The following is a 67,500-nucleotide window of genomic DNA, read 5'->3' as shown; positions in this document are numbered from 1 at the left end:
AAAGCTTACGTAGGATCTTATATACGTGCTCTCGTGGGGTTCCTTTGAAGAACTTCGGAGAGTGCGCTGTACTCAATTCAACTTAACAGAAGAAAGATGTAGAAGAAAAAGCATTTTAATTGTTCTAGAAAGAAAATAACAACCAAAAGAAGTGAGTCGCTATATCCATAGATGAAGGTTACAGTGGCGACCACACATGCACACACTGACGCAAGCCAACACGCACACGCGCACGCACGCACACACACTCACACACACACACATACAAACACAAACACACACAAACACACACACTGACGTACGTCAACACGAACACACACACACACACACACACTGACGCAAGCCCAAACACACACAGCTAATTTTAGCGATCCGAGTTCGAGTCCCGCACAGAAATGAAAATATCAGCATCACTGCACTACAAGCCGGCACTCCAACTCTGATGGCTATGTATAAGCTCTGAGCTCTCATCCAGGATGGTAACAGCTGTTGATCACGAGTCCAACACGTGATCCAACACCGTGGTGAATCACACACACACACACACACACACACACACACACACATGTATGCATACAAAATGCACATAGATGTAAGTTCATGTTCACAGTAAGGAAGGAAATTACTAAAGTGTGATGAGGAGAGGGTTTCTTCAAAGGAGAACGGAGAGAAGGAGAGAGAGAGGGGGGGAAGAGAGAGACTCTCTCTCTCTCTCTCTCTCTCTCTCTCTCTCTCTCTCTCTCTCTCTCTCTCTCTCTCTCTCTCTCTCTCTCTCTCTCTCTAAAAGAGAACAGAGAGAAAGAAAGACATGGAAAGACAGACAGAGAAGGAGAGAGAGAGAGAGAGAGAGAGAGAGAGAGAGAGAGAGAGAGAGAGAGAGAGAGAGAGAGAGAGAGAGAGAGAGAGACCATATTAATGGAATTCGTCGTTCACTTCACCTGAGTTGTCAATTAACTCCATGTGATTTCATTTGATGTAAAATTCTGTGGTTTTGGTGCGTGCCAATGATGATTTTAGTCAGACAATTCAGTTCTTTTTTTCCAATAGTGGTTGCTTATTCATTTAATTATTTATCTATTTATTCATTTGCATGGTTATTTGTTTGTTTATTTATCGATTCATTTATTTATTTATTCCTTTATATGTTCATTTACTCATTTATCTATCTATTTATTTGTTTGTTTGTTTGCTCGTTTGTTTGTAAAGCATTAGCCTCACCTAAATCTGTTTTATTCGTTTTCTTTTTCTCAGCTAAACGTACTGTCCGACATATGCAAGGATTATGTGAACGTTAGTGGACTAAAAGTACTTTAAGAAACTCCAACTAATTTCCTAAAAATATGTCAGTGAAACCTATAACAACTATCAAAGAACAGAGAAATTTAAAAGTCAAACATTGTTCATCAACTAACCAAAGAAGATTTGTAAGAAATATTCTTGTGTTCCATCTTTATTTTGGCTAAATTTAGACGGCTTTATTAAGCTGAGAGACACCTCCACTTCTTTAAGTATTGAGATGAAGAGGCTAAATTAGTTTATCGTAACATCAATTAGCAGTGAGTTTCCTGATCGAGTTAATTGCACTGGTTTCAGATTTCATCCACAGCCATAACCGTCCCAAAACCCCTAACATCCCCTCCGCACCTTACAAACAGCCTCACAAAGGCTGCTTCGTCCCCCAGGGGACAGGACGGCGATCCTGCAGTGAATCCTCATGAATGAATTCCTAGTGTACGAGTACTATTGCTGAGAACATTATCCTGTAATAGGATCCTTTACAGGAAACAAACATAGAAACAAACCTGAGGCATTTTGTACCCTCGCGTAACTGAAAGATCAGCCTCATTAAGAGGTAATTGTCTGAATGATCAGAACGAGCATATTAGCCCAAAGATCAGCCGGGGATCCACTCATTCCGATGTTTCCACCAGAATGATCAACACATCAACCGCCTGGTAGTGACTTGGAGCCTTATACAGCCACAACCACCGAGTGTCTACTTCAACTTCCTACCATGCCTGCCACAAGATGAAAAATGAGCAGCCAAAGTGTTTCCGGTGCTGGGCCATCGGTCATATCTCACAGAATTGCTCCGCGGCCGAACGGTGTACATGGAGTTGGAGCCTCATAACTCCCGCACTTGCTAGCAACCAGGGCATTAGCACGCACGCAGTGGCACCTCCGACACAGGCTGGAGGCGCAGATTTCCCAACGAGAGGGGTGGTACAAAAAGGTGACAGCATATGAACCTCTAGTCCTCCCCCGCTCCACTCCCAGAAAGACAGAAAAGCTGGTCTTCAGGCTGCGTCATGAGGACCATTGCTTCCGGCAACTTAATCCCCAGAGCACCATGGAGGACCGCCGGTGCAACCACTGCCGTGCAGAAAATGCCGACCTCCTCCACTACCTGAGCGATTGCCTCGCCACCTCTTTCCTCAGACGGGGACCACCGGCTCCCCCTGAAAGTCTTGTGAGCCGCCTCTGCCGCCTCCAAAGCCCCTATGAGCTCCGTCAGCTACTAGAGCGTCCGCCGTCGCTCTAACAGCTGCAACCTCTCTTTTCTACTGCCTCCTATCCCCCTCTGACTAGCTACACTATCCCACTTCCTCTTCACAAGGTGTGTCTTACATAAACACCACCGCACGGGCTCAAAGCCCGTGAGAGTGATACTTCACTCCCAAATTAAAAAAAAAAAAAAAAACATGCCCCCCACCACCACCAGCTGCTGCTGCCTCTGACTCACCCTCGACACAACCCCAGCCTACCCCACCAGACACTTCGTGGTGGCAATGGCCCCCCGATGTCACCATACAGGGGGTCAACACCTGGCATGTTTGTGCGAAGCGTCAGAAAGCTACCAACTCAACGGTTGACGTACGGCTCAATCTGCGCCGCCACCACCCCCTCCGACTGCCGGTACCCCCTACCCTGCCCCTGATGCCACCTCGGATTCCACGCAAGTACCTGCGCTTCGCAAAGCAGTGGCAGCCCTAACGAATCGAGTCGTGGCAATGGCCGCGCATTTCGATGCAATTGAATCGCGCCTGGATAGTTTGTTTTAAAAGCGGGCAACGTGCGAGGTGACACTGAATTAGTTAGTTGAATCGCAACAGGTCGTTATCAACACCATTATCACTATCACGGAGAAGAGATTTCACTGGCGCCCGTCTCGACAATCTGATTGCAACCCCACACAGAGAGTCTTGCTCACTTTGCATAACACCCAGTGACGCCCCCACCAATTTGGCCACTCCTTGGATTTTTTTCCCAAGAACTTGGGATTTTTGACATCATCTTGGAATTTTGGATATAAATTGTAAAAATTTAACAAATCTTTGATTTTTCGCCAAGATTTGTTCATTTTTTACAATTCATATCCGAGATTCCAAGATGATGGCAAAAAATCCCAAGATCTTGGGGAAAAAAACCCAAGGAGTTGCCACACTGGCCCCCACCACCACCGTCCACTGCTGGCCGTTGTTCATGCCTCCACAGCCGCCTGCACTACCACTCCTTCATCACTTGGTCAATGGTGCCGTAGAAATAAAGTTCATTAATCAGATGAAGACTAACGTTATCTCGTGGAATACCTGTGGTATCACAAACTGGGCCAAACTTAATGCGCTTAAAGGGTACGTGCACTGGGCTACGGTGGGGGAAAAAGAATGTTAGCGGGTAGGTCGTCATTTATTAGTTGGTCGGAATTATGATTTTACATGCGAAATTTGTACCGCGTGGGTAATCACACGTGGTGCGTGATTACATAATTGCACTGGATTAGGTTAGGTCGGGTCAAGCAGGGTCGCACTGTCATAGGCAGGTGTATGTGGCTGGCGCGTCAGGTCTAGCCGCGTGGGCGAGACGTGTGTTCCACGCCACGTGTTTTGTACAGCACTGTCACCACCCAGACATCATCTTCATCCAGGAAACATTTGTTGGCTTCGCTTCATCAAGCAGGGAGGCACCCTTGCTTAGCGGCTACGTGTCGTATGTACATCGGATTCGAAACGGATTTGTTACGTATGTCCTCACCACCGTTTTCTCCAAAAATATGTGAACAACAACACGACCTATCAGTTTCTAGAGGCAGTAGTTGGCTCCGGTACGATAAGGTTATGCAATGTGTACGTTGCGGCCAGTGGTTTGACCCTAGCTAGGCCTACACTTCCCCCTGGAAGATCTCACAGGCAACATAAAGTGAGACGGAGGTCGACTTCTGGAATATATCCAACGCAACAGACCAACTCGCTGGCGCCACGCATGCTCGGGGTGGTGCCTAGAATCACGTCCTCACGTATGGACTCATGGACTCCCAAGTCCGGTGTTTTCGGTTCCGACACTGTTTTCAGACGACGAAGCACTTAGCATTTAATATACCCTCCCTACCACACCATCCCCAGTACACACCCTTACACGCATCGTGCTCCCACCGAAGTACCGTCGCACATATATCACATATATGACTAACCTCCTTGCAACGTTTAAACACCATTGTCCTATGCCGTTACATTACTCGTTCACGCTACACATGATTAATATACCCAATACGCCAAAAAGCCACATATCGCGCGTCGTCCGAATACGCGGAGAGGAAAGAGATGGAGAATGGCCTTGCCTTTCAGAGAAGAACAAGTCCTGAAACTACACCAGTACCAATTATCAAGAGATGACTGTGTTGCTCTGCAGCGTTGTGTCCAAATAGATCCCTGGAACAGACTAACGGACAACATTAACCACTAAACCTGTATCGGGCCTTCTTTGAATGTAATTGAAGTGTGACCAATTAATTAGTAATCAAATTTACGTATAATCGTGTATGTATGGAAACAGATTTGTTATTGTCTCTGGGGAACGGAGCCTGTTTTTAGATATCCGGTATATCCTGCGTAGCCTACCTATCAAAGTATGCCTATGTCGTATATATGTATGTAGGTTGCATGGCCTACATCCTGTACACCAACAAGTGGCAACACAAATATTGCGACAACTGGCCACAGCCTGCGAGAATTCACAGATGGTACACTTCCTGTGGATTCCATCCCATGTTAGACCCCTGGCCAACGACACCACTGATCGGCTAGCGAGGACTGCCTCTGTAGTATAGATCTACCAACTGCTGATACTAATACTCCTGCCATTCTGAACGCATGGACACTTAATTGGTTTGCCATCAACCTGCCAATTGTGAGTCCGGAGTAACAATGACTTTCATAATATTCACTTTGGCTAATCTACTAAATTATTTATCACTATTACATTTCCAAAGAGGTTATATTTCAGGGCTGGAGGGAAAGAGGAAGGAGTGCATCAACCTGCCAAGAACTGGTACGAGGTAGCAATGACGCGTTAAGATAGGGTTACACTAGTCAACGGGAAGCTTAAAGTCCATTTCTTTTTTTATTCGTTCATCCTATTTCAAGTGGTTACACGTAAGCTGAGCCTTACCGAGTGAAGAAATCCCCACCAATCAGGTAAAAGGAGCTACAGCAAGCCCCACCCACTATCCAAAATGAGGAACTCTCATTGGCAGAGCCAAGGCCTATGCCACTTTCTCAAATATCTTATCCCTAATAACTTGGAACGACTCGAGATCTCCCTAAAGATGGATGTTTGACGATCTTTGCATCTCTTATACACACACATAGATTATCGAGCATTAGGCAGAAGACATTTGTCATCCATAGAAAATGATAATTGAAGCGCTGACTCTACCCCTCCTGTGGTCGTATCTTCTCCACTGGAGCAAAGATAACCTCAGTATTCCACTCCAATCACAGTGAAAAGTGTAGATAGCAAGCACATGGTGAGAAGATTTTTCACTCGTTAAAAAATACATACAACAGTACTCAAACGACTATTTGATTATTACTGCAACAATATACATTCCATAAAATTTCTTTTCATTTTCAAGATAAAATTGTAATATTAGAAAGTTCGTCTCTTATTACTGAATAAGTTGTATATATATACATATATATATATATATATATATATATATATATACATATATATATATATATATATATATATATATCGTAAATATGATTATTATTAACATTCTGCAGTTTCTCTTCCTCAGATCTCTTCCAAGGTATGGACTACAATGGTATTGCGTTGGGCGTCCCTGGACTTAAATTCCAACCCAAACCCTCCAGAATTGGACAAAATCCATCCCTAGGCTCGGAATCCAATCCATCCGTTGACTAGTCTAACCGTAGCTTTAATCTTTGCCAAGACAAATGCCAAGATAAATGCCCGCAAAACCCTGACCGGATCTTGATCAAAATACGTGATTCCGACTTCTTCCTCCCTTTTTTTTTTTTTTTTTTACAGTTTCAGATTAGCCTGAATATATAGAGCGGCTGGAGAACCTGCAAGATAAGGTTTCGAAACGTAGTGAATAATGCGAATTTTTTTAATAGGGGAAGAATAAGTCAAAGAGAGAGGTAGTTGTTTTGTTACAAGGTAGGTAGTCGGGGCTGTATGCGTTGGGTATTATATGCATATGAAGATGGAAGACGAAACACATGTATATACAAGATGGTATCCTTTAATGCCACATACGTGAGATTATTATTCACGTATATCCCTAACTTTTTTCATAAATAATTAATTCACCTCATCGACAATCAATTCTTTATGTTTTTTAATGTTTGCTTGTCGGTGATAATTTGGAAATAATCCTTTTGAAACACCCTAACTTTGGCGGGTGTTAAACTGTATAATTCATTCTGTCAATTATAGTTCGGAAGTGTAAATAGCAGTCCGTTTTGTATTAGTTTTGGCTCTCATTACGTATATTAACGAGGACTATCTGTAGTATAGGTCCACCAGCTCCCAAGACGACGACTTACTACTACTACTACTACTACTACTACTACAAGCGGATAGTATGATAAGCTGCCTGATTCCCGACCAGTATCGATGCTGAGAAGGCTCCAAGTGTATCCATCCAACACTACGTTAATTTTCTTCCTCTTCCTTATACGTACAGATGCAGTGGACTTTGGGCGAGACGGATTAATGTTATGAGTCACCTCAAACCCTGCAAGCATACAGTGTGACATTTCGTAAAACTGAAGACGTGCCTAGGATGCCTCATCGACGATTAGTTTTTGATGTTTTTAGATGTTTGCCTGGAAGTGATCTTTTTGTGACACCCGCACTTTGGCGGGTGTTAAACTGTAGTATGATTAATTCTGTCTGGCTGTGGTTCGAGTGTTCTGTATGTCACTACGGGTACGGACAGTTGCTCACTGGATAGTTGCTCACCGGATAGTTGCTCACCGGATAATTGCTCACCGGACAATCGCTCACCGGAGAAGTGACAAATAGGACACTTGCTCACCAAAGATTTTTTTTTTTACTTTTCTTGAACTTGATAACAAACAATATACAGGATTTTTTTTTTAGTTATATTTAGGTTTATTACAGCAATAATACCCAAACAATATCCAAACTTTCATATTTTAGTTTGCTGTAATAAACCTAAATATAACTAAAAAATCCTGTATATTGTTTGTTATCAAGTTCAAGAAAAGTAAAAAAAAAATCTTTGGTGAGCAAGTGTCCTATTTGTCACTTCTCCGGTGAGCAATTATCCGGTGAGCAACTATCCGGTGAGCAACTATCCGGTGAGCAACTGTCCTACACCCATGTCACTAGTGTGGTTAAGTTAAACATCGTTTGCTAAAATATCACGGAGTTTATTTCGGTCTACGCAGGTGGAACTTGTATGTACAAAATAAGGGCATAATAAGGTAAGAGAAACACGTAGAATGAGGAGTTTGCATGTGAAAGGGGATGACGTTATACTAAATGCATGAATGCTATAGAATATAGGCATGACAAAAGCGCTGTTCAGTGCGTATGGTCTAACGACGCACGTAGAGCGGTTACGTTATGTAATGACAACGTAGACTACTTACATAAAACATACTATCTATTGAAATTAAGTACTACATATATATTGAGATTAAGTACTACATATATATTGAGATTAAGTACTACATAGATAATAAAGGAGTATTACATATACAATGAAGGAGTATTACATATACAATAAGGAGAAAAATGACATACTATATAAAATATAAGTAAAAAGAAGAATTACTACACTAGGATTGACGCTCCTTGAGCGTTATAAATTTATTAGAATAATACACGAGGTAAATAAAAACACAGATATCTGCTAAGATATTGTCACAAAAATGTGAGAAATTCTCAGAAGAGGCACTTTGCTTATCACCACACCTTGATTTCGAGGGCAAAGTTCTAATTATGTTCCTGGTATTCCGATAAAAAAAAAAGTGTTGGTGTCCTGTCTAAATAGCTTGTTACTCTGTTTCCCCCCAAAAAGAAATGATATAATGAGCAACGGCATTAAACAAGAACAATACTGAAAAAGAACAAATGACATGCCAGGGGTGAAGAAGGTTTTTGTACCTACGCAGTGCAACACTCAACTTTACGAACGATAACGTTTTCGCAACACCGTGTTGGCACTCGGGGTTCGAAATTTCTGAGCGACTTTGACTTCGGTATTGTTTGATAAAATTCAACAAGCATATTTTCAAATTATCTCAATTAATAGTAACAAAGTAAGTATTACGCGTGAATTATTCTTATTAATTACATTCCAATTATATCCATAAGTGACAATTACAAAAAAAATATATATTTTTCGGTTCCTTATCTTTTATTATATTCTATTAGATGCTCATATTCAAACATTTAAGTCATCTCCAGGGACATGGAAAATATCCTTTAATTGTAGTGTAAATTCTCTAATTGTGAAATTCACACAGTAACTACGTTAACCCAATTGTTTCAGCTGAGTCACTATTAGCTCCAGCTGTCCGTTCGGAAGTAGGTAGAGGCACAGCCGCATAACGTTTAGAGCTGTGCATTGGCTTAGTGACAGGAAAGAAAAGGTAAGATCTAGAAAGTTAAATAAAATTCATTGATTGGTTGAAGTTGCATGAGTGCATAAAAACTTTAAATGAACAGTAGATAAAGAAACTGAAAAAAATATTGCTGAAAAGAGACAGGCCTATAAGAAATATAAGTGCTCGGGTGCATCTAATGACTATGAAAATTATGTATCAATCCAGAGATTTAAAAAAGACAATAAAGAAAAGAAAACGACAATACGAAATGAACATCGCTGATAAATCCAAAGAGAATCCCAAAGAATTCTATAGTTACATTAGAGATAAAAAGGTTGTTAGGAATCATGACATTGGTCCACTATTATCTGATGACGGTCAACTTGAATATTCAAATGAAGGAATGTCAATGTGTAATATCTTAAACAATTATTTTAGCTCGGTATTCGTAAACGAAACACCTCAAAGTGAATTCCAAACTGAAAACTGTGAAAAGTCGGGTAAACTTACTCACTACGGTAAATATAACAAAAGAAAAAATTAAAAGGTGTATAGACAAACTCAAAGTTAATAAAACACCAGTGCCTGACGGTTGGCATCCAAGAATCTTAAAGGAAATGAAAAATGAGATTGTTGTTCCATTAGAAATTATTTTCAAGAAATCCATCATATCCGGAGATGTCCTAAGAGAATGGAAGCTAGCTAACGTTACTCCCATATTCTAAAAAGGTGACAAAAAGAAACCAAATAACTACAGGCCTATAAGTTTGACTTCAATCGTAGGAAAAATTATGGAAACTATCATCAGAGATGCTATCGAACATCATTTAGAAAGTAACCGTTTGATAAATGATAGCCAGCATGGTTTCAGACGGAAACGATCTTGCGTGACTAACTTACTCGAATTCTACAACACAGTTATCTCGAATTATGACAAAAGAAACAACATAGATTTAATATATCTAGACTTTGCAAAAGCTTTTGATACCGTCCCACACGAAAGACTACTTACTAAATTAGCTTTGCATGGAATAAGTGGTAGCCTATTAGGTTGGACTAGTAATTGGTTGAATGGTCGAAAACAGAGAGTTGTTTTAAATGGAAAAACTTCTGGCTGGAAAAGTGTTGCAAGTGGAGTTCCTCAGGGTTGCGTTCTTGGGCCACTTCTATTCATAGTATATATAAATGATATAGACCATGGACTAAAATCTACTGTTTCCAAATTTGCTGATGATACAAAACTGTGCGGAGTGGCAAATGATCACTCAAACCAATTAGATATTCAAGTAGATTTAGATCAATTACAGCAATGGTCTGAAAAGTGGCTAATGAAATTTAACACAAGTAAATGCAAGGTAATGCACATAGGTAAAAATAACAGTCAGTACGATTACAAGTTATTTGGTAATTCATTAACAAAAGTGGATAGTGAAAAAGATCTTGGCGTAATTATCAGCAACGACCTCAAATCATCCAAGCAGTGTATTTCAGCCTTTGAGAAAGCAAATAAGATACTGGGACTGATTGCGCGATCTTTTGATTTCAAAAGTCCATCACTCATTAACAAGCTATATAAATCGTTAGTTTGTCCACATTTGGAATATGCTGTTTCTATATGGTCACCGAATCTCATTAAAGACATTGACAGACTGGAAAAAGTACAACGGTGAGCCACAAAACTGATTCCAAATATCAAAAATAAATCATATGAAAAACGACTAAAACACATGAATCTGTTTTCCCTAAAAAAGCGTAGACTCAGAGGTGACTTGATACAGGTCTTTAAGATTTTAAAGGAAATTGACAACATCAAAAGTGACAAAATTTTCACATTGAATGAGAATCAGACAAGAAACAATGGTCTCAAACTATCCGGAAATAGATTCAATTTGGAAGTAGGTAGAAACAACTTTGCCAACCGTGTAGTAAATGAATGGAATAAACTTCCTGTACAGGTAGTGCAATGTAGTTCAGTTCGAAGCTTTAAGAATCAGTTAGATAAATACCTAAGTAAGATGCTGTAATGATTATAATTTATGTTATATTATTTGTTTTTGTTTTGTTATAATTTGTCTGTCTGATTTTCATTTATTATTAGTTATATGTCAATTTATTATTATTTACTATTTACCTGTTTGTTTATTATTTAACTATACCTATGCATTTATTTATGTATTTTATTTGTTATCTACATTATTATAGTTTTTATTTATTGTTTTATTATTATGATTTTTTTTTGCATCCGACCTAGATATGGATCAAAAGGTCTCCTGTCGGCATGCTCCGCCTTTGTAAATCCTTTGTAAATCCTTTGATTAACAAGCGAGAAGGGTTGTCAAATTCTTTCCACAGCAACCTTAGCTTAAAATTAAGGTAACTTTCACGATTAACGGACCCAATAGTTGTAAAGAATAAAAGATTTAGGTCAAATATTTAATATTCTAAGAGTAGGACATAGAGGCTATAGAAAATGTACAGAGGAGAGCCACCAAATTAGTTCCAACACTGAAGAATCTAAGTTATGAAGAGTGCCTCAGGAAATTGAAGATACCCACACTGGCTTACAGACGGGCGAGGGGAGACATGTTGGAAACGTTCAAACTCCTGTCCGGCGGGTACGATACGGAAGTATGTCAAGGACTGTTCATGTTAAGAGATAGCGATAGAACAAGAGGTCACTCCAAGAGGATTTATAAGAAAAGAACGAGACTGGAAAAAAGAAAGAATTCATTTTGTAATAGAGTGATTAACAATTGGAACAGGCTGCCACAATTTGTTGTTGACTCACAGTCTATTTGGAAATTTGAAAACCATATAGATAAAGCATGGAGGGATCAAGATTTATTTTATAATTATAGAGCTAAAATAGATTATAGTAAAATTATTTATAATATAGCCACCACCACCACCAGTGTAATCACAAATTTAGTTAATCATTCCGAGCTGGATGTACAGGCTTAACAGCCTCTTCCAGAACATCAACTGTATAACTGTATAAGTTTCCTGTATTGTTGAATGTGAAACCCAATCAGAACTCTATTAGCAAGTTTAGCAGATTAGAGGCAACATTGGTCAATCTTTAAGTACAGTTGTTTTAAATACATAGCACTTAATAGTTAATAGGTTCCTTAGTCAGAATCAAATTGTATGGTATTTGTCGAAACAGTTTGAAGATACACTTGTCATCCTTCATTTCCTAGGGGTTTAGATAGGTTAGGTTGGGATAGGATAGGTATTGACAAGAATTATGTATGTCGATGGCTTTTCTTATATCCAGTGTTTTATTATATATATAATAAAAAAAAAATCATATTGGGCTTAATGCAGGAATATTTCTATTGAGATTGTCAATGATCAATGAAATATTTGAATTGAGGTTGTCAATGATAAATGTATGCTTTTCAAATTCTTAATAATAATGAAATTTAACAGTGAGAAATTACTTTTTAATTACATGTTTTGTAAGCCTGTTCTTAATATTATAATATACCAAAAGGAACTATCTCCCATTGACCACTTGGTCTTGGGTACAGTAACAAACCTACATAGGCATCATCATCATGATGCACAAGTGGGTACACGAAGCCGGTGTCGAGTCTTGATTATATATATATATATATATATATATATATATATATATATATATATATATATATATAGTAGTTATATACAAGTTACCCCCAGATTCTGTGAACTGGTTTGATCACATTTTCTGTTTATTATTACTCAGAGTAAAAGAGAACAAGTAATACAGCAGTGACTTTATATTTTATAATGCGAGTAGTGTGGTGCATTGTTCATATGAGAGCCGATGCTGCGCACAAGAATTTGACTCATACTGAAGTGGTTAAAGGGGATGGCCCAATCAAGTCATACACCCACTCTTAATTTACCCATTCCAAACCCATCCCACACCCATTTTTTCTCCCATTTATTTTAGCTTTTTATGAAGTTATCCTTGTCCCCAGCCCGCTGCCCAGCTCGGAAACAATGTAGCAAGACACAGCACCTCCACAGCAGGGCCTGACAATATTATCATACCTAACCTAAAACATAAATATTTCACATTTTATTGTAGAGAATAATCCCTGGTCTAAAGCATTGTTAATACTAATATATGTTGGATGTCAATGGTGATTCAGTCTGAGTTAACCTGTCCTAGTGTCAAGGCTGTTTATGATATAGAAAAAGAATGTATGTACCATTATAATTTTAAATGCATTTGACACTATGAATTTAGTTTCTATAGCATTTGCATACATGACATTGTTTTTGATAGGCTCCGAAGGAGAAGTCTTCATAGAACCCCCTGTACCATGTTACTGGAATGGTACCTCTTGATTTTGGACTTGACCACCTTCAGTATTTTAATTATTTCTTTAGTTCTCTGGCCTGTCTTCTTCAACCCAGTGATTTGGGCAATTATATATTTAGTTAATTCCTTTGTAGGGGCCAAGGTAAAGATACAGACCCAAGGGTAGTGGTTCCCAACCAGTGTGCCACGGCACCCAAGGGTGCCGTGAGATCAACAGCGGGTGCCGCCAAAATTCAGGGCAAAAATAATTTTCATATTACCGACTCTCTTTGTGATCCATTTTTTGTTCATTAAAGCAGCATCAGTGTAAAGATGAGTATTTTCATATTGTCCAGGGACAAAATTTTGTTACACTGATGTTGAATCATCAAAATACTGACAAACTAGAATTTAGACTTTCTAATGAGGGTGTCGGGGACTTCTGAAAGGCTTGGCAAGGGTGCCTCAAGCCGGAAAAGGTTGGGAACTACTGCCCTAGGGAAATGAAGACAATGGTTGTTAAAAAAAAGCAAGGTTCAGAAGAGAGGGGTTACCTGTACATGCTCTTCCCATGGCAGCGTGGGAGCAACGGGTTGGGTTCTCCCTCACGTTCCACCCTGTTGGCCCAACGTGACAGCAGGGGATTGCCAGATATATTCTATCTACATTATTTCACCCCAGAAAATGCTTTCCTATTTTCATCATAAATATGCAGCTACAAAGGGTAGGCTCTGCATATTTTTGACAAGTATTGTATGTATATATATATATATATATTGTGTTTGTGTGTGTATGTATGTATGTATATACATACATGTGTATATATTTACTGATAAGATTGACCATGGGTTGAAGTTTTTCCTGTAGCCTCTTTGAGGTATATTGTCTGCTAGTTTTCTGAATGGTCCTTATTTCTTCCACTGCTCTTGTTTTTCTGCCTGGCTAGGAACCAGTTTGTTGCCCTTTGTGTTCCCACTGTCTTGCTTATATTCTTTACTCTGTATGGAGACCACACCTTACCTTACATGACCAAGATGCCATGTCTTTTACGTCTGCAACCATGGAACTCCACCTTTTCTGATCTTGAGCCAATCTCATCAGGTGTTGACCTTTCATTCCCTCTCCAATGCCCTGCAGTAAGTTACCCATATATGTCTATCACTGTCCCTGAAATAATTTCTAGTAGGCTGACTTTTCCCAGTTCTCCTACTTGGAATATATGCCCTAGGAAAGAAAGTTGTCTACTTCTGATGGTTCCTATCAATGATCTTTTTGTCCAAACTCTTCTAAGGCTTCTTCATTTGTTACCTCTTCAGTCTATGATATCCTCATCATTCTTCAAAGACACCAAATCTCCATTGCCTCAAATTTCATTTTCATTTCAGCATTCATTGTCCATAATTCACTCTTTTAAAAATCTTGATCTCGGGTTCCAATAAATATTTACACTTGTTAGAAGATTTTTTTTCTTTCTTTCTTTCTTTCTTTCTAAATGCTGTTTTTGCTATACCTACTCATGTTCTAATTTCCTTTTCTGATCCTCCATCCTACATACTTGAAATATCAAACTTGCTTAAGCTTTTTCCCATCTCTATGAATTATTTCCCTGTCCTTCCTTGCTACCATTACCTCGGTCTTATGTTTATCTTTAGCCCTATTCTGTCACATGCCTCATGAAGCTTTTTTTTACCAATGTTTGTAGTCTTCCATTTGATTCAGCCATCAATACCATATCATAGGCATACCTTAAGTTGTACATTCCTCCCCATATCTTTATTGCATCTAATTCTTTAATTTCTTCTATTACACATTGCATATACAAGTGAATAAGTCTAGTGAGAGCACACAGCCCTGTAACATACTGTGATGTCACTTGTGCTTAGGTGCCGAAGGAGTGAAGGAAACTCGGGTGAGCTTCGTTGGTTTTATTCTGGTTGGGTCGACGCGGGCAGGGCTCATGGCCCTGCCCTAAACCACACGGTGACCGCGAGCTCGGGTCGGACTCTGTTGGGTACAAGTACAAGAGAGGGACTGGGCCGCGACCTGACCCCGGCAACCCTTAAGTACTCTCCTTGAGTACCGAAAAGTAGCCTACCTCTGGCTGGAACAGGGTTGCCGGGCGTAGGCCTGAACTGTGTTACTATGAGGATACAAATACATACAATATAGGAGAACTAAAGACTTATTCTACACACACTTAATATGAGGCCGAAGGCCAACTATTTCTACACCGTCTATCACTTCACGGTTGCTCCCACTGCTGGGGTTGCGATGCCATAAGCCGACATAGCATATGTGGGGGCTTGTTCGCCACATTTACCCCCCTTCCCCTGCGAAGCGTGGAATCGTGATGTCCAAGCAGGGAGGCGGGGCGTGGGTGACGTCAAAGGAGGGAGGAAGCTGTGGAGGCGGCGACGACTGCGGCAGCGGGAGCATAGGCCGTCTGCGATGTCAGTGGAAGTGCGGACTTCCGAAAGGGGCGCAGACGGCGGCGACGACGACGTCAGCAGTGGCTGCGGCGGCGACGGCGGTGTGGTATCCATAGGAAGCTGTGGAGCGGCGCCAGCAGCGGCGGCGACTGCGACAGCACGAGAATAGGCCGTCTGCGATGTCAGTGGAAGTGCTGACTTCCGAAAGGGGCGCAGACGGTGGCGGCGGCGGCGTCACCGATGGCTGCGGCGGCGGCGGCGGCGGAGTGGTATCCATCGTGGAGCCGGCCGAGGGTGAAGTCAAAGGGTGGTGCGCGTGTGACGTCGGCGGCGGCGACGGCGGGAGAATAGGCCGTGAGCGACGTCAGTGAGAGCGAAAACTCCCTCCAGAGGGCGCAGACGGCGGCGGTTGTGACGTCGGGAGAGGAGGCGGCCGTGTGACGTCGAGCGAAGAAGCGCAGAGTTGCTCGTGGGCGGCGGCGACGGCGGGCGGTTGTGACGTCGAGCGAGGAGGCGGCCGTGTGACGTCGCGCGAAGAAGCGGACGTGACGTCTGCGGCGGCGGGCGGTTGTGACGTCGACCTGGGAGGCAGTCGTGACGTCGAGCGAAGAGGGCTGTTGGGACGTCAGGCGAAGGGATGGTCGTACCGTCGAGCGAGGAGGCGCTTGTGAGCTGCGAAGGCTGTGGTGGGGTTGACGAGCGTCCATGTAGTCACACAAGTTGTCGATGAACCAGATCAGAAGGGGGGCTGGGTGTACTCGTGTCCAAACTCCGGTGGTCACCAATGTAACATACTGTGATGTCACTTGTGCTTAGGTGCCGAAGGAGTGAAGGAAACTCGGGTGAGCTTCGTTGGTTTTATTCTGGTTGGGTCGACGCGGGCAGGGCTCATGGCCCTGCCCTAAACCACAAGGTGACCGCGAGCTCGGGTCGGACTCTGTTGGGTACAAGTACAAGAGAGGGACTGGGCCGCGACCTGACCCCGGCAACCCTTAAGTACTCTCCTTGAGTACCGAAAAGTAGCCTACCTCTGGCTGGAACAGGGTTGCCGGGCGTAGGCCTGAACTGTGTTACTATGAGGATACAAATACATACAATATAGGAGAACTAAAGACTTATTCTACACACACTTAATATGAGGCCGAAGGCCAACTATTTCTACACCGTCTATCACTTCACGGTTGCTCCCACTGCTGGGGTTGCGATGCCATAAGCCGACATAGCATATGTGGGGGCTTGTTCGCCACAGCCCTACCTCACCCATCTTTTAATGTCAACTAGTTTTGAACTTTCACTTTCTATTCTTATATCTGTTCTTTGGCCCCGATATAAGTTTCTAATTACACACAGGTCTTTACCATCAATTCTCTTTTCTTTTAACATGGAGATTTAGGTCTTTATGTTTCAGTATCAAATGTTTTTTCAAACTCGATAAAGCTGATGTGTATTTTTTTTTTTTCTATAGCCCTCTCTAGTATATATGCAAATGTAAAAATTGCCTTTCTTATTCCTTTTCCTTTTTTTTTAACAATATTGTTCCTCCACATTGTCTGTAGTTTTCCTCCAAGTCTTATGAATATTATTCTTAGTATTATTTTACCAATATGATTCATGATGCTAATTGTTCTGTGCTTTGAACAATGTTATGACAACTTTCTTTGGAGTAACTGTGATGGTTGTTCTCTTCATTCAATGAGGTAGTCCAGTGTCATTAATCTTGCTTGCTAGTCGGGTGCTCTTTTCAATTGTGGGTTCCACCATCTTGATAACAATTCCATCTGCCCCTTCTTCCTTCTTTCCTATTTTTTTTTTACTGCCGATCTTGTTTCTTCTTATAATATCAATGGACCAGTCATTTCCATGTTTAGGTTTGGGTGTTTCCTCTATTGTCATCAAATAACTTCTCAATGTATTTTTCCTATTCAAAATATTGTTAATTTCTATCAAAATGTTCCCATGTTTATCTTGAGTCACCATTCCTCATGATGGGCTTCTTTTTTTCCTATAACCCCTCTTACTTTTTTGGTACAAAATCCTCTTTGAGGGGCACTGTCCTAGCCTTCTGATAGGGGGGGAGTTTGTGACATGAACCATATCATCATATGCGAGTTAATTTTTTCTAGACTTTCTATTTCTTGGCATGTCTTCCTAATCCATTCTCTCCTTGCTTTACATTTCCTCTTTATTTCAGTCTAAAAATTTTTTTTTTCCACTTTCTCCTTTCATCCATAAGATTTAGGATCTCACTTGTCATCCATTTTTGCTTTCTGTGACCAGTTTCTTTTTGTGATAAGTATTTTGTTTCATTGAGTGATTCTCCCCCCCCCCCCTCATATTTACTTTCACCATAGCTACAACTGGTACACGGTCACATCCTATGCCACAATCAGCTCCTGGGTACATTTTAGCATTTATTACCATACATATACCAAGGCTTTCCCCCTTACAAGGGAGGTAGCCAAAAAGAAGATTTATTACCACATTTCTAAAATGCCGGTTTTTGGTGTTCTAGTCAATTTGGTTCTTGTGATCCATTCCAGGGCTTCTCATGTCCAGAGTTATTGTGGATATTATCTGAACCAAATGTTCTTTATTACTTGGTTATTAATTCTACACCAGACCATAATTTTTTCTCCCCTGTCATTTATATTTCCAAGACCATAATTTCTGGTTGTTATTCAGCCTCCTTGATCTCCAACCTTTGCATTAAGTCTCCTATTATGATATTAAGTTCATAGGCTTTACAATGAATTTATATCATCTGATTTTTCATCATGAGTGGTTGCTGGTGCATAAACTTGGATAAGGTTGATATTTATGGAGTTCCCTGCTATTTTGACAAGAATTAATCTATCACAGACAGGCCAAACTCCCATGACTCCTTTGGTATTTTCTTTGGTCATCATAATCCTCACTCCTCTCTCATGAGATACTCCACCTGAGTAAAAGAACTCTACATCATCATCATCTGAAAACTTTTCTGCCCCAGTCCAACGAACTTACGATACATCCATTATTGCAATTCCCACCCTTAATATTTCTCTCGTTAGATTATCATAACTTCCTGGCTTCAAATAAAGTGTTAATATTTCAGGTACCTATTTTCAGTTCCTTTGGTTTTCTTTTGGTACCTAACTGCACGGACACTGTATAACAGTCAAATGTCATCTGATGCACATAACTTGGTTGACTGGGCAAGGTAGCACCTGCTTTAGTAGTGCTCCCACTCTACCATTGGTTTTATTTTCTCTTCTGGTTTTCATGCTTATTCTTGGGTTTTATGTAATAGGGTTCCCATCTCCTTTCCACAGTTTGGAGACCACACCAATGATGTGTAATCTAGTCGTGGAAGGATAATTTTTCTTTCTCCTCCTCCTCCTCCTCCTTTGGGGCAATGATAGTTCAAAGAGCTTATGACATCTTGCTCTTTGGTAATATGCAGATCTAATCTTGTGAGAATGTAATCTCCTCTTACCCAAGTCACTTCATTCACCTGCTGGGTCATTATGTTTTCTATTGCTACTTAATCCCTTCCATACAATGACATCAATGTCGGTGTCATGACGTACAAGTGAGTATACGAGGATACTGGCATCTGCATCTTGATTTTGTAGTTGTAGTTTTTGTAGTTGTATCTGAATGACCCCCATATTCTGTGAACAGGCTTGATCGTGTTTTCTGTGGTTATTAACATTTAGAATGAAAGAAAATGAGTAATACATCTGTAACTTCATATTTTATAATGCATGTATAGTGATGCATCATCGTTTATCAGACAGCTAATGTTGAATGTGAAAATTCAACTCGTTGAGGGTTGACTTTTGAGATACATTGTATTTTAGTTTTTTTTTTTTCTCAAGTAGTCAGAATTATCATGTCATCTCATGTCACATTGTCATCCTTTTTTTTGTCTTTTTTTTTTCTCTCTCTCTCTTCAGTACGAGTCAAATTCTCATGTGCAACATCAGCTACCATATGAATGACGCGTCACACTACTCCCATTATAAAATATAAAGTCACTACTATATTACTCATTCTCTTTTACTCTGAGAAATAATAATCACAGAAAAAATGATCAAACCTACCTTATCAACCATTCCATTTCCTATATATTCCACTCCCCTCCACCCTCCCTCTTATCTTCACACCTCCTAGATAACAAGTAATCACCTGCATCCTGTCCACTGCCCTGGGTCGGAAGCAGTGTCGCAAGACACAGCACATCCACAGCAAGGCCGCTTCATAAATTCAACTACCCCCCCTCTCCGTCCCTCCATGCAGAAAAGGAAAAGACTGTTATATCAGTAGAAGTCACTTGTTGGTTATGTTGAGGAGGTCTAATGGAGTGATTGCTGGAGTATATGTTTGGTCAGAATTGTTCTTGTATTTTGTGTCCTGTTTGTTCTGCTGTTTATGTTTTAAGTCAGAATAGGTGGTTGCGTTTGTATCACCTGCCAGTACGTGGTTTGTGAGAGAGTTTATAGGAGTTGAAGGTTGTAGCCCCAGGAAGTTGATATAGTTGATAGAATATATTTGTGATGTTAAAGTTGTGTTCTTTAACTTTTTTCTTTGTTATATATTTGGGTTCTCTTCTGTTAGTGTTCAGTTTCTTTCGTTCAAAGGTTATTGTGTATTGATGTTACAAGTTCAGCATTATTTTGTATTGTCTTCATTAACATTTGTATTCAATGAATGTGGATTGTGGTGTTTGATTTCTGCATTAGTGGTATGTTTATATAATCTTTATGTACTCACCCTAGCAACCCCCACCACACCTCTCCACCACCCCATCCCAAACACATCAAAACTCTTCCTCTCTTATGTTCCATACCTCTGCATCACACAGCTCTGTCGGCACAATCACCCCTTCATATAATCTCCTCCCAACATCCATTCCCAAGTGGCTATTTATCTGTACACTTTTCAATCCCCCAAGGCATTTACTTGCTTCTCTCAATCTACATTCTACCTCCACTCCTCCCTTTTCTGCCACATTCACCCCCAAATATCTAAAGCTATCTACTTCCTCTAGCCTCTCCTTTAATACCATCTTCCCCTACATCTCATCACCTTACTTTTACCCACATTTATCATCAAATTCCTTCTTTCACACACCTTCCCAAACTCCATCAAGTTCCTTAATCCCTCCTCTGGTCCTGCTATGAGCACAGTGTCATCAGCAAACAACAACTGGCTTATCTCCCACTTTTCTCCACCCTCTTTAATCATCTCTATTCCCTGGCCCACCACCCCCGCATTTACCTCTCACACCACCCCATCCATGTATAAATTGAACAGCCATGGCAACATGACACACACCCCCCATCCATGTATAAATTGAACAGCCATGGCAACATGACACACCCCTAGCAAAGTTCCACCTTTAACTCAAACCACTCACCCTCTCCATTTCCAATTCCAAAACAGGCTCCACTACTCTCACAAAAACTCAGCCACTCTCAACAGCCCTCCCCACATATCTGCAATATCTCCCATAACATCCCCCTGTCCACCCAATCACAAGCCCTTTCTAAATCCATCAAGGCCCAAAAAACACCCATATCCCTTCCCAAACCCCCTCCCCCAAACACGCATCCACCCCACCACAAAAATCTGATCCCCACAACCTCCTACCTGGCCCAAACCCACACTGCTCCTCACCAACTACTCCCTCTTCTCCTCTCCTAATCCTCTCAATCAAAACCCTCCCATAAGCCCTCCCAACCATGCTCAACAAATTGATCCCTCTGAAACTACTACACTCACACCCATCCCCGCTTCCCTTGCAAAGTAGAACCATACAGGCAGTCCTCCAGCGCTCCACCCTCCCCAAGACAAACATTAAACAACCTCACCAGCCAGTCCACCATCACTGCACCTTCCCCCCCCAGACAATCCACATGACACCCATCCAACCCAGGTGCCCCACCCTCTCTCATCATTTTGATAACTGCTTTCACCTCATCCCTTCATATTTCTCCTCCATTTTCCTCATTCATCACTGTCACCTTCCTAACACTTCCCACTGGAATCACCTTTCCCCCCACCATTCTTCCTCACACCCAGGAACTCCCCAAAACACAGTGCCCATCCTCCCCCACCCCCACCCCTTCCATCATCATCCCTCCATCTGCACCTTTCACCCCCCCCTTCCCCACCTGACTTGCCTCCCCCTCCTCTCCCAACCTCCCACCAAAACATCTTTTTACCATCTTCAAATTTCCCCATCACACTCCTATCCCACTTCACATCTGCAGTGTTTATAGGTGTATTGAGATAAGTTTACTACAATGCTCTCCCTCATCTCTCTCTCCCTCCCCTCTCATTTTTTTCTCATCTCGCCTCCTCTCTTCCCCTCCCCCTCTCCCTTTCTCCCCATCCTCTCTCCCCTTCCCTTTCTTCCCCTCTTCACCATTTCTCACCCCTTTCCTGTCTCCTCTTTCCCTTCTCTCTCCACTTTCCCTTCTCTCTTCCCTCTCCCACTCTTTCTCCCATCTCCACCTGTCTCCCATCTCCACCTGTCTCCCCCCTCTCCTTCTCTCTTTCTCTCTCTCTCTCTTTTTCTTCTTCTTCTTCTCCCTTCCTCCCTCAATCATCTTGTTTGGACCAATAAGTCTCATGCCCGTTTTTCACCATAATCTAGAGTGATCTTCCAATTATCAGTCCATTTTTTAATGAGAAATGGTGGCATCAGGATGGAATTTAAATAGTACAATGATATTAAAAGGGTATTTAATGAATTACACTTGATGTATTTTAATGCACAAATGTTAGCTTTTTTCTCTATTGTTTGATTGAGCCTTCATTGTCACTCATAGATATATTTGACGAATGAACAATGCATTATTATAATAATTGTTGCTTCTAGTTTCACTTGCTAGAAACCTGTAGCTCCATGTTAGCTGACAGTGATCCTTGGGCCCTTAATTAAACCTGTGGGTAGAAGCTTTGGTCTTTTCTTCTTCTTCTTCTTCTCCTCCATTAGCAATGGACAGTTTCTACTATGTCACAAACTTAAAACAGTAGGATGGGGAGTGTAGTTAGAAGTTGTCAGGTTTCTGTATGTGAAAAGGTGGAATAGATAGTTTAAGTTGATAGAGATCCATGCCTGGTCAAGAGACTTAATATGAGCCCTGAAGGACCACACGCCAGACAGAGGTGAAGGGTTGATGGATTATGAGGATAGGCCACAGTCCTGTCGTCCATCTTGCAGGATTACTATAAGCACGTACCTGTCATTGGTCCCTACAATTAACAATGAGTAGTGTAATGTAATATAAAGAAAACAAAATACTTTATTAATATGTCACGGAAATTGTCAAGGTATTAGCCTTTATGAGCACCATGGTCTCGAAGATATTATCCAGGTATTTCTCTCCTGTAGATGAATAATTTGGCTCATGAAAAGAAAAGAGCCTTTCTACAGGTGTTGATGAAGGTATTGTGGTGTTAAATTTAATGAACATAGCTCGAATGAGAGGATGGTTGTGCAGACTTTTCAGGTTAGTATCTGGGTCTTGGAGGTAGGTGAGAACCATCATTTCTTGGGTTTCTGATGTGGAGTTCCCTGAAGGAGTCTTGTCAAAAGAGAAGTAATCATCGTGGGCACAGGAGGGAGGCGAGGCATTTTCGTCCACATTCATTTTGAAACCTCTGGCAGTTCGCATGAAGGTTTCTTGAACAGCATATGTAGTGTCTTGTACATCCCAACTTTCCTTCATTCTTATCCATCTTAATTTAAAATATGGATGAGTAACTGTTGCCAGAACAGCTTCGTTGATATGGGGATCAAGGTTTAGATATTTGCCAAATCTGTTTTTAAAACCAAGTATTACAGCAGAAAGTAAAGGAGTACAGTAATTAAAAGTCATTGCTTGAGTCTGTTCAAGTTGTCTCTCTGCGGTAAGTAAAGTTGGAATCAATTCTCCATAGTAACTACCTTTACTTCCCTGGAGATGGTCAATTGCTTTGGCAATTGGGGCCAAGGTTGTTTTGAATTCTTCCAAGTATTCAAATTCATGACTTAAGAAGACTGGTAGCTGTAGAGACGTCATCAAGCTTGAGTTTGAGTTTGTGTTTAAGAAGTGTTGAAATGCTATTAAATAAAGAATTCCAATGTTTTGGAGATGGACTGCTTAAACTGCAACCAATTATTTGTTGAATCAAATCGGCAGACTTTTTATGACTAGTTCTGTTCCACAAAGCTGAACATTTTTCCATCACCACATGAGTTAGAGCTGCAAATTTTTCATTCTTCAGGGCATCCTTTGCATCTATTGATGCTACCAAGCTCAGTAGGTTAGAGGCACAACTGACATGGTTAGGAAGAATCAGATGGTAGTTAGACTGTGTGTTTTCTTCAAAAAGCTCACACTTTTCAAATGCAGGAGCAAAAATTAAGTCCTCATCCACTCCCAGAGTGCCTGTAGATGTACTGTTGAAATAAACTTTATTCTCTTCTAAGTTGCCAGGATTCAATTTAACTCCAAACTCTCTAAGTGTTTTTGCAAAATTGCTGTAGTTGTCAGATACTGTTGATACTACTTTTGCATCAGGAATTTCAAATTCACTGTTGATCTCTTCAAATCTCTCGGCAACCTCCCCGTAAGTGTGGGACCCCCTAACTCTGCAGCAGCCCAGTGCAGCTCCATGTCTCTCTAGGGTAACACCATCAATCTGTTGATAAATGCAACATGTAAGAACCAAAGGTACTTTTCCCCCACATTAACTAAACCCATACTGTATTTATAAAATAAGCATAACAGCAACCAAAATTTAAATGTGACTTGTCCAAGAGAAGATTTATTAAGTTAAGTAGAGCTACATGGTAAGACTTGTTAAAATTTTTGCTGTTTATCTATTTATTTACTCGTTTTCCATTTTCCAACTCTGACCAACTCGTAGCATATGACAAGGAGTTCATTACTTAGTTATGTCTCATTTCTTTCCACAATTTATACATACATAGATATAACCAGGGCTCTTTCCCATTATAAGGGAGGTAGCCAAAGTCAAGAAGCATAATTCCACTCCCACCCATTTCATCCCAACCCACTCCACTCCCATTCACCACCCCTCCTTCCCTCCCTCTTTTCTTGGCTCCTCCTGGATGACGGGTCATCCCTGCATCTTGTCCATTACCCTGGGTCAGAAGCAATGTAGCAAGACACAGCAAAGCTGCTTCACTTGATTGGTTACCCCTCTTCTCCAGCCCCTCATGCAGAAAAAGAGAAGACAGGGGGAATCCCTACAGGCTGTCTCAAAATAATTTATAGCACTGGAAAATACAAAATTTAACTTAAGTTTTTTGCTAAACAACTTACCCAGTGAGCTGCAATACTAAGAAAACCGTGATGGCTGGTAGACCATATGTCAATCGATGAGCAAATATATTGTTGTTGCTGAATTCTTGCCTTTATTTTTTCTTTCTGATCCAATTCTAACTCTTTGATGTAATGTACAAGTTCATGTTGAGACATCACATCAATGTCAGAGTTGAGAGCTGTTAATGGAATTAAGATTTACTCAGCAATACTAAGAAAATATGAACTAAGGCTTACTATCCAGAATAGTAATATGACAAAGATAAAGGAATCCAAACAAATATTGTTCAAAATCTAATTAATACTGGAGTATTGACTACATAACAAAGTCAATACTTCATCTTTTACCCATTGGTTCATTTTGGTTCCTTTTGTTATGATTACCTCTCACCTTCCCATAGATCTCTGGGAAGAAACTAAGGATTGTTGTCTGTGTTGTATTAGCATGGAACTTTGTGTTACGGCAAAAAGTAGGAGGGGAATAGTCACTAGCTGTCAGATCTCCATATGTGAAAAAGTTGAAAAATATAGTTTGAAGTTGATAAAGATCTTGGGCCTAGTCCAGAGATTGAGTGTCAGGGACTTTACCTCCAAACTGGAGGTGAGGAGACTTTTAGGAGGACATTTTAAAAATGGGCAGCAGGGTGACTATTGTCTCCACTGACAATCAACCACCACAAGCAAGTATCAATTGTCCCTCCAGATTTGGTGAAACTATTGAAATCAGATCTATTGTACTAACAATTATGGCAAGTACAGGCTACTCCCAGCAAGGAAAAAAATATATAGTAGACAAATTAAATGTGTGTGTGTGTATACAGTATATATATATATAATTTTTTTCTCTCTCTCTCTCTCTCTCTCTCTATTCTTTTCTTTTCTTTTCTTTTCTTACTCTCTTACAGGTGCCTTTGACTATAGTGGACATAGAAATCTTTGGCTTGTCACCAGTCCCATTGTGATCCGTGACAAAGAAAACAAATGATTTTTTATACAAATCACCAGCCCATAAGTAAATTTTGTCAGTTTGTGATCCAGTTGTTTAAGATAGCTATATTGCCAAAACTATTTGATTACTTTCTCAGTGACTGTTTTCCAAAGAAAACTACACCAGTGTACTCACTCTTAACAAGATTCTTGAATGCAGGGTCCTCCACAAGAGATACAGGATGAATTCCTTGAACAATGAAAGTCATTAGAGCCGAGTTTACTTCCTCTTGTGAAACTTTGTAATGGTAGTGTTTAGTAACACTATCTGATGCCATGGATCTTTGTTGTGAAGATGAAGATAGTAAATTCCCCGTATTTGGCTTCCATTTCATGTCTGTGAGCATGTTAGTCACGCAATGAAGAATTTCATCTCTTAAAGAAGAATGTACTTTCTGGAAAGAAGGAAATTATGTAGTTTCACCAACAATTTTACAATGGTGCCCCACATAGTCCAATAACACTAAGTAACACAATCTTTGTCTTTGACAAGCAAATATTATTTTCCAACTCTTTTTATTGGAAAACAATAGAAAATGTCCATTATTCTTGTCAAACTGCTTTTGTAGCTTTGAGGTCTCTATATATCTCTCTCGCTCTCTCTCTCCAAAATAGCTAATGTCACCATTTTCACAATTTGTTGGACAGAAAATTAAAAACATAAATTCAAATGCCGCATAAATTTGTTTTAAAACTTCTGAAATTAATTTTTATTAGAAATGAATATATTTTCTGGGTTTGCATGAATACAACAAATCTGTACAAGCCCCCAAGTATGTAGTCTCCCATCATGTTTTAAATGAAAGATCGCTGATATCTCTGTTCAAAGTTCATAATATCTTGGTGGAGACACTCCCCTTATTCTTCAGAATATGCTCTCATATTCTCCTTGAAGTTGTCAAGGTGAACATCAAGGACAGTGGTTCTTAATATTTTCCAATGCCCTTAATACCCCTTAATATTTCAGAAAAATTCCTCGTACCCCCATCTACAGTAATACAGATACAATGCAAACATATGAAAAGGATTAGTGATACAAACCTTGCTTTGCTTTCTCATTGTAAATATACAGTACCGTCGCACTGGCTATCATGTCTCGCACCCCCAGGTTTAAGGTTTCGTACCCCTTGGGGGTACAGGTACCCCCGGTTAAGAACCCTTGATCTAGGATATGAACCTACAAGGAATTCTGCAGCCCATCTTACCATAGCTTTTCACTAAAGCTTCAACCAGTTCCATATAGTTATCAGCCTTGTTGCCAAGAAAGCCCTGTAGGCTACTACAGCAGTGAAACACTCCCAAGCTTTTTCTCCTTTTCTACGAGCTTCGTTAGAAATTCTGAGCACTCCATAATTTTCCTTACTTGTGGTCCACTGAAGATACCAGCTTTCACCTTAGTTTCTGAAAGCTTATGAAAGAAGTCTTAAAGATGTTTGAAGGCAGATAAGTCCTTGTCAAGAACTGTAACAAACTCTTTCACGAGACCCAGTTTGATGCATAGTAGAGGAAACAAAACCTTTTGAGGACTCGCCAATGGCTCATGTTTGATATTATGTGCTCCCGCTGTAGTGTCAGTCCTTGGAGGCGAGTGCTTTCTCTGGTAATGTGCTGCTCTGTCTCTAGTGTCCCAGAGGCAAAGAAAACCAGGATTCTTGGTTAAACTGTCTTGTGGTCCTATCAAGAAAGCCACCATCTGGAAGTCTCCAATAACTCTCCAGCCATACTTGTTGTAGTTCAAAGTTTCCAGTAGAAGCTTTACACTGCTGTAGTACTCTTTAAGATGCACAGAATGAGCAAGAGGCAGAATGACAGCTATGAGGCTTTTGTAGGAGCTGACAAGTTTCCACCTGCTCTGCAAGCAGTTCCAATAGCATCAAACAAGCCTGATAATCACTGCAAGAGCATAGCCTGTCCTAATAGTAACCCATACTATTATGAAATAAGACAATGTAAATTCAGTGTTCTGACTACAAAAGCAATTTTTTTTAATAACTGGAATGTAATCTCACACTCTGTTCAAATTGTTTGCACAGTCTCCCATACCCAGGTCTTAACAATAGAATGTATGCAAATACTGTAACAACATTGGACACCACAAATATAGAACTGCTGCCAAGAAAATGTAAATCTACATACATATACCAAGGCTTTTTCCCCCTTCCAAGGGAGGTAGCCAAAAAGGGAAAGGCATAAAAACACTCCCACCCATTTCATCCCTAAATACACTCCACACCCCTCCCACCCTTCCTCTCATCTGAGCACCTCCTGGATGACGGGTCATCCCTGCACCCTGCCCACCGCCCTGGGTCAGAAGCAGTGTCGCAAGACACAGTACATCCACAGCGAGGCCGCTTCATTTAATCGGCGACCCCCCCTCTCCGTCCCCCTTTGCATATAAGGCGAGGACGGGGAGAAATCCCTTCGGGCTGCGTCAAAATTTACTCACACATACTACCCCACCCCCCACTTCCCCGCCCATTCCTCCTCACGCAGTCACAACATCATCCATATACAACCATTCTCCACTCACCTCTGTCTTCCGTCCTCTCCCTTCCTTCCTCAACAGACATTCCCCTCTTCCCCAAAGCCCCCTTCACCCCATCCATCCACCTCATCCTAGGACGTCCCCTCATGTTCACTCCCTCCACATCTGCCTTCCATACCTCTTTTACTAGTCTTTCTTCACTCATTCTTTCCATGTGTCCAAACCATCCTAATGTAAATCTACCACACAAAATAGTGCATATCAACAAGACTGATAAGACTGAGTTGGAGGAGTCAAAGTATACACTCGTTGAACACCCGTTCATCACCCTCCCAACTTATCATCTCATGGAGGAAGGGTCTTCCGTCCTCTACCATACCACTGGTTCAAGGCACAGCACTGACACTGTGCTTCCACAGCAGTCTCAACACCTGGTTTCTCACCAGATGTGTGTTATATTTATCATGCAAGATCATGTATGGTGTATGGACTGCATAAGATTTATAGACTTGATATTACAGTAGCTAGGGACTTGTAGCACCCCCACAGACCAGTCATGAATATTATTGGGCATTGATCTCCATACAAAGAAAAATGCGTCTCTATTATTGAGATCTCCCAGCACAACTACGTATGTATTCCTTCCAAGACACTCTAAGTGCTCATTTAGATCAAACCAAAAAGCCTCCCTTTCCTCATCACTTTTCTCATTACCAGGACCAACTGCATTCACAAAGACCTACATCTCCCATCCCAGTTTCATCTTTGCCCATTTTAACTTCTGAGACACTGCTGTCCATTTCATCATATGATGGTGGGAGAAAAGAAGTAAGCATGTGAAGATTGGTTACAGAGTAGAACTAGGGCAGCATACAAGAGGTAGAGAAGAGAGTAGAAGGATAATACAAGGTGAAGGAAGCAAAGAGGAGAGCAGATGTGAGGTGGCATAGGTGTTTGACAGGGAATTTTGAAATAAAATAAGCAAATGTTTTGGAAGGAAATGGAAAGAGTGATAGGGGGTCATTAGTGAGTCAGGTTGAGAGGAAAAGGTAAAAGGTGCAGATGGACAGAGTGGACAAAAGTGAAGGCAGTCAGGGGAAGATGGGTATAGTATTTTAGGGATATGTTGAATGTAGTGGAGGAGGGAGGTTTTGATTGTGGCAGCGAGAGATGCAAGAAAAATGACTAACAGGAGAGAAGAAAAGGTCTATAGGAAAAGGAGAGGTACAAATAGAAACTAGTAGAATATCTGAGTTAGTTGTCATGTGAAGTGTCTAAGTAAAGAGTAGTAATAGTGGGATGTTAGCTTTTTAAGGTGTGCCTAAAGGGAAGGAAGCATACTATTGAACTAAGGGAATGCACGTATAGTTCTTCCATACAAATGAAAAGAGGACAGCAATTAATATAGTAGTTTTAGAGGGGTAAGTCTGTTAAATGTAGTTGGTAAGGCATATGGAAGGTTGCTAGTTGAGATGATTTGGAGGGGAACAGCAACACCTGTAATGGTAGCTACAGATTTGAACAAGGCATCTGATAAAGTTCCCAGACATGTGCTGTCAAAAAAGGTCATTGAGACATATCCACAACAGTGACAGGAAATGGTTCACTAACTTCTTGTGGGTAGACAATGCATAGTACATACATATACCAAAGGCTTTTTCCCCCTTACAAGGGAAGTAGCCCAAAAGAAAAAGGCATAAAAACCATTCCCACCCATTGCATCCCTAAATACACTTCACTCCCCTCCACCCTCCCTCTTATCTTGGCACCTCCTGGATGACGGGTCATCCCTGTATCTTGTCCACTGCCCTGGGTCAGAGGCAGTGTCGCACAGCACATCCACAGCAAGGCCACTTCATTAATTCGGCGACCCCCTCTCTCCGTCCCCTCATGCAGAAAAGGAGAAGACGGGGGGGGAAATCCCTTCGGGCTGCATCAAATTTTTCTCACACACTACCTCACCCCCCATCCCCCCACCCATTCCACCTCATGCATCACAACATCATCCATATACAACCATTCTCCCTTCACCCCTGTCTTCTGTCCTCTCCCTTCCTTCCTCAACAGACATTCCTCTCTTCCTCAAAGCCCCTTTCACCCCATCCATCCATCTCATCCTAGGTCGCTCGCTCATGTTCACTCCCTCCACATCTGCCTTCCGTACCTCTTTTACTAGTCTTTCTTCACTCATTCTTTCCATGTGTCCAAACCATCCCAATACTCTTTCATCCAGTAGTGGGATTCAGCCGGTTCTTACCTATTCGCTAGAACCGGCTCACGCAAATTTGTCAGTTCGGCGAACCGGCTAACTGGCGAACCGACTAGTTGCTCAGCTGGTCAGTGGTCTTCTGCATCTCATCCGATAAGTACCGGGACGGTATGTTTCGTAACTTTCGTTAGTGATTTATTGCATAGTTTATTTATACAAGTGGTTACCAGTTTTTTTTCATGTATATAGTGCTTGGTTTCTCTGTATATTTGTGTTATTAAACTACATTTTATTATAATTATGGACATACATACATACACGCACTCTCATACACACTCCTTAGGCCTACCCACACAAACATGTTTGTTTATAAATAACACAAATGCATTGCACACATGCACACACATACTCATGTACATGTACACATATGCACACGTGTAAGCACATACATAGCCTATACATGCACACACTACCCCCACACAAACATGCGTCCGTAAAAAAATAAATACACCTGCATTAGGTTCCCCAAATCGAATTTTTTGATCACGAGACTAACTATAGGTTGGCACCCAGGTCTATACCCCATTTTTTTTTCCACCTGACAATTTTTCAGGTTTTTCGTATGTAAATATTTGAATATTTTTTACGTTTGGCAGCCAGAGATGCATTTTAAATATAATATTGTTAGTTTTCCATATGTCTAGTTAGAATATTTAATTGATAACAATAATATAAAGAAAATGTGGCTAAGAAGTGGTTGCAAATTAGTGTCAGATGGAAATACACCGACTATAACAGAACCGGCTGACGAAAAATTTGAATCCCACTACTGCTTTCATCCATAGTAACCCAAAATAACCAAAATTCTGGGACAAAAAGAATGTACTATAGAATCCAACAAGGAATGATATTCTCATCTATGATGTCACAAGCAAACTCCCAACACCAAATCCAGAACAAACACCAATGCACAAGTGCAGATAACCACACAATTATAACCCAGCAGAGAAACTACAAAATAGCAACCAATAGTACCCAAGGCTACTTAGAAAAACTAGAGCAATGACTCTGAAATAGAGTGGAGGCTTCACACCAGAAATCTACAGTAATATGGTTTATTCCAGACAGCAAAAAAGTAAAATTAAATAGCCAAACACATCCTTATGAAGAACCCTAAGATTGTGGACCTTCTTTTTGATAACCAGTTGACCTTATGCCCACATGTTGCAGTGAAAATTAACAAAAAATGAAACCCACTAAAATCAGTCATAAACTCGGGCTTTGGACAGCAGAAGGAAACTTTAATTACTGTTTACAAACAATTCATAGAAACCATACTCTACTATGCTTCCACAACATAGTTCCCAACAAACGGCAAAACAAATCTTACAAAATAAGATTCAGAGTAATGACAGGATGCACCAAAATTACTCTCCACTAATATGTCAGCACACAAACCAAAATCCTCCCAGAGCCCCTAACCCCATATACCCATTTTATATTACACAAACATAAACCAGATGAACTGAAAGTACAACCTACCAGCTGTAGCACACAATACACCCATATTACTAAACAAGCACTCCAAGATAGACTACCATACTCAATACAGCACCAAAAACCCCAGACAACCCCCTCCCCCACTTAAAAATCTCTACGAAGTAAAAACCACACTGATATGGTTGTGTTCAATACACCACACTGTGCTTTAACCCCTTCACTCCAGGCCAAAATCTCGTGGTTAGCATTAGCTGCCAGACATGTGATGATGCGTCATAATACTCGCATTGTAAAAAATAAAGTTACGGCTTTATTGCTTGTTCTCTTTCACCCATGAATTTTGATAACCATAGAAAATGTGATGAAGCCAGTTTACAGAGTATGGGGGTCACGCAGGTACAACTACAATATATATAATCAAGACGCCGACATCGGCATCCTCGCGTACCCACTTGCTCCTCATGACGCCTATGTAGGCATCATCATATCGAAGGGGTTAAGACAATGCCAACACAAAATAGGCCTGGCTAGAGAATGAAACTGCCCATAGATGCAACTAACACACTTTAACAATCCCTAGACAACTCAATATTTTTTGAGTAGATGATAGCCCCACTTGGTACCTATTGCCAGCCATCTGGGAGCCATGGTTCTCCTGCAAGAGAGACATGAGGCAACAGATTGATTTTTACTATCATTATTGATAATAATGTTATCATCAGTAATTGTCATGACGATGATGTAGTTATTATTCCAGGGCTTTACCCACTATCCATTCAATTTATACAACTTTGTGCTTATTCTGCATGTGATTCATTAACAACATACTATATCTTTCTTGTGCAGGTATTGAAATGGCTTCAAGCTCAGAATGCACACAGGGGACCCTCATATGCCCCATTTGCTATGAAGATTATAACAAGACTAACTGCACACCCATGGTCTTGGGTAAATGCGGCCACACCATTTGTCTGTCATGTTTAAAGCAGCTGACAAGTTATGGCAGAGTTAGATGCCCAAAATGTCGTGTCATTACAGGGTCCAGTGATGTAAATGTCAACTATGATCTTCGTACTGCAGCCACACACAACCGAGGGCAAGAGGTAGGCTAATTCTTAAAGTGATGGCAGTTGAAGTGTACAGTATAATCCCTCGGAAGGAGATATTTTGCTGCATGGTTTTCTATCATGTCAAGATAAGAGGGAGGGAGGAGGGTGGAGGGGAGTGGAATATATAGGAAATGGAATGGGTGGGAGTGGTTTCTATGCCTTTTTCTTTTTGGCTACCCCCCCGTGTAAGGAGGAAAAAGCCTTTGGTATATGTATGTATGTATGGTTTTCTACACACACAGTGCTTGTTCACTTCTTCAGCACAACAACAGCCTCAGGTTATTTGTTTAATCGGAGTTACAAAGATGGATAGAGTGTGAAATGAGGAGGTGAGACAGAGTGGGGATAGAAAGGGAGCTGGTAGATAGGGTAGATCAAAGAATCCTGGGATGGCTTGAACTTGTGGAAAGAATAAGTGAAAGACTAGGAAAAACAAGTGGAAGGCCGAGGTGGATGGAGTGAACTCTAGGGGAAGACCAATAATGGGATGGATGGGATGAAAAGGGCCTTTGATAAAAGAGGAATGTCAGTTGAGCAGGAAAGAGAGTCTATAATAAACATGTGAGAAAAAAGCCTTTTTGGTATTGATTTCAATAGACTCGTTGGCAACAGCAGGAAGGGAGCGAGTAGGAGATAGGTACGAGTGGAGAATGGGTATAAATGGATAATGAATTGATACAGCCATAAGGGATTTCTTTGTCTTCTCCAATTACTCATGAGTGGACAAGGAGGGAGGTGTTGCCATGTAATAAAGCAGTGAGGGTAAACTAACTTTGGCTGTTGGGCCCTGCTGTGGAGGTGCTGTGTTTTGTTGCATTGCTTCTGACCCAGGCATTGGGTGGGGGATAGGGTTGGCCCTTCATCCATAAGGTATTAAGATCAAAGAGAAAACAATTTGGTGTGGGATGGGTGAAAGGTGGGAGCACCTTGCCTGGCTACCTCCATTACAAGGGGGAAGATGCCTTTTTGTATATAGATAGGTGTGTGTGTGTGATATATATATATATATATATATATATATATATATATATATATACCGGTATATATGCTAATAAGAACACGGGTACGTGTGTTCACTTATGCAAAGTAGACCACTTGGAAAAAGAAACTAATGAAGCAGAGTGCTTTCGTATATTACATCTTCAGTGCACTGAAGATGTAATATACGAAAGCGCTCTGCTTCGTTAGTTTCTTTTTCCAAGTGGTCTACTTTGCATAAGTGAACACACGTACCCGTGTTCTTATATATACACCAAGGGTTTTTTCCCCTTGGTGTTGAAGCATCGACATAATGGGCACCCCTTGAGATGCCAAAAAAAGAAAAAGAAAAGAAAAGAAAAAAAAAGCCTTTTTTTCTAACTTTTTTTTTTTTTTTTTTTTTTTTACAAAAAAAAAAATGGATATTTTCGTTTTTTATATATATTTTGTTTTAAAATAACTCAGCAAGGAAAAGAACCATATTACAATAATTTTATTTTGTTAGAATATCAAATAAATCAGTATACCCCTCACTTAAGGTTTTCTGTGGTGTCAGGGCACTTCCATTTTCAGTGGTTTCATGTTTTGATGTGTTTTATTTATCTTACAATGTACAGTTGCCCCATTTAGTTTTGGCACAGTTTTAAAAATGTTTTGGACAAGAATAGCAACCCGCCCAGTATTCTTTTTTATTACATTTTTGTGTCTGTTCATTTACATGTTTTTTTTTTTCTAAAATGTGATAAACTGCGAAATACTCAAAATGGTGTAGCAGACGACACATTTTTCTTGACTTACTAATGACATCTATCACTCTTATTTGACAAGTAATATGATTAATATATGTTGCAGAGGAGAGAGAGAACACAGGAATCCATTCACATAGTGGTCGATGGTAGACTAACAACGAGCTTCAAGCTGTGAGTGGTGTTGAGTGCAGTGACAAACTAACCAAAACTAACTCGTGTACTTATAAGTTATGTTATAACCCTATTATTAAATTAATTATCTTCATTTATTTATTCAGCAGAGGGCTTGTGATCCAATTATGTTATGTATGATTGTAGGTTAAAGTTAAGAGATAGCAAGCAAAAAGTCAGGTAGAAAGTAAGCTCTGAGCCTTGATGGGTGGCGGGGAGTACAACAGTTTCCCCCCATTACTATGTTAACCCCTTTTCCACTGTCCAAGTGGTGGATCTGTGTTTAGGCAACGTCCAGGGTCACTATGGGGACCCATAATAGGTCAAGGAGGGGTGGGGAGTGTGTGGATGTTCATGTGGAACAGTGGGAGTGGATGAGAGCAGTGTGGAGGCGAGATCAGTCATACACCTAGCAGCACTGAGGGCATTGCCAGGACAAGTCAAGGGTAAGGCGCATTGACCTCACTCTCACTTGGCCAGGGAACAGCAGAGAGACAGGTTGGAGGGAGATGGGTGCTGGTGGTGTTGGGTAGAGCAACCACATGGGAAAAAGTAATGAAGCTGGTTGTTAGTCTACCATTGACCAATACATGAACGGATTCCTGCGTGCTCTCTCTCTCCCTCTCTGCAACGTATATTAATCGTATTACTTGTCAAATATGAGTGATAGATGTTATTAGTAAGTCAAGAAAAATGTGTCGTCTGCTACACCATTCTGCGTAATTTGCTGTTTGTCACATTTTTTAAGGTAGCTACTATTTAGCAAAGAAAAAACAAAGCATGTAAATGAACAGACACGAAAATGTAATACAAAAGAATACTGGGCGGGTTGCTATTCTTATCCGAAACATTTTTAAAACTGCCAAAACTAAGTGGGGCAACTGTACATTGTAAAATAAATAAAACACATCAAAACATGAAACCACAGAAAATGGAAGTGCCCTAACACCATAGAAAACCTTAAGTGAGGGGTATACTGATTTATTTCATATTCTAACATAGAAAAAATATTGCAATATGGTTCTTTTCCTTGCCGAGTTATTTTAAAACAAAATATATAAAAAAATGTCCACTTTTTTTTTTTTTTTTTTTTTTTTTTAATCTCGAGGCCAGTCACAAGAAGCCCTTGCCACCCAGGAAGGTGGCACAAATCCTTGGGAGCAGCTTTGGTTGCCTCCAGCAATTGTCCTCTTCTATTAGCCAGAGATGTAGAGAGCAACTCATGACCCATCACAAATGACACATGTCCATCATGCCACAAACCCATCACCTTAAGGTGTCAGACAGAGGGCTCAGTTCAATGCAACTTGTGTAGAAACTGTGCCCACATCACTTGCACATCACTTGTTGACAACACTACACAAACATCTGGATCAGTTCCTTGTGCCCACATCTGACCCCACCCTCAGACTGCATCCCTGCCCACACCCCTATCATTGCCCTCCCTCCCATCCACTCCCCCCTCCTCCCCCACCTGTACCTTAAACATAATGGCATCAACATGAACTCAAACACTTTCTCAAACAACACAACATATACATTGCCATAATACAAGAAACAAAACTTATACACTCGCAAAAAAAAAACACCATTGTTTCATAATTTCACCACCATCAGACAAGACTGGACCAACAGCAAATGGTAGACTCATCACCTTAGTTCATCAATACATCTGTTTCATGGACACAAGTTCCACCACCAAAAATGCTCCTCCCTCCCACTGACATCACTGAAACCAATCAATACAAATCTGAACAGGTAATAAATCCACAACCAAAATAATATGTATATCCCTCCCCAATCATCCCCATAGTGAGATGAACTCACCTCAGAAGAGTTTGTTAAATTGCAGTATGAACAGATGAATACTGTACAGGATGAGCATTCATCCGAATGCACAGATAAAAGAAATATGTAGTGAGTGATGTGCAAGAATTTATTAAGAAGCACCACCCTAACTAAATTATGGCTAATAGAGCAATTGACATTTTGAATGGCAATGAGATGTTGCACTTCCAGAAATTCCTGCTGCAAAGAAAAAGACATTTAAGTTTAGATGGCTCATCATGTCACACAAGTACTATCAGCTGAACATAATAAAATTATGCCAGCTGCTTATTACTCAAAAATATACAACAACTTACCACCCATACTACACAATACCTAAACACAAACTTGTTAATACTCAGATCTTTAAAGAAGCTCTTCAGTGTGTACCACCAAACTCAATACTTCATCAACCCCCACCCCAGATAACGGCCCCACAAAAAATCCCTGTCAGGAGAATTAAGAAGTACATTGGCACCTTTGCATTTAGGACACCATCCAGCAATAAGGATGTACCAACACAGGATAGGTCTGGCCACAGAATAAAACTGCCTAAATGCAATCACCACACAGAAGACACTGAACAGATCATTCTGCACTGCCCCACAATAACAAGCCCTAGACATCAATATTTCTTCCCTGAATGATTAATGGATTTGCCTGGTAATCATTGCCTACCTGGGACCCATTGGTCTCTTATAAGAGACCTTGGGCAGTGGATTGATCTAATCTATATATGTCAGTGGATGTAGGAGGAGGAAATTAACTTTATCTGTCAGACATGCTATGGAAGTGCTGTGTGTTTGCATTGCTCCTGTACCAAGTAATGTGGTCTGTGATAGGGATGAACCTTTATCCACAGGGTGCTATAATAGGAGGGAAAGTGAATTGGTTTTTGGATGGGCTTATTTTAGGGTGGCTATATGCATTAACTCCCACTTCCTATAAGGGAGGAAAAGCTTTTTGGTATACGTGTATGAAGTTTAAATGTGTTTGAGAAGAAATGTCTTCGAAATATGGTAGGAGTTACAAGGTTGGATAGAGTGAGAAACAAGAAGAGCTGAGGTGGAAAAGGAGATAGAGGATAGGGCTGATGAACAAGTATTGGGATGGTTTGGACACATGGAAAGAATGAGTGAAGATAGAATAGTAAAAGAGGTGTGGAAGGCAGAGGTGGATGGAGTGAACTTGAAGGGACAACAGAGGATGAGATGGATGGATGGGGTGAAAGGGGCTGTGTTGAGCAAGGGGGAAGGCAGGAGACGGGTGAGTGGAGAATGGCTGTGTATAGATGACACTTTGATGCAAGGAGGGAGACGGGAGTAGGGAGTGGTAATGTATGGATATTTTGACAAAGCCTGAAGGTGTGTATCCCCATCTTCCCCATTTTCTGCATGAGGGGACAGAGGGGGGTTCTCTGATTAATTGAAGTGGCCTTGCTGTGGATGTAGTGTCCAGGTACGTTGCTTCTGACCCAGGTTGGTGGGCAGGAGACCGATGAGAGGGAGGCAAGAGTGGGGGGATAGTAGTGGAGTGGATATGTCCTTTTGATTTGGCTACTTCCCTTATAAAGGGGGGAAAAAAGCCCTTGGTATATAGATAGATGTATGTATATATACATAACAGGATAACCACTTATTTTTATATATTGATTTTCTCTTTAAACAGAAAGAAGACTGTGAAAAAGAAGACAGTGAAAAAGAAGACAGTGAAAAAGAAGAGCAAGAATCTTGTAATAATATGACTAATTGGCTGGCAGCAGGTGCTGTTGTTGCTGGAGCAGCTGTGTTTGGCATTACTGGCTTTGCTTTGGGAAGGACCTCAAACAGACCAAGATAATGAACCATGTCTGATTTATGTCCTTTAGGTCTTGGGGGGGGTACAGAAATGTTTTGTTATGGGCTGTGGGTGCTATTTCTCACTCTCTTTTCTCTCTCCCTCCCTCCCCAACTTCCTCCACCAGAGATCCAAGTCTTCTTTTTAAAGTGGACAAACTCTTTCAAATGCTTGTAAGATCCTTAGATACTTCCATGTTACTCTACATTGCCCTGCACTCTCCTGCAAACTTGAAATTTCACTGGATGACTAATGGACCCGTGGTGATGTTCAGTTTTCTAAGGTTCATTAATGTTAAGAGAGAACAGGGGCACAGTTTGATTACAATGATAATAATGATGAAGTATGATTATTCAAGTAATAGTAATGATTAGAATAATAATAAAAAAAATTTTTTTTTAAATAATGATAAATTAAAATGAATAATGGTTATTATTATTATATTTTTATTGCAAAGTTTCATTGATGCAGCTCCACTGGCTGGTAACTGTCTTGGGTTCTCTCATAGATTTCTCTAGAAGGAAATGCTGGAGTGTTGTCTGTGATTATCCAATCGTAGTAAACAGGAAAGGAACCACACTTATGTGGTCCCATCTTTTGCTCTCTGATCCAGCGTTTCTCAACCTTTTTACCCTTGCGTAACCTTTAAAATAAATTGCATGTCTCAAGGAAGCCCTGCAAAAAAAAAAAAAAAAAAAAAGCGTATACCATATCTTTCTCATTTTATTTTTATCGTAATAATAGGTTAGATAGGATGATATCTCTATATTACATTATTACAATAACCAAGAATATGCCGTGCGTGTTTAATTATATCACTTATATGAAATTAAATAATCAAAAGTGTATTAGCTTCTCTCGCTTGTTCTCGCAGAACCCTTAGGGACCTTTTGCAGAACCTCAGGGTTCTGGGGAACCCTGGTTGAGAAACTCTGGTCTGATCTATCATACATAGGTTCATGTTCATGAAAAATTCCAACTTTGTTTATATCCTTAATTTCCAGTTATCACGTTTAGGTTTTAATCCATGCGTTGTTTCAGCTTCTAAGCTACTCAAATTATTTATGCATCTATATGGAAAAGTATTTCTTCACATCCTTTAGACATGTGATCTTTCTTAATTTGCACTCATGATGATGATAATGATGATATGGTTTAACATCGCAAACTCCCCCTTATCGGAAGGCTAGGATGGTGCCCCTTACAGAGGGTTTTGTTGCATGGCCTCTTAAATAATGTCCCTAATCAAGAGATCTCTCGGTGGTTTTAGTCTTTCCTCATGGTTTATCTGCCAGGCTGGAAACTAGTATGGTTGGTGTAATTTGTAATCTTACTCATATCAGTCACTCTGAGGGGATCACACTACTGACACGTATTCTAGTCTTGGAATATGCATCAATGTATTAGTGCGGCTGCTTCTGTCACGAGCTTATAGGGAGCAAGGAGCAGCCAGAGTTGACATATCTTGAGCCGAGTCCTGAGATTGTTTGCCAACCCCACAGGGTGGAGGCAAGGGTATTTATGGTTTTTGAAAACCGGTAATAGGGAAATTATTCTAATGTCTGTCTCCCAGGACCATCATTTGTAGGTACCCATTATCGATCCCTCAGATTGGTCATGTTCCACTCTTGTTCTTGGTGCCTTCTAGTGCTCAGTGCCTTTTTGTCTTAAAAGACCCTAAACCCAGCAACATCTTTGTCAATTTTCTTTTAGCTAATACCAATCTATTTGGTTTCACTAAATGGAGTCATATCTAACTACTCAGGACCTCAGTTTGGCATGTGGTGAAGCCTATTTTGAACATCTTGTTAGGTGGGATTAAGGAACTTATCAGAACAAATGAATTAACTTGATTTAATACAAAATTCATTTTGCCCCTTCTCTCAGGATAAAACAGTTGAAGTCCATTTGAATTAGACAGTTCTGTTTTTGATGCCCCGCAGTAGTGGAAATGTATTATAAATTGAAGAAGAGAGAGATAAGGGAAAGGTTTTCAAGTACGAGGTGGTAAAAGTTGGTGCAGATGCTCAAGTCATAGAAGATGCTGTGATATGCCATAGATTAGCTATGGACTCCAGATGGATGATAATTGTAAAAGGGATGAGAGGTTCCTAACACAAAAAACTGGAAAATCAGAGGTGCACCCTTAATGAAAATAGAAACCACAATTGAAAGAAAAGGCAAATCAGTGTTATATAAAAAAAAAAAAAAAAAAAATGAGTGACAAAGAGTTTATTAGTTCTCTGTCTGGGAACTGATTTTTGGCAGGTGATATCAAACCCAAAACTCCTTGTGTGGAAATACATGTGGGCTTTTTCATCAGGTACACTAGCTTTGAGGAATGCTTCAGCAAACTGTGTTATACCTTACTTTTGTTGATGTGATATAGCTAACATGCCAGAGACTAATTTTTTATCATGTATGTGATGCTTGTACACATCATAAGGTTGGTATATAATTAAAATTGAATAAAAAAAAGAAGTTATTTCATGATCTTTTGTGCTGGAAGTTGGACCTCTGAATGACACAATTTGGACAAACCTTGGGTGAACATCATTCCGTGATGTTCATTCTGTGAAGTACACCGTACATATTGGCAGTCTTGTGATCTTGTTAACAGTCAGAGAAACAGTACTACCAGGTACAGGAAGGAGGGTACTTTCATCGGCAGAAAAAAACGTCGCCCTGACAGGAGCTAAAAACTTTTTTTTTTTTTATTATAAAAACGGTGAAAGGTTTAACCAAGTAATTTTAACTACTTTGTTCAAGATGATGTTTCCCAAAGCTGAGTAACATAAAGGGGTCATCACACTTAGCTATTTTTCCTCCTACATCCTACCTCCAACCTCTATTTGAACAACTAGAATATGACTTTGCTTACAGAAATCTTGACTTCTCTAAGAGCATTTCAACAGTGTCTAACATTCATATAGTTTACAATCTCTCAGTTCATCATTTAACTTTATTATACATAATGGAAAGATATTATATTTGAAGATTTTAATAATTAGATATTGTAACCAATACAACTAGAATATGACCATGTACAGAAACCTAGACTTTTCTAAGAGCATTTCATCAGTATGTCTAACATTCATATATGTTTACAATCTCTCAGTTCATCATTTAACTTTACTGTACATTATGGAAAGATATTATATTTGAAGATTTTAATAATTAGATAATGTAACCAATACAACTAGAATATGACTTCACGTACAGAAACCTAGACTTATCTAAGTGCATTTCAACAGTATGTCTAACATTCATACAAGTTTACAATCTCTTGGTTCATCTTCATCATTTAACTTTACTATACATAACAGAAAAATAATATTATATTTGAAGATTTTAATAAGTATTGTAACCAAAGTCGTTTTTACTCGAACAAACTCAACTGTTGGCCCTGGTGAAGCCCGTGGAGGCTCAATGTGATACCCTTAATCAGGCAGCGGCAAGTAAAATGTAAAGTAAGGGTTCATTGCCCTTGGTGTAAATCTCTATGGTTTTATGGTCAATAGAAAATGCAGCCATGTATTGTTTGCTCAATTTCTGCAAAAAACTCCTGTGCCACTACGTTGTCTGCCGATTTTTTCGGCATACACTTCTGAATGTGATGTTTCTTGAATTTTTGCACCCATCCCTCACTGTACTGACACTTGTGTTTTAGATTCAATTCTTGGTTCAAATATTTTAGTTTGGGTCCCCCAACATGTCTCCAGACTTTTTGTATACTTTCAATTACGATACTGTTGAAACCTTTACATCAAAGCTCTGCCCAGAATTTCACTTTTACCACATCCTTTTCTATCGTGTTTCCATGCCTTTGTTTCACTCGCTGTATAAAATTCATACAACTTCGATTTTTGTTTCTTCAAATCCTACATTATAGATGAGCAAACACTCCATCCCCTACTCCCCACCTTCTCCTTCTCCTCCTCCACCGTCTAAGTGAGAGCAAAAGCTGTTGCCATAGAACGGCAATGGTCTTGTTGCCAACATTCATGTCCTACAGTCTGCCCTAGGCACCAGGGATGTCAACGTAGCCCTCCTGCAGGAGACCAACTGGCCGGACCACTGGCCTTGCCATCCTCTCCTGGGCCACCATTCCAAGTGAACCCGAAGTGCCTTGCGGTGAACAGGTAGAGGCCTTAGCCACCAGAATCACACTTACTGGTGGCACCTCCCTCCTTCAACATATATCGTCCTTATGCGGGAAAGGTGGCACCTATAGGAGATGTTCTCCCTATCTGGCCACGAGCCCTCAGTAATTGACGGGAACTTAAATGTGCATCACCCCCATCTTCGGCTCCCTCAAACGACACAATGAAGCAGGGTAGATCCTAGCAACACAGACTGAGGGGATACCAGAGGTCACCCTACTGAACTATGGCAGAGTCCACTCGCATCTTGGGAGGGAGACTAGATTTCACTCCGCTCTCTGCGAGAGTGGCTCAGCGTCCCCACTGGATGGTGGACCCCCAGCTCACTAGCGACCACTACACTATCGTCACGACTTCAGCCATGGACCTCTTCTTCCCCCACCTCGACGCTGGAATACAGGGAAGGTCAAATGTACCCTTTTCCAGAAAAAACGCTGGTACTAGTCCTATGCCCTACTACAGGACATAGACGATCTCCATCGGGACTTTGTCACCGCCGTCCAAGCCAGTGTGGACTGAATCGTCCCCAGGACGAAGCCAGGCTTCAATCGCCACGTTGACCGGTGGTACTACGACAATGTACGGGAACAGATTCTGCAATGCCATGCATCCCTTGAGACAAGGTATCTTCTGTACTCTTCCATCAGGTATATATAGGAGATCACACACAGGGTCCAGGAAAAATATTGTTGGAATGATGTGCAACATTCTCTGCCTGAATCACCGCTACCACCCTATGGAGGAAACTATGGTTGGAAACGGGTGCTGTCACTCGCCCACAGCCTCAACAACAGGCAGCGCTGCTAATGTAGCAATTTGCATACCGTTGTTCCACTGCCCAACTCCCCCTCTCTGTCAGGCAGGAAATGCACCTGCTCAGACAGGGTCGGGAAGACATGCTCCACTCTGCCATGACGAACTGTCGCTTCACACTGGAGGAGTTCTCTCATGTTCGTAAGAAGAGTAAGGATACTGCTCCAGGTAGTGACAGTATTTCTTACTCCTTGAGTCAACTGGGACCAGTTGGGGAGGTGGCAGCACTGGCACTCGTTACTGTTTCTTGGGAGACGGGGCGACTCCAAGAGGATTAGGAAAAGGAAGGAAGGTGGGTGTGGTGCCGATTTCAAAGCCCAAGGACTCTCACAGCTCCATGCCCATCTCCCTTAAGGCCTGTCTACACGAGCGGGCCTGATCGGCGGGCTTGCCCGTTAACGGGCATATTTGACGGGCAAACGATCAAATTGCCCGAAAGGCCGCCGAGCGAAATCACTGAGCTGGTGCCCGGTAGCTGGAGTTTCTACCCTGCCAGACGCAAGATAATATCGTGAACCCACAGCGGGCCTTCATCCCACATTCCACGGCATAGTAGCACAGTGAACATTTAACGATGGCAGCCCAGGATAACTCTAGTGAGCCACCGACAATGCTAGGCACCATGGTGCTCGTACAGCACTCCACCCGCTACTGGCAACATCGTCGGGCAGGCCCAGCTGTTCATCACTTCGGTCGTGTGGACAACATTCACGGGCAGGCCCGCGAGAATTTGCCCGTTAACGGGCAAACCCGCCGATCAGGCCCGCTCGTGTAGACAGGCCTTTACGTCCTGCATTGGTAAGACCGCTGAGTGGATGGTCCTCAGTCGCCTCCTGTGGTGGATGGGATCCTACCATCACAATAGGTATGATTTTGTAAAGGGAGCGACAGTAACTGACTGTGTGGTAACCCTTCTTGGCCTGGTCGGTAGTCGGTCTACCCTTATGGTGTTTGTGGATCTGGAAAAAAGATGACTTAGTGAATCTCTGACGTTCTTGAATCATTGGCTACCAAGGAGAGCCAAGGCAGATTCTTGTCCTGGGTTCCACAATACCTCTCGGACAGAATGGCAAGAGTGCGCTTCCAGCTTCCAAAGACCCCTATCCTCATATCAAAATGGGACCCCGCAGGGGGCGTTCTCAGTCCTACCCTCTTAACGTGCTCGTGGAGAACCTGGTTCTCCCTAACGTCGGGGAAGATGTTTGCCTCTTCTACTATGCAGATAATCTCGCGCTGGGCGCCCTCCTGCAAACGATTTAGACTGAATATCTCGACCAAGGTAAAACGAATACTATAAGGTACGTTAGCGGGGGGTGGGGGTGAGGGAGAGCCAGAAAACCTTTCCACTGCGCAGGTAGATGATGACGTTAACGTAAATATCGAGACCAGGGTTCCGCGGGTCGAGAGCTGTGCTGTCGAATTGTAGAATTCGTCTGCTATTGTGGAAAACAAAAGCTACTGATGACGCTGTGTCGACAATTCGTAGAATATGTAGAATAAATGTAGAATTTTATTCTTCTGTTTTCTAATGAATTCAATGAAAATTAATTTATGATAAATATTAATATAGACTATTAAAGGCTTTGGGAGATAGGGTGGATGAAAGAATATTAGGATGGTTTGGACACATGGAAAGAATGAGTGAAGAAAGACTAGTAAAAGAGGTATGGAAGGCAGATGTGGAGGGAGTGAACATGAGGGGACGTCCTAGGATGAGGTGGATGGATGGGGTGAAGGGGGCTTTGGGGAAGAGGGGAATGTCTGTTGAGGAAGGAAGGGAGAGGACGGAAGACAGAGGTGAGTGGAGAATGGTTGTATATGGATGATGTTGTGACTGCATGAGGAGGAATGGGCGGGGTGGGGTAGTATGTGTGAGTAAATTTTGACGCAGCCCGAAGGGATTTCTCCCCGTCCTCTCCTTATATGCAAGGGGGGTCGCCGATTAAATGAAGCGGCCTTGCTGTGGATGTGCTGTGTCTTGCGACACTGCTTCTGACCCAGGGCGGTGGGCAGGGTGCAGGGATGACCCGTCATCCAGGAGGTGCTCAGATGAGAGGGAGGGTGGGAGGGGTGTGGAGTGTATTTAGGGATGAAATGGGTGGGAGTGTTTTTATGCCTTTCCCTTTTTGGGTACCTCCCTTGGAAGGGGGGAAAAGCCTTGGTATATGTATGTATGTATGTATTAAAGGCATTATTACTATTGATATATAGATAATGAAAACGTAAAGATAATTGAGTTCTTTACTATGCGCATCAGTTCGAAGTGAACAGAATCTAATATTTAGATACATATTTTGTCTGTATTTTTTATTTTTTTTTAAGATTTCAAGAATATAACAATTTATCGTAAGTGACATATTTTGGCGGGGTTTTGTTTTCTTCGTCACCATTCTCTACCATGGCTGTCATTACACCCACGTCCACTGACCAGGTAAGTCTTTATTTTCTTTTCAATAATAACTCTACCTTTGTTGCATTAAAACGTGTTCATTTTAGACTTTATCTCTATATTATGTGGGTATTGTAGTTAATTATTATTTTTACGTAATTTTTAGATTGATATGGCTCCTAAGAGGAAATTTAGAGATGTCTTGATAGCTGACCCTGCTTTCTAACCATGGTTGTCTTCCGTAATAGAAGACCCTGAGAAGGCAAGCTGCGTATTCTGCAAGAGACAGTTTGGGGCCCATTTGCCAGCCATAACAAGGCACAAGGAGACAAAGATGCATATCCGCAATGCGCAAGAATTCGAAGATCTACCCAAGCAAGAGACTTCATCTTCTCCTGTAGGGTTATATATTTCCTATTTACTTATCTATTTAATATGAATAGAGAGCAAGTTTAAGGATAAATGTTACCTAAAAAATTATACATCTAATGAGTCAAAAATACGTGTATAACATAGTTGAAATCCTTTTCAGGTTGGTGCCAGCGTTGCTGTAGCTGTGGCTCTCCTGATGGCATTCATTGCAGAGCACAATCTTTCATTCTCCATCATTGACCATATGGTGGAGTTAATGAAAGTTATGTTGCCTGACTCTGCAATTGCCCAGGGGATTCACATGCATAAGACAAAATGTACCGAGACCATGAAGTCACTGGCCAACGTCATCACAGAAGATCTTGTGAAGAAGCTGAGGATATAGAAATTCTCAATCATAATAGATGAGACAACCGATGTCAGTTGCACCAAAACGTGTGCTGTACTCGTAAGGTATTTTGACTTGACCAGCCACAAAATAAACACGTGTTTCTTCTCTTTGATCAACCTTTATAGCAGTAGTTCTGTGGGATCAACAGGGGAGAACTTATATGAAAAGTTAATGGAGGCACTAGATAGTCATAACATCCCAAGGAGTAATTTTATTGGATTTGCAGCGGACGGTGCCTCAAACATAATGGGAGAAAATAACTCTTTAACCAGCCGCCTCAAAGATAGGCCTGGCATAACAGTATTTCGCTGTATATGTCATTCCATCCACCTTGCAGCATCAGAGGCAGCTAAACAACTTCCTCGTAAATGTGAAGATCTGCTCAGAGATATATATTCCTTCTTTTCTCATAGCGCCAAAAGGAAGCACGAATTAAAGATTTTTCAAAATTTTTGCAATGTCAAGCCACATAAGATCCTGCACCCCTGTCAAACACGCTGGCTCTCATACCACGAAGTAGCTCGCATCTTGGAGCAGTGGCAACCTCTAAGGCTTTACTTCATCGAAAAAGAAACAGAACTAAGGTTACTTTCAATTCAAAATATAATTGAAAAGATGCGAGATCCCTCAGTGAGAATGTATCTTACATTCTTAAATTATATTCTTCCTAAATTTAAGAAAATAAATCTAAAGTTTCAAAGTAATGAGCCAACTATTCACTTACTACAAGAATCCATCACTGAACTACTCGGAAGTTTATTGAGATCTTATTGTAGTGCTGAATATTTTATAAATATCAATATAGCAGATATAGATCCTACAGATGATAAGATTTTCTTGCCAACCAATCAAATTTATTTGGGACCCGAAATGCACCAATTATTCCAGGACCAATCAACCTTAAAACATCCTACATTAATAACAGATGTGAAATCAAGATGTAGGGATTTCCTCATCACAATGGTGGTGCAAATAAAAAAAAGGTTCCCAATGGATAGCGACCTATGGAAAATGGCATCTTTTTTATCACCTCAAAAAATAATGGACAAACGTACGAGGGATAAAATGAATACGCTTGTAGATTTGACAAAAGCTGTACCACGACTGTTTTCAGGAAATATAAATGAGCTCGATGACGAATGGCGCAAACTTGATTTTGTCAATTTTCCTGAAGAATGGAAACGCCTCAGTGCAGAAGATTTTTCCATAAAAATTATGGATTTTGAAGACCACACTGGCCATAAAAAATATTACAATTTTGCACTCTTCGCTCTACAAGTCCTCGCACTGCCTACATCAAATGCTGACGCCGAAAGACTTTTTTCAGTTGTCGGAAATGTAAAAACAAAAATTCGAAATTCTTTACAGATCCCCTCACTCACTGCTTTAATAAAGGTATCTGAAGCTGTCAAGGCTGATGGGGGATGCATTAAATTTAATCCTAATAATGCTTTGTTATCAGTGTGCCGATAGATTCTAAGATAAATTGTAACCTTAGTTAAAAAAATTATCATTACCCCTTATTAACTGAATTAACCGAGTATTCATTTAATTTAAAGATTTAGAGCAAAATAAATAATAAAAATTAAAGATACAACAATTATAATTATAGGCCCCATAACCTTTAGCGAGGTGTCCCATAACAACATCGTTTTCTCTTATACAAGGTAAATAGAAAACGTGTAGAATTAGCTTATGTAGAAAAGCGACAGCCCTGGTCTGGCCCATAGGTGGGTCGTGAGTCGTGACAGGCAGACACACTTGTTAGCTCGAATGTTTTTTCCAGATCTAGGTTAATGGCAGGATGACTACCGACTATTCCAAGAAAGCTTGCCACACAGTCAGTTGCTGCCACTCCTTTTATAAAACCATACATATTATGATGGGCTCCATCCACCACGGAAGGGGATTGAGGACCATCGACTCTGCGATCTTGCTAGTGCAGGACGTGAGGGTTATGGGCCTGTACCTGTGTAGGTCCCTGAGCTTGGGAATCGGCACTACATCCGCCTTTTTCTATTACGCAGGGAGTCGCTCCACCTACCGAGAGGCTCTGAGAAGTGCCAGTGCTGCCAGCTCCCCAACTGGCTCAGTTGCCTCAGGAAGAAGTAAGGTATCTCGTCAATACCCGAAGCAGTACCTTACTCGTCTTGAGAGCCCGTCAAAGTTCCTCAAGTGTAAAGGGTCAGTCCGTCATGGCAACCGTGACAATGGATGTGTGAACCACTTCCTCTACCCTGTGGGAGGAGGTGCAGTTCCTGCCATTGATGTGATGGAAGGTAAACAAGCTATACCAACCTGTTTTCAGATGACGGAAAAAATGAGAAAAGTAAAAAACAGGGAAGACTGTACACTTGCAATAATATCTAGACACTATTTTTGCATGGAGCCAAGAATGGAAAATGAAGTTAAAAACAAAAAACAAAAAAAAACGTAAAGTACTGGAAATGGGTAATAATGAAAAAAGGCCATCATTAAAATATTCTTTGGGAAGTGAACACATTACAAAAGCAAAAGAGGAAAAAGATATAGGGGTACTAACAAAAGACAACCTGTCACATGACAGACATATCAGCAGAATTGTGTGAGAGACGTACAGACTGCTACTTAAGATGAAAGCGGCTTTTCACTATATGAATGAAGAGATGAAAAAAAAAAAATCAAGACTGATTCACCCAAGACTGGAGTATGCGTCAGTAGTATGGTGGCCCCACAGAATCAAAGACATAAGTAAGATCAAGAGAATAAAGGGCAGCAACCAAATTGGTCCCCAGCTTGACAGATAAACCATATTAGGAAAGAAGACATAAGTAAGATCAAGAGAATATAGGGCAGCAACCAAATTGGTCCCCAGCTTGACAGATAAACCATATTAGGAAAGAAGACATAAGTAAGATCAAGAGAATAAAGGGCAGCAACCAAATTGGTCCCCAGCTTGACAGATAAACCATATTAGGAAAGAAGACATAAGTAAGATCAAGAGAATATAGGGCAGCAACCAAATTGGTCCCCAGCTTGACAGATAAACCATATTAGGAAAGAATAAAAACTCTGTGTTTGCCAACTTTGAAAGATTAAAAAGAAAGAGCTGATATTATTACTGTTTTCAGGTCAATAAAGATTCCATTGACAGAAAAGATCTCTTGATTAAGGATGAATTAGGGCTTTAAGAGGCCATGGAAACAAATTAAGAAAGAACGCATGTCTAAAGGGTGTAAAGGAATATAGCTTTCCGTATTGCACAACTATTTGGAATAACTTAGACGGTGATATAGTGCAAGATCGAACAATAAATAAAGGCAAATCTAAATATGATAATTGGAAACCAAGGATATAGACTACGTTAAGTACATGAATTTGAGGATAGATATGATACATTGGAGAGTAAAAGACGGAACCCAACGAGCGCTACTTCTTATCTATATACTACAATTAAGTAAATACTTCTCACCCCTATCTCTCCTATCACCTTCAAAATTTTTCCTATATCTCCGTCAACCTATCCTAAGCACATCTGAAGACATTGAATTTGAATGGCATGTAATACCAGATCTACGCCATAGCGACCACTTACCATTTCTTACGCCCCTCGCAAGTCCTCCATCCTCACAACCGCGATGGTTCTTTTCTTGTTCAAATTGTAAACCATCCAATCAGCAACATTTATCTCTAAAACCGTAGGGTGCTGATCAATAGATTATTATTATTATTCTAATTAGGTTCTATTAATAATCATCCTATTATTATTCATTATCATTTATGTATCAGAATCGCAATCCCACACCCAATATAAAAAATGGTCCCACGGTATTCCCCGGCGTGTCGTCAACAGTGGGGGCGGAGTGAGGGACTGGGAATTTCCCTTCTCTGTATATTTCTGGACTAACATTTCTCGTCACAAGTAAATAGCTTTACCTATTGCATATGAATGTAACGCTAAAGAGGCCGTCACACCCATCAATATAAATATAATTGACACTGTACAATCACTACAACACTCCCGTTACACCATTACATAAAGCGATTTCTGCAACGTCCATTATTATTGTCGCGAGATCTCTAGTCGAATGACTACGTGCGCTAGGAGTCGAGAGCCAAACATCCGGAGTTTTTCCAAACCCGACATCCGGAGAGGAAATCCAAGATTCAGTCACCCCGAGAATGCCAGGTAGTTTCCCAATAGGGCGTAGACACGCTCGGGTCTGCCACTTTTTGAGAGTAAGGCCTTCTGTATGGTCGACACCACCAGTTTGTCCTGAGGTGAGGTGCCTCACTGCTTTTGTCGGTGACAGGTTGTCTTTTTATCAATACTCCTATATATTTTCCTGTTTTGCTTTTGTGATGGGTTTACTTCCCAAAGAATAATTTAAGGATTTATATATATATATATATATATATATATATATATATATATATATATATATATATATATATATATATATATATATATATATATTGAACTTCATTTCCCATTCTTGACCCCATCCAAAAATAGTGTCTGTTAGGGAAACCTGTGACCAAGTTTCCTTGTGCCAGTGAATCATCAGCCATCGTTACAGTCTTTCATGTGCCAATCAATGATTCCGAATTTTTGTTCCAGTGGCTCATTCAAATTTTTAGTATTTTTTGTGTTAGTGGCTCAACCTTTGATTCTACATTCTGCGATCTTGTACTAGTGCCCCATCTAAGGATTCTACATTCTTTTCTCAGTAGAAAAATTAAAGAATCTGCAATCTTGTGCTAGTGACCCACCCAAGGATTCTGTGTTCTTGTGCCTCTGTATTAACCAGCGACTCTATAGTCTTGCTCTTGTGGACCAACCAAGAATTGTAAATTCTCTTTTCAATAGATCATCCACTGGTTCTTTATGTTTGCACCAACAGGACACCATAAGTATTTGGACAAACACTACCTCATTTAAATGTTGATTCACCATTAGTGCGCGCCATTAATTTAGTTAATGGATGAGACAGCCAAACAGTAAACCATAACATATAAGTGTCTATAGAGTAGAACAGCGACAATGATCCCAGCAAGCCATTCCCTGACTCCTTTATATTTTCTTTCCCGAAGGTTGCACAACGCCATGGCCGGGTACTCCTCAACGACGCTGTTCCTTGTCCTGGTTTTCGCGCAGTTCTTTTCTAGTTCCTGGGCCACGTGTCCCTTCAGTAAGTTCTCTCCAGTTCTGGAAACCACACTTGGGGTTCTTATAAATGATAACTGTAGATATGGGAGAGCAACCCCCAAAATGGGAAAACTCCATGGGTAAAAAGTAGACTTGAGAGTATACATACATATATATATATATATATATATATATATATATATATATATATATATATATATATATATACATACAATGCATATATGTATTTATTTTGACATCGTGGTACAGCAATTTTTATTATCAACTGGGACCATACACCGGGGTATATACTCGTGTGTGTGTGTGTGTATTTACCTAGTTGTATTTTACGGGAAGGGGAGCTATGCTCGTGGTGTCCCGTTTTCGTATCTCATTTTATCTAATCTATTTTTAAATTCATGTATTGTTTTTGCACACACCACTTTCTCATCTAACTTGTTCCAACTGTCTATTACTCTGTGAGGAAAGCTGTTCTTTTTCACATCTCTTCTATAGCTGTCTTTTTTTATTTTCTTTCCATGTCCTCTTGTATTTCTGTCATCCCATTTTATCAGATTATCTCTATCAGTAATTTCTATGCATTTCATGATTCTGTAAATAGCTATCAAATCTCCTCTCTCTCTTCTTTGCTCTAGTGTCTGTAGTTCAAGTTTTGCTAGTCTCTCTTCATATGATAGTTTTGAGAGTGTTGGTGCCAATTTTGTAATTGCTCTTTGTATTCTTTCAAGTTTTTTTATGCATTTTTTTGCACTTGGTGACCATATCGTTGCTGCATATTCCAATCTTGGTCTTATCAGAGTGATTAGAATTTTCTTCACCATTTCTTCATCCAGGTATGTAAATGCCACTTTGATTGTTCTTATTAAATTATAGGTTTCTCCAAAAATCTTATTTATATGTTTTTCAGGTGACATATTATTCATAACAATGACTCCCAGGTCCTTTTCATTTTCTATTTTTTTTTATTCCTTCTTCTCCCAATTTATATGATCCTGTTATTCTGTTTTTACTTTTTCCAAATTCCATTATACTACACTTTTTTGTATTGAACTCCATCTCCCACTTCCTACTCCATTCCTGTACTATATTTAGATCTCTTTGTAGTGATTCACAATCTTCTTCCGTGTTCACTTTTTTCAATAGTTTTGCATCATCTGCAAAAAAGCTCATATAGCTTTCAATTCCTTCATCCATATCATTAATATATATAGCAAACATTATTGGGGCCAGAACTGTTCCTTGTGGAACACCGCTTATTACTTCATCCCATTTTGAGTGTTGATCTCTTATTACTACTCTCATTTTTCTTTCTTGCAAAAAGTCTTCCATCCAATTTAGCAGTTTGCCCTGTATTCCTCCTTCAGTTTCTAATTTCTTAAGCAACTTCTTATGTGGTACTTTGTCAAAAGCTTTTTTTAGGTCTAGAAATGCACAATCAGCCCATCCATCTCTTTCTTGTATTATATCTATTAGTCTTGAATAGAAACATATTAAATTGGTGACGCATGATCTTCCTTGTCTGAATCCAAATTGCCTTGGATTGAGCACGTTGTTTTTTTCTAAATATTTTACCCATCTATTTTTTACAATTCTTTCACAAATTTTTGCTATTGTACTTGTTAGAAAGACTGGCCTATAGTTGTTAGAGTCTTCTTTATTTCCTCCTTTATATATAGGTACTATATTTGCTTTTTTCCAATCTTCTGGAACTTTACCTTCTTTCAAGGAACTGTTTATTATGCTATGTATTATGTATGCTAGTTCATTCCTGCATTCTTTCAGAATCCAGTTTGCTATTTCATCTGGTCCATGTGATTTTCTGACATAAAGATTACTCAAGTGGTTCAATATTTCATTCTTTGTTACTTCTATTTCTTTCATAGGGGTGACTTTCTCTTTCCATTCAATCTCTTCAGGTTGTATGTTCTCCCTTGTAAACACTGATTTAAAATGTTTGTTCATAATTTCCGCCATTTCAATTTCCTCTGTGTATTCAACTCCTCCTTGTCTTAATTTCTCCAAATCTTGTTTGTTTTTCAGTTTGTTGTTTACAAATCTGTAGAATAGTTTTGGTTGATCTTTACATTTTTCTATGACATCTTTTTCATATTTTCTCTTTTCCTCTCTGCACGCTTGTACATATTCATTTCTATAGCAAGTATATATTTTCCATTTTTCTGGTCTTTTGTTTTTTTCTTCCATTTGGTCCAAGCTTTGTCTCTTTTGTCTTTTATCTCCCTACAACTTTTGTTGTACCAGCATTTTACATATTCTTTTTCTTGTTTTTGTCTTGGGACATACTTTTCTACTCCTTTTTTTATAGATTTTTGTCAAAATATTCCATTTCTCTTCTACTGTTGTATCTTCTTTGTGTATTCTTTCCCAGTTTTCATTTTGGAAGAATTCTCTTATTTTATCAAAATTTGTTTTTTCATACATCAATCTTCCTTTTCTATATTGTTAATTTCTTTTCATGTATTTTTTCTCATTTCGTTCTAGTTCTATCAATATGTGGTCACTTTTGCTTATTGGTGCCTGGTATTCTATCTTTTCCACTATTTTAGGTTCTGATGTGATTATTAGGTCTAGTCTCGATGGTTCTTCTTCATTTCTAACCTAGTGTTCTCTTGGATCCATTGTGTCATTGTGTGGTCAATAATCATCTCAAGTAGAACACTTCCCCATGAGTCTTCTCCACCCTTTACAGTCATCTCTTCCCAGCATATTTCTTTGCAATTATAGTCGCCCATCATAACTATTCTTCCTCCATCTTCCATTATCTCGTTTAGTGTTACTCTTGTGTCTTCTAACATGCTTTTATGTTCATTCTCTTCCCATGAGGCTGTTTTTGGGGGCACGTAGTTTATTACAAACTTTCTGCTCTTCTTATCTCTATCTTCTACTTCTATCATAATCATCTCTACTCTATTCTTCCCATATGTGACTCTCTTCACGTTTATATCCTTCTTAGTCAGGAACATAACTCCACCCCCTTGTTTTATCTTTCTGTTTCTAATCCAATAATTATATGCATTGTGTCCTATGCTGTTGGGTGGTAGTGGGCCTTTTAATTTTGTCTCAACAATTCCCATTATGTCCGGATCTTTTTCTTTCAGATATTTGTTCAGTTCATTCAGTCCTGTTATTAATCCATCTATATTTGTGTAGGATACTCTTAACTTTCTGTTATTTCCATTGTATTCTCTGTTTCTTTTGTGTTTCTCTCTTTTATGTTCCATTTCTTCAATTTCATATTCACTACTCTCCAGTAGAATTCTTGTTTTTCTGTCTCCGTTCTGGCCTCGTTTTTTTTTCTTAGCTTCATGTCTATTCCTTATTTCCTCCTCTCTTTCCTCTTTATTCATTTCCCTTTTTATCCATACCTTTTTATATTGTTCACTTGTTGCTAGTTTCCCTGTTTTGGATAAGATATTCTCTGCCGTCGTTTGTGACCTGAATTTAATCTTAATTGGTCTGGTCTTGTCTGTACTATATTTCCCAAGCCTGAATTTCTCTTCGATTTGTTTCATTATTTCTGGCTCATCTTCCTGAACTAATTCTAGTAAATTTCTTACTTTTTCATTTTCCTCTTTGGTTCTTGTGGTTCTATCTGGGTTATGTTTCTCTTCCATTCCTAATATAATTATACATTTCTTTCTATCTGCTAAGTCTCTTACTATATTCTCCTTCTGTCTCATCACTTTAATAACTGAGTCTTCAGTTTGTTCTTTCATTTGCTGTTTGATTATGTCAGTAAATGCAACTTTACTCTTTTCTTGATTTTTTTTCCAACCCTCCTTGTTGTCCTTATTATTCTCCTTTAAGACTTTATTCTCCTTTTTTACTTCTTTTAACTGTTTTTTTAATTCTTCAATTTCCTTAGTTAAGTTTTTGTTCGCCTTCTCTAGTTCTTCCAATTTTTCAACCCTCTGCACAATGTTGTTAACGTGACCGAACCTAAGTTCCCAGTGCTCGATCATCTTATCGAGCTTCTCTTCTAGTCTTGTTAATGGGGGGGGGGGGGTTGTGTCCCCCCCCACCCTCTTTAAATCCCTGGAAAATATTCTCATCACCTTCTACTGTATTGCTCTTATCTATACTTCTGATCTTTACATTTTTGTTAGACATTTCGTCGTCGCTAAATTGGTCCGGACCTCTTTTTGTTTAGATGGCGTCTGCCTGTCTGGGCCAAGTCCTCACCTTCTTCATTTCCCTCCATTTCCCTCAGTAATCCCTTCCCTTCTCCTTTTTCCTCACTTTCCCCTACACCACGAGCAATTTCCCCCCACCCTGTAAATACAATAGGTACTTCCTTTGCTTCGGGATCCACGAAATTTCACTTTTTCTTCAGAACGTCGTCTAAGCCGTCCGTTCGTTGAAGTGTGTGTGTGTGTGTGTGTGTGTGTGTGTGTGTGTGTGTGTGTGTGTGTGTGTGTGTGTGTGTGTGTGTGTGTGTGTGTGCGTGTGTGTGTGTGTGTGTGTGTGTGTGTGTGTGTGTGTGTTTACCTAGTTGTATTTACCTAATTGTATTTACCTAGTTGTATTTTACGGGGAGGGGAGATATGCTCGTGGTGTCCCGTCTTCATATCTCGTTTTATCTAGACTCTTTTTAAATTCGTGTATCGTTTTTGTATACACCACATTCTCCCCTAACCTGTTCCAAACGTCTATTATCCTGTGGGGAAAGCTGTTCTTTTTCAGGTCTCTTCTATAATTGTCTTTCTTGATTTTCTTTCCATGTCCTCTTGTATCTCCACTATCCCATTTTATTAGATCCTCTCTATCAATAATTTCCATGCCTTTCATGATTCTATAAATAATTATCAAGTCTCCTCTCTCTCTTCTTTCCTCCAACGTCTGTAACTCACGTTTTGCCAGCCTCTCCTCATATGATAGTTCTGAGAGCGTTGGTGCTAATTTCGTAATTGCTCTTTGTATTCTTTCAGTATGGGAGCAAGGGCTGATAAACATTTCCTTCCGGAAATCGAAATAGAAGAATATAACTTTTTTCACAAGGACAGGGTTGGCAGGAGTGGGGGAGGAGTAGCACTTTTCGTCAAAAATACAATAAACTGTATTATCAACAATTCGATTAAGAAAGTTATTATTGGCGTCCTGTATAGACCTCCTCAGCATTGAGCAGACTGATCCCCTGATTCATTAAATTCGCAGAGCGTCCCAGTACAAAAGCGTTGTGATCATGAGAGATTTTAATTATAGAAACATTGACTGGGAATTTTTAGTAGGAGATCAGGAAGCAAAAAAAAATCTTAGATGTGGTGCAGGATAATATACTAAAACAAATTATTACCGATCCTACGAGAAAAGAAAATATTATGGACTTACTTTTAATTAATAATGAGCACCTAATGAGTAACGTTAAAGTGGGAGATAATCTAGGCTCAAGTAATAAGAAGAATTAAAAAGTATGAATAACGTCCAAGTACCAGACTTCAGGAGAGCCAACTTTGACAATATAAAAATCTATTTGAATTTGAATATGAAATGTCATACGGATGGTTCGGACATCATCGACGCGGTCAAGGGTCGGGACCTGATCAGGGGTCAAGTCATGACCATGGGTCAAGTCATGACCATGGGTCGGGTCACGGAGGGTAATATGCATTACCTTGGGTCAGGTCATTTGGGGGCGGAGGCTAAACAGCCAGGTCAGCGATTTAGATTAAATGTATAGCAATATAACTGATTTAATTATTAATGCACAAAATACATTTATCCCCCTGAAGTCAATACGGAAGAATAGTAATACTCCCAAATGGATGACGGACAGACTGAAACATGAGATCGGAATGAAAAGAGGACTTTACGTAATAAAAAAAAAATAAAAAAAAACGGGGAAACACACCTTAGATCAAGATATAACGAAATGGCAAAGCTGGTTAAAAAGAATACACGTACAGCGAAACGTAACTATGAAATTAAGGTTACCAGTCAAGCAAGATCCAACCCAAAGAGTTTCTTTCATCTCTACAGAACAAAAAATAAAGAAAGAATAAGCCCAACTAAAAACGATGAAAATGTCATGATACAATCGGAGGAAAAAATGAGTGAGGAGTTTAACAAATATTTTCTCTCGGTGTTTACTAATTAGAGGTTAGATGGGGTATCTGACTGCGATCCGATTTTCAGTGGGGATGAAGAAAGTAGACTATCTAATATCAGCATTAGTAAAGTGGAAGTAGTCAAGCAGATTCAAAGACTTAAAGCTACAAAATCCCTGGGTCCAGACGAAAATTTTCGCGAGAGTGCTTAAGGAGTGTAAATTTGAAATCTGCGACCAGTTAACTGAAATATTTAAGAAAAAGGTAGACACTGATTTTGTGCCTACTGCTTGGGGGTAGGCAAACGTTGTTCCTGTTTTTAAGAAGTGAGATAAATCGTCTATATACAACTACATGCCAATCAGTTTGACATCGGTTGTAGGAAAAATGCTTGAATCAATAATAGTAAATGAACTCAAAGAACACATCGAGAGACATAATTTAATTCGTGACACACAGCATGGTTTCTCCAATGGTAAGTCATGTGTGACTAACCTTCTATCCCTTTACACTAAAGTATATAAGGCGTCAGATAACAATGATAATTACGATGTTATTTACCTTGACTTTAGCAAAGTGTTCGACAAGATACCACATCGGAGACTACTAAATAAAATCAAACCCAATGGCACAGGAGAAAAAGTGTAAGAATGGATTAGAGCTTGGATCAGTGACACAAAAACAGCGGGTCACCATAAATGGAGTAAAATCTAGGTGGGGCAATGTTACTAGCGGGGTTCCCCAGGGCTCGGTTTTGGGTCCCTTGTTGTTTATTGTGTACATAAACGACTTAGACGATGGGATAAACAGTGATGTTAATAAGTTTGTGGACGACACTGAAATAGGATGCCAAATTAGGTCAGGAGACGACGCAGAGATTCTGCAGGATGATATTAACAAATTGTTCACATGGTCGGTGAAATGGCAAATGAACTTCAATATCTCTAAGTGTATGTTTCAGTCTGCCAGGGGTTCTGGTGTAGCAACTGTTACTGGTCACCCAAATCACCAGAAGCTACGAGCACATTCCGCACAAGCATAAGAATCTGTGATATTCGTCCGTCACCTCCTCATATATTAGAATCAGTCTTAGGATTGTAACTTGCCAAAGTTGGCGTAAAAAAGATGTTACCAGCACACCCACCCACCCACACACACACACACACACACACACACAAAAAGTACAAAGCGAACATATACACATTACACGCAGACACACACACACACACACACACACACACACACACACACACACACACACACACACACACACACACACACACACACACACACACACACACACACACACACACACACACACACACACACACACACACACACACACACACACACACGGTGGCGCGGATGGTAGAGTCCCCGACTGTCACTACGGCGGTCTGGGTTCGAATCCTGCCCAGGGCTGAAATAGTTTCAGTATCGCTGCGCTTCGAGTCGTTACTCCAACTCTCGCGGGCCGGGAGTTGTGTGTGTGGGTGCGTGTAAGGTCACAGCATTACCCATAGATCGGTCATTCGAGCTCTGAGCTCTCTTCCGGTAGGGAAAAAGCTGTCGATCACGAGTCCAACCCGTGATCCAAAGACCAAAGGTGAATCACATACACATACACACACACAAATGCAAAGCGAACATATACACATCACACGCACACACACACACACACACACACACACACACACACACACACACACACACACACACACACACACACACACACACACACACACACACACACACACACACACACGACTCGGTGGTGCGGTTGGTAGAGTCCCAGACTGTCACTACGGCGGTCCATGTTCGAATCCTGCCCACGGCTGAAATAATTTCAGTATCGCTTTGCTTCGAGTCGTTACTCCAACTCTCGTGGGCGGGGAGTTGGGTGTGTGTGTGCGTGTAAGGTCAAAGCATTACCCATAGATCGGTCATATGAGCTCTGAGCTCTCTTCCGGGAGGGAAATAGCTGTCGATCACGAGTCTAACACGTGTTCCAAAGACCAAGGTGAATCACACACACACACACACACAGTCAAACGAACCCGTATACAAACACCTATATAGATACACACAGGCAGATAGATACAGCACCGGTCAGAGACGGTTGTGTATATATACATGTATGTATATGGGTTTGACTGTGTATTTACCTAGTTGTATTTTGCGGAAGAAGAGCTATGCTCGTAGGAGCCCGCGGTTGTATCTTCCCGCATCCAGTTCTTTCTTATAGTCGTGTATAGATGTGTGCGTCTGTGTGTAACGTGTATATTTTCACTTTGTATTTTATTTGCTTGTGTGTGTTCTGGTATTTCTAGGAGCCTTTTGCAATCTAAGCATAAAGGAACTTAAATATAACTTAATACAATGAGAATTCATTCCAACTTTGAACATGCGACAGCGTGATGAAAAAATCCTAATCGTGTAAAAATATTACACCTCCGTAAGGGAAAAACGTCGGACACACACACACACACACACACACACACACACACACACACACACACACACACACACACACACACACACACACACACACACACACACACACACACACACACACACACACACACACACACACACACACACACACACACACACACACACACACACACACACACACACATATATATATATATACATACATACACGACTCGATGGCGCAGTGGTACAGTTCCTGGCCGCCATTACGGCGGTCCAGGTTTGAATCTCGCCCAGGACTGAAAAAACTTCAGTATCGCTGCGCCACAAGTCGTTACTCCAACTCTCGTGGGTGGGGAGTTGGTGTGTGTGTGCGCGTAAGGTCACAGCATTACCCATAGATCTCTCTCGGGAGGGAAATAGCTGTCGATCATGAGTCCAACACGTGATCCAAGACCATGTTGAATCACACACACACACACACACAAACACACATACTTACACAATATTATATTTTTCATATACTACATTGTAGTATGGATATATTTTGCATCCAATTTCATTATAAGCTGAAAAGTATTCTGAATGTTTTCTCACTGTATTCCAAATTACCTTTTCAGATACCACTGAGATCTGGGCTGACGCTAAGGCATCCACCGACCCCCTCATCACCAACGACATTCTTGTCGAGTTCGAAACCGAGAACGAATTCATCGAGTTCCTGATCCAGGAGGATGGGGTCTATGTCGCTATGGCCACCATCAGACAGGAAACCAAGGGCTTCCACAAGAGGACCCTCCAGACGTCGCTGCTGCCCAGCAAGTCTTTGTCCAGTCGGAAGCGTGTATTCTTCACGAAAAAGACTCAGCTCCGCTTTCAGTACGAGGACGGGTTTTTCAATACCACCCTTTTCTCTGGCACCAACACCACAAAGGTGTCATTGAACGGCACGAAGACCAAAGGGTCGGGGACGCTGACTCTCCGCGTAAGGACTGATGAAAACTCACGCTTCCAAGTCCGCATATCTTGTTTGGACCCAGGTAAATTTGCATTCAAAAAGCTACACCTCATACAATGAAATTGTTGTGTTGTATATATATGGTTGTTTGTGTTTTGAAGTAAAATCTAAATCTAAAAATACACAGCAATATTTTTTACTCGTTTGGCTCGGTGGGGGACTCATAAACAAAAGGGAAGTCGTATATTTTGTCTGCCAAAATTGAACTCCTTTCCTTTACCGCAGATATACATGGTGCTCGTATCACGACGATAACTCTGGACTGGCTTCTTATCTGCATCATCGTCGTTTCTGCCAGCTTCTCTCTTCTCTGCTTCGGAATCGCCGTCCTCCTGCTACGGCGAGCGTGCAGGGGATGTTGCAGAAAGAATGAGTTTCCACCAGATACTCCAAATAGGGATACGGAAAGTAAAAATAGCGTAGTGTACGACAACCCGAATTATCCGCCTATTCTACGACCTGTTTTCACTCGAGAACCCACGGTAAACCCGTCAGATGATATGTACGAGGAGCCGATGGAAGTGTTTTCGAAGAACCCTGCGAGCCACACTTACGGAAACCTTCCACCACAACATTGTGGGAAATCTAACAGCCAAGGCTCTGTCAACTACAACGAAGTTGTCATTGTCAGGGATAACGAGAAGTCAGAACTTTGGAGACCTGAGTCCAATAATAGATTCAGTCGCAGGTACAACATTTACGCGAACCTATTCAGCAGAAACAAACATTCATACCTTTTCGAAGGTCAAGAACCACGTTCCAATGTATGAGGATATGTTCTGCACGCTTATCTGTGATTTAGTTTGAAGGGCACCACTTAAACAAAAACAACCTTTAAAACACACACACACACACACACACACACACACACACACACACACACACACACACACACACACACACACACACACACACACACACACACACACACACACACACACACACACACACATATATATATATATATATATATATCGGTCCCGGACGATTGGTCTAACGACGATTGGTCTAATTCCAATTGGTCCAAAGCGAATTGGTCTAAAACCATCTCGTCCAATAGTACGATTGGTCCAACAACACGATTGGTCTAAAACCAACCGCTTCACCTAAAGGATAGTTTGTGCAAAATTTCTTTATTCTATCTACCGATTTAACTAAGATTGGTCCAAAGCGAATTGGTCTAAAACCAAATATACGATTCGTCTAATTACCATAGCTAACTACCGCTTCACCTAAAGGATAGTTTGTGCAAAATTTCTTTATTCTAACTACCGATTTAACTAAGAGATAGTTTGTGTCGAAGCTCTTTCTTACTTTGTTTTAGAGTATTTGCATTTTGGAGTATTCTCCTAAGCCCTTAGCATGGAGTTTCCTGTGTGTGAAATTGTGATATCCGAAAGAGGAAAGGAAAAGCTTGCTGCAGATGGTTATCTGTTTACATTGCGCTCAAAAAGGGTTCAAAAGACAAGTGGTAAAGAAACATTTTACTGGCGATGCGAAACAAGATCATGTAAAGGATCTGCCGTAACTCACTGTGAAGATAATTGTCACATTGTAACAAAACAAAGTGATCATACTTGTGGATCTGCGGAAGCCAGTCGAATCGATGTAGTGAAGTGCCGTAATAAAATAAAACAAAGAGCTATTGAAACCAGTGACAAACCATGCCAAATAATTCAAGACGTATATAATATTGCTTATTAAGTTAGATTTTTATATCCTTTTTGTATTTTTAAAGTATATTTTTATGTGTGTCCTAAATAAAAGTTTCTATCATTGTCTTTAAAGTATATTTTTATGTGTGTCTTAAATAAAAGTCTCTGATTTAAATTCTTATATTTCTATCACTCTCTTTACATCAATTTTAGACTAATCGTCATTAGACCAAACAGTATATTGAACGAATCGGTTTTAGACGAATCGGTTTTAGACGTATTGGTCTATTAGACCAATTGGCTTTGGACCAATCGGTATTAGACCAATCGTCGTTAGACCAATCGTACCAAACCCATATATATATGTATATATATATATATATATATATATATACATATAATATATATATATATATATATATGTATATATATATATATATGTAATATATATATATGTATATATATATATATATATATATATAGTATATATATATATATATATATATATATATATATATATATATAAATTATTTTATGGAACTACGCGTTAAAAGTTCCAGCGACGCATGCGCATATGCCAGAGATAAGCTGCACACCAGTTAGAGAGAGCACTGTCGTTCCTATAGTACCGACCCTATAGTACAGATGTGAAGTATTGTTCTTTTTTTACTCAACGTGTATTGAGCTTAAAAACCGTGCACCATATTCCTCAATGCGATATAGAGTATATGTATATGCACTTTTTTAATACTTTCTTTAAACATGTACATTATATAGTACTTGCTTAATGTCAGCAGCCCCCCCATCAATTTAGCTGAATAAATCTGCCTGGCAACGGACAAACATACAAATCGAATACGGTGCTCAAAGGTTGAAGTTAAAATAATCGATCACTGACAAATGACAGACCTAAAAAATCGTGTAAACAAAGTTATTGATAACGTCAAAACACCTAAACTGGACTACCCACTTTTACAATCATCATCGGCCAGATCACCACGATCGCTTTTATTAAGAAAATCCCTGATATCACCCTACTACGTCCCAGGCTGCTCCATCCTCATTTTCTCTTCCGAATTCCTTGATTAAATTGTATATCGAAAAAAATGTTACAAATGATACTGTCATCTCCACCACCCACCAGTCTGTGTCTACTGCGATGATTCCAGAGCCCCGGCTGACCGTTTTTTTTTTTTTTTTTTAAAGAGGAAAGAAAAGAATAAATCGATTTCCCAAAGACCTATGACGGAGAGACTGACAAAGACGAACAGAGAATGGAAATATCACACAAGACAGACCAACAAAGGTGACAGGGCTTATTGTGACAGTTTGGTATCCAATTCCTTCCATGTTGTGGGTTGGGCGGTAGTGCCACGACTTAGACGTAGCCACACCAGACCCTAACACCACAACATATACTCTATAAGGGATTTGTGGCAAAACCACATTCCAGCCATGAAGTTCCTCAGGGAGATACTACTCGACCAGGCAGTCTATGGAATGGCAACAGAAAAATTCGATTGAGCCTGTGAAACAGATGACGAGGACAGAAGGAATTGGACATGTTCTCTGTAAATGAAAACATACTTACATAACAAACTCATGACAACTGATTGGCCTACAAAAACTCGTAAAGACCCACAAAAGCAAACGGATTTAGTATTTCTTCGATAGTAACAGCGCTCTTTTCATAGAGATGGTAGTATTTGAATGCTTGAAATTATTCCGTCCATTACACTGGTCAACAGAATCCAAAAATAATGTTCATATTTCCACCACCTACAGTTTTCGTGTTTCACGGCATGTTACGTGTGTTACGTAGGATAAATTTAAATCAAGGCAACGCTGCGTGAGATTGTTATACGTTTGGCAGTATTGTATTTGAAGTATTGGTGTGAGGTTGTGTAGTGCGTATTTCTGTGGCAATAAGTTTGTGATGCTGTACAGTAGAGTACCCATTCACGTTCATAATGCTAAGAAACTGTATAAACCACACAGACAATTATTGTTTTATTTGCGGTGTATTGACATTCAAGTCACAAAGACAGTGTTTCACGCCATTGATTAAAAATTGTTATGAACATTTTGGCTGTAAAGTGGGGGACTAGGATAAAAGGTGGGCCTCTCATGTGTGTTGTGTAACCTGTGTCAGGTTTCTCATTGCGTGGGCGAAAGGTTCACTCCATATACTTTTTGTCATCCCTATGGTTTGGCGAGAACCATGAGATCATACGTCAGATTGCTACTTCTGCATTACAAATATAAAAAGTATAACATCAACATCCAAGCACATTGTAAAATATTCTAATTTATCATCTGCTGTGAGACCACAGTCAAGACTTTCCTGTACCTGGTCCTCCATAACAAATGGAACTAAGTGACGATGAGTCAAGTGAGGAGATTATGGAGAAAGAAACAGAAGACATGTACTTTCAGCCAATCGGTTCTGCAAATGAACCACATTTATTGAGTCAGGGAGATCTGAATGATCTTGTGTGGGATTTAAACTTGTCAAAAAAGCAACCTGAACTTCTTACTTTCAGGATAAAGGGCTGGAATCTTCTCCAGAAAGAATCCAAAGTTAGTTGTTATCGTAAACGACATTGTGATTTTGAACAGTTTTTCTCCTTTAGGATGATGTGGTGTTTTACAATAATGTATATTCTGTTATGGAGGAACTTAACCGTAAATATGACAGGAATGAGTGGTGCTTGTTTCTTGACTCTTCAAAAGTGAACCTGAAAGCTGTTTTGTTCCACAATGAAAATAAGTTTCCTTCTGTTCCTCTGGCCCATGCAGCTAACATGAAGGAATCATATGAGAGTATTGAAGATTCTATTGCAAAAAATTAAGTATGAAGAACATAAATGGAATATCTGTGGTGACCTAAGGGTTGTGGCACTTTTACTTGGAATGCAGCTGGGTTACACAAAGTTTTGTTGCTTTCTCTGTGAGTGGGACAGTCGGGATATGAAAAATCATTATAAAAGAATGTGTGGCCGAAACGATCTCTTACCTCAAGAGAAATGAGTGTTGTCAATCCTCCTCTTGTTGATTCAGAGAAAATTTATCTGCCTCCTTTGCATATTAAGCTAGTGTTGGTGAATTTTTTTGTTAAAGGTATGGGTATAACTGGTAAGGGATTCACATATTTGAAAAATAAGTTTCCTAGAGTAAGTGACGCAAAAATCAAAGAAGGTATTTTTGTTGGACCACAGATTAGGGAGCTGGTGAGAGACCAGAATTTTGATGAACAGCTAAATGATCTTGAAAAAGCTGCATGGTTGTCACTTAAGAAAATTAGCGCAGAGGTTTGGGAGAATTATAAAGCAAATAACTATTCTGGAATCGTAAAAGAGCTATTGACATCCTACAATGCCCTCGGATGCAATATGAGCCTAAAAATCCACTTCCTAGACTCTTGGCGCTGGCATTGACCAGCACGGTGAGAGGTTTCACTAGGGCATTCTGAACATGGAAACCCGGTATCAAGAGAAGTGGAGCTCTTCAATGTTGGCTGATAACTGTTAGACACTAAAAAGGGATCTCCCAGAATCAAAATACACTCGAAAATTACAAATTTCTACATTGTAAAGCTAAGTTTCTTTGAAAGGTCAGCCTCATTTATCAATTATAATTGTTTAAAATTTAACATGCTATCACAGAAAAACTATGCCCGATAGAAAATTCTGAAAACATATTTAAAACTAGCAGAAAAAATATATCAAGATCACCTTTTGCTTGTGGGACAGGTATTTTAATAAATTTTGTTGACCAATGTTATTGACGCAGCAGAGATGGATCTCCACTGAGGTCCCCTGAGGGATGATGCAGCCTCTGTACCTCACCACGGTGGTTTAATCCTGCTTGGTAAGGTTGTATGTATTGTGAAAAGTGCATGTGATTTTTGTTTGGTATGTTGGAATGGCTATCGTTGTGAATTAAATCTGAAATAAATGTAATCAGCTCGTTCATACTGATTAGATGCTAGCATATATATATGAGACACTGATCTACTGCCCCTCTGATATCCGCCATTGTACCATTTTACACTTAACGGGGATCGAACCTGGGCCTTCCGCGTTCCGAGGCAGGAAAAATAAAAGAGAGATTTAAGGAAAACAGAACGTATGGATCACCATTTTTTCTGAATGAAAATTAATCACCAGAAAAAAAAAAATTGTCTATGGTAATGCCACTAGTGACTAGTCCCTTAAATATTTTCTGCATATAAGTTGTGCAGTCAATATACCATCCAGGGACAAAGCAA

The 67,500-nt window shown here is 40.2% G+C and overlaps 4 protein-coding genes across 5 annotated transcripts; all 4 read left to right on the top strand.

The window, feature by feature from the left end:
- Positions 1-4,937: 4,937 nt before the first annotated feature.
- Positions 4,938-12,776, top strand: LOC143026809 (uncharacterized). The gene is made up of 4 exons (XM_076187584.1): positions 4,938-5,044; positions 8,808-8,868; positions 11,340-11,562; positions 12,673-12,776. The coding sequence occupies exons 1-4, from the start codon at positions 4,938-4,940 to the stop codon at positions 12,774-12,776; spliced, it is 495 nt and encodes a 164-aa protein (XP_076043699.1).
- Positions 12,777-30,762: 17,986 nt separating this feature from the next.
- Positions 30,763-41,497, top strand: LOC143027168 (E3 ubiquitin-protein ligase RNF166-like). The gene is made up of 3 exons (XM_076188263.1): positions 30,763-30,783; positions 32,962-33,218; positions 38,618-41,497. Exons 2-3 carry the CDS (start codon positions 32,970-32,972, stop codon positions 38,786-38,788), a joined length of 420 nt encoding a protein of 139 aa, XP_076044378.1. The 5' UTR covers positions 30,763-30,783; positions 32,962-32,969; the 3' UTR covers positions 38,789-41,497.
- A 4,843-nt stretch (positions 41,498-46,340) lies between these two features.
- On the top strand, positions 46,341-48,466 carry LOC143026929 (uncharacterized). 2 transcript variants are annotated; one of them, XM_076187718.1, is made up of 2 exons: positions 46,341-46,547; positions 46,683-48,466. In XM_076187718.1, the coding sequence occupies exon 2, from the start codon at positions 47,085-47,087 to the stop codon at positions 48,384-48,386; it is 1,302 nt and encodes a 433-aa protein (XP_076043833.1). In that variant the 5' UTR covers positions 46,341-46,547; positions 46,683-47,084; the 3' UTR covers positions 48,387-48,466. Both variants share the same exon structure in this region, with proteins under 2 accessions (XP_076043833.1, XP_076043834.1).
- A 2,511-nt stretch (positions 48,467-50,977) lies between these two features.
- On the top strand, positions 50,978-63,409 carry LOC143026928 (uncharacterized). Its single transcript, XM_076187717.1, has 4 exons — positions 50,978-51,173; positions 51,987-52,084; positions 61,178-61,597; positions 61,801-63,409. The coding sequence occupies exons 2-4, from the start codon at positions 52,000-52,002 to the stop codon at positions 62,343-62,345; spliced, it is 1,050 nt and encodes a 349-aa protein (XP_076043832.1). The 5' UTR covers positions 50,978-51,173; positions 51,987-51,999; the 3' UTR covers positions 62,346-63,409.
- Positions 63,410-67,500: the final 4,091 nt, after the last annotated feature.

Source organism: Oratosquilla oratoria, chromosome 7 (assembly GCF_046742065.1).
Source record: "Oratosquilla oratoria isolate Oo_2021 chromosome 7, ASM4674206v1, whole genome shotgun sequence".
NCBI classification, from domain to species: domain Eukaryota; kingdom Metazoa; phylum Arthropoda; class Malacostraca; order Stomatopoda; family Squillidae; genus Oratosquilla; species Oratosquilla oratoria.
Note: the sequence above shows the minus strand (reverse complement) of the source record. Positions and strands in the feature narration are given on the sequence as shown.

Excerpts from the sequence above, each read along its gene's own strand:
- LOC143026809 (XM_076187584.1), top strand. The coding sequence starts at position 4,938 with ATGGCCTACATCCTGTACACCAACAAGTGGCAACACAAATATTGCGAC. Across the intron at positions 8,869-11,339 it reads CTCCAGCTGTCCGTTCGGAA|GACATAGAGGCTATAGAAAA; the intron begins GTAGGTAGAGGC and ends TTCTAAGAGTAG. Across the intron at positions 11,563-12,672 it reads AGATAGCGATAGAACAAGAG|TGTGGTGCATTGTTCATATG; the intron begins GTCACTCCAAGA and ends TAATGCGAGTAG.
- LOC143027168 (XM_076188263.1), top strand. The coding sequence starts at position 32,970 with ATGGCTTCAAGCTCAGAATGCACACAGGGGACCCTCATATGCCCCATT. Across the intron at positions 33,219-38,617 it reads CACACAACCGAGGGCAAGAG|AAAGAAGACTGTGAAAAAGA; the intron begins GTAGGCTAATTC and ends CTCTTTAAACAG.
- LOC143026929 (XM_076187718.1), top strand. The coding sequence starts at position 47,085 with ATGGAGGCACTAGATAGTCATAACATCCCAAGGAGTAATTTTATTGGA.
- LOC143026928 (XM_076187717.1), top strand. The coding sequence starts at position 52,000 with ATGGCCGGGTACTCCTCAACGACGCTGTTCCTTGTCCTGGTTTTCGCG. Across the intron at positions 52,085-61,177 it reads CTGGGCCACGTGTCCCTTCA|ATACCACTGAGATCTGGGCT; the intron begins GTAAGTTCTCTC and ends TTACCTTTTCAG. Across the intron at positions 61,598-61,800 it reads CATATCTTGTTTGGACCCAG|ATATACATGGTGCTCGTATC; the intron begins GTAAATTTGCAT and ends CCTTTACCGCAG.